Below are 72016 nucleotides of genomic sequence, written 5' to 3'. Positions count from 1 at the left end.
GGGCCACAAAGCGAATGGAGGAGAGGAGCCAACAAAAGCGAAAAAAATGCACTCACAAAATTATCTTCAAAATTAAAAATAAAAATATCTCACCCTCTTCTTTTTCTTCCTTATAAAATGAATGGATAATCAACAATACATTTTTATTTTATTTTATTTTTTTCGTGGATTGTAGTTGCTTTAGGTGGTTCAAAGAGCTTAACTTTAGACAAAATTTTGCCTAAATTAGATAAGAAATATGCCCCCAAATTGGAAATTAGAAAATTGGGTATCTATGGATGGGGCAACGTTGTAATTTTAATTTAAGTTTTTTCTATTTTTTTGTGGTTTTTGCTAGAAATTAGCTTCATTTTACCACAAAAATAAATAAAATAAAGCCAATAACAAAATTTCCATTTTTCAAGTTACCAAAAATATCTGTTTTTACCAAAGTGAGCTGGGGCAAAAGTGCCGATTTCCTCCTTAAAAATCTTGATCTGAAAAACAAAGAAGATATTTTTGATAAAAGACCAAACGGATAAAAAAGGAAATGGGGCCCATGCAGCAATTTTTTTCTTTTTTAAAAATCCCGGCCAGAAAAAATATATATATTTCTACAAAAGAGCAAAAAGGAGGAAAAAAATGAATGGGCAATAATGACAAAAGTAAAGGGCAATCTATCAATATCTTCCCTTTAAAAATCACCACCATAAAAAAAAGACATTTATTTTTAATAAAATAGAAGAATAAAAAAAAAGCAAAAAAGTTCAATCTATCAGTTTCCTCCCTTAAAAAATCACCACCATAAAAAAAAAAAGTAAATATATTTATTTTTTATAAAATAGAAGAAATAAAAAAAAAAAGAGCAAAAATTCTCAAAATATCTAGGGCCTCTAATATGGTGGAACCAATGAGAGCCAGGAGATGTGGATCAAAAGGGTACGAGTGACCCGGGTGGCCTTTGCGCTTTTCGTCACGTCAGCACCACCACCGCCACACCCAAAATAAACTGCCACGTAAGCCCTATTTCTTTTTTTAGTGTTTTTTTGGGGCGCTTCAGCTTGTGGATATGGATGCTTCATGTCCACCCAATTTAGGAAACAAATATGATTATTCTAAATTTAAATTGGGGAAGATGGCGACGCGGTGGGTCCCACTGTGTTTAATATTTTACGGTCGGTGCCTTGTGGCTGCGTATGTGTACACGTGTTCCGTCTTTTCAGATGAGGGAGGACAGCTATGATAAAAACGATGGTTTCACGAAATTGAACGAAAACTACGAGAAATTCTGTTTGACTGCCGAAGTTTCGATTTAAAAGCTACGAGGAGTACATATGCCGGGCTCGGTTTTAAAAAGTTGTTTGCTCCCGCGGGAGCATATTTGACTGGTTAGTGTATTTTTAGGTCTTTAATGCAAAACAAGAAAGAAGAGAGCCAAAAAAGAAGAGAAAGCCAAACAATTAAAATCCTAAATATACAAAATACGTTGGACAAAACTTACGAGCAGCTGAGAAAAAACGAGGGAAAATAGACTTAGGTGGTCTAGTCATAGACAACATTGACTTAAAACAATACAAGTAAATAGTGGCGATTTGATTCAAGTGAAAGTTCTATAAAGATAAAAGATGACTTAAAAGTACATTAAGGGAAGTAGTAAGAAGAGATATAGTGATTGATGGTCAAGAAGAGATATGGTGATTGATGGTCGATTAAAACATGATTCTTCACATAGCATAATACCAAAATAAGATTTATGCAGCCGACCCTTAATATTTGGGGTAAAACTCATATTTATATATACTTTTACTAATATTTATGAGTGCAACGTATTTTAATTGTTCGAGATTGGTACATTACACAAACTACACCTCTATCTAGTTGGGCAGATATAAGTGTTGGTGTTATGATGACATGGTTCATAGCCTTGTGTGATATGTTGACACATGTTGCGCATATTAACGAGTGCTCGATCTCAGCCAGTATTGATGATGTAATGCGCATGCGCATGCGCAAGCTTATGCCTCTGCACTCCGCTAGTAGATGGATTAGAAAGGGTAAACTCTATATTATATTTAGTATACTATTCAAACCATATCTTATTTATGAGAAGAGACTTATAGCTGTATTAATTTTTCAGACCAATAGAGTGAACTCAATACTTCTCAACGTTGAACACCAGTGTTTACACGCCCTAAAACTCAATTTCTTTTAAGAATACTTAATTGGTGATTCTTACATTGGATCCCAAAATTCCATAGCAAAAATAAATACAAGAAACCCCCTTGAGTAGCTCTTTGGCACAGACGAGTAATTGTGCAGCATGTTCCTGCGGGAGCACGTAGCATGAGCCCCCCTCCAAAATACCGCACCAAAATGGATCTTCAAACTCCCAACTGAAATTTTGGCGAAATTTCGTGAAATCGAATAGCTTAAGGACCCTCACCGTTTTGGAAAAGCGAGTACGGTCAGTGATGACAGGATGAAAGAAACGGGTAGAAAACTGCCAAAAGAGAACACGTGTTAAAGTGCCACGCCCTGGTTTTGATGTCTTTGACAAAAAGCCAACATAGTTTAAGTCTTAACTCACTTGTTTATTTGCTTAATTCCTGTTTATTCTTTTAAGGATATGAGGATCTAAACAATCAAATTAAGATCCACCTCAAAAATTCACAAAAACCGGTTATTTTGTTGTTCAAGAATACTCACATCGGTCATTTTGACCTCAAAATAAACGGAAATGAGAAAAAATAGATTTCAAGTCTTGAAAATAATCCATCTTATATTTATAAATATGTTGGATCTATATTATTTTTTGAAACTTTTAAATTTTATAATTAGATATAAAAATAAAGTTTCAAATCATCAAAAATATTTTTAGTATCGAAACAACATATTTCAATACTATTGATTGTGAGGTGCGCCTTACTTTGCTGCGCCTTTATTTGTTAAATATTTTTAAGTTAGGAAGCACTAATAATAACACATTTAGCCGCCATTCGGTAAACATTCTAACACAAAAATTAAAAGACCAGTTTCTATGTGGCCAAGGCTGCATATGTAGGAGTCCGAGCCTCTTACTAAATCTATTTTTTGAGATGGATTTTAAGAGTTAAGTTTTAAATACATGTAATCTTTAACATGAAGATCATGAATATGAATAAATAAAAAAATTTTAAAAACTAAAAATAATAATTCTAGTGAGAAAATATTTAGACCCCATTGTTTTTAGATGAGACACCAACTTGTATCCACCTTTAAGATGCATGCTTTACACTGTCTGGACCCCATATATAGAAATGCAGGCCAGCCCGCATGAAACAATTTTTTAAAAAAATAAGTGATTATCACTTAAGAGGATTATATCTCTGTTTTTTAATCCAAAGTGGTAATTGTATACTAGTCGACTTGATTAGAACTATGACACCCTTTGATACACCAAATCTTAGCATATATTAGCGATAACCATCGTGAAGGGAGGGGCATCTTTTCTTGACTGCCTGATTTCTCGTGTTCACCTTCACTCTCTCAGGATTATATATCTTTGTTTTTTAAATTAAAAGTGGTAATTGCGTATTAATCTATTTAATTAGAACTGCGACCCTTGATACACCAAATCTTATCCTGCATTAGCGAGAACCTTCGAGAAGGGAGGGCCACCTTTTCAGCTTCACTTCACTGCATTACTTTTTATGTTCATCTATTTTTTTTTAAGTTTACCCTTGACGCCCCTCTCTCTCCCTACGGTGTTTTTGTATTTCTCATATAGGGGCATACTATTTATTTACTTCCTCGAGTAATATTCAACATAAGAATAATTTTCGGGCTCTAATTTTTTTATGGATGTAATATCTTCAACCCATAGCTTAGCCTCAGTAAAATTTTGAATTAAACCTTCTGTGTACTAAAAATAATAATGTCTCAATATCGAACCGATCCAATTTTTAAAGGGCATGATCGAAATGTCAAAAAACTTAAAATTCAAAATTTGTCTTTTGAAGATAATGATCAAGTGATTTTTTTAGTGGTTATCAAAATTTCAAACTGAAAAAAAAAAAAAAAAAGAGTAATGATTCTATGAAACCTCTCACACCCATGTGTGTAGGACCCCAAAATGATCATCATTCAATTTAGCACAGATCTCTAGAAAAGTTATCACATAGGTGTGAGACTTGAGTTTTCTAGAGATTTGTGCCAAATATAAAAGTGATCTTTTGAGATCTTACACAAATGGGTATGAGATGGTCTCTTAGGATCATTACTCAAAAAAAAAATATTGCCCCCAGTACGTATTTTGATTGAGCGAGTACATACAAAGCAATGCTCTTGCAAGTTGGCTCTCTAACCCGACCCCAGGCTGGACCAAGTTTGTGTGACTCCGTAACCCGGCTCTAAGAAAGCACGACTCGGCCCCGTAACCCGGCCCTAGCCTGGACCAAGTTCGTGTAGCTCAGCCCCATTAGGTAGGTGCTGAGCATACCAAAAAGTGTTAAAAAAATTAAAATATATAAAAAGCTCAAACAATATGTTTAAAATAAAATTAAACAACACTGAGGTTGAAAAACTAGTGAAAAAATGGATTTTGAAAAAATCAATTTGTGGTCGGGGGTATTTTAGAAATAATTCAAAGTATTTTAGAAATAATTAAAAAAGAAGGAAAATTGTAAAACTAAGTATTCATTGCCAAACACTTTTTAATCTTTACAAACTAATAGAAAACACAAAAATAAATAAATAAATATCTTATTTTTTAGAGTTTTTTTTTCTTTTCATTCTAATTTTTTTTAAGATCCCAAACTTGATACAGCGAGCTCGAGTTAGTACGAGTTGGCACGCCCTAGTAGTTGAACACTATACATGCCCGTGTTACTTGGGTGAGTATTAGGGGTGGCAATGGACCCGACCTAACCCAGGATCCAACGGGTATACTCGACCATAGGCCCAGGTATGGGACCAAATTTTGGACCCAAATAATACTATTCGAGTCTGGGTCCAACTGTACCCAAACCATACCCCTAGTAATAGGTTATATGATGGCAATCATGTGTCTTTAAGCGCGAGCTAGGTGTTCATATTGTCACAATATTGATAATATATACAACATTTTTGGAAAAAAAAAAAAAAAAAGGAGCTCATAATCATAGTGTATATGATGGTTAAAAAAAAGCACAAGAAAAAAGATAAAAAAAGCTCATAATCATAGGGTGGTAAAAAATCCGACCAGACTTGGGACTAGATAAGTAGACTTGTAACCCGACTAATGTGAGTATGGATCCAAATTTTAGACTAAATACTATTAGGGTCTGGGTCCAGATCCGGGTCTAGCCGGAGCCCCGAGTAGTCGAAGACTATACGTGCCGCTTATTTTTTACCGTAACGTGCTCCCCTCGCTCCTTCTCTATTCCTTATTATCTCATGCAAACAATTTTTCTTTCCCCTGCCTTCCCTCTCTCTCTTTCTCCGGAATACTAATGGTCTCCTTTTCTCTCTCTAAATAGAAGGCCACTAAAGTTACAAGTACAAAAAGCTAAAGAGCGTAGCTTTATTTTGTTGTCGGATGGAGATATTTGGGATGACGACCCTTTTTTTGTCTGTGATTTTATTCTATAAAACCATTTATCATAGTTATAAGCAGGTAACAATTATTTCTAATCATTAAATGTCAATTTGAAGTTCGAAATTTTTTTTGTAGAACTTGAAATTAGCCAATGATTCTCTCCCAACACTTATTTAAAATATGTGAGTAAGAGTATTTGTGATGTGAGTCGGCAAACAACCCATACACGAGCTACTTTTTAACCAACGAGCTTCATTTGAGTAGAACAAAAGACCCTTAAATAATTGTAACCTCTTTTTTTTTGGGGTGCGGTTTGTATCGATGCTCTAAATAATCAAAGTAAAACCTTTTTTCTAATAGTATCGATAAATGTAGTTTTAATATTGAAAATCTTTGTGATAGCCTTAAAATATATTTTTATCTGAAATTATAAAATTTAAAGTTTAAAAAATAGTGCAGATTGAGCATATCTATGAAAACTTCAAAATCTTGACGGTAAAAAAATGTATTACAAGATGCATTACTTCCAAAACTCGAAATCCATTTTTTTTCTCATATCTATGCATCTTGATATTAAGATGATTAATTTAAGGATATTTGGGCATAAAAAAGAACTTCTTCTAGTAAAATTTTTGAGGTGGGCTCTAATTTGATCGTTTAGAGGCTCAGCTCTATATAAACTATTTCCTTTTTTATTTTCATTAATACTTTGTTGAAGTTAGGGATATGCATTTCAGTGTACGTAAAAAGCCATGGTATTTTAACCAAGTGAGGCACAAATTTGGTGCCACTATGTGAGGTTCAGAGCTCAATGGCAATCATTGTTGATGGAGGGTTTTATGGAGATATGATCACGCTAAGTGGGCCAGTGTTCCCCACCTGTCTACGAAAAAAAAAATTGAAGACAACTTGTTCGATTTTTGAAAAGATGGTCAGATTTGGGTGTTAAGAAATTTAGAATCCATTAATTCTTCATACTGGAGGGAAGAGCATGATATAGGTGCACAAACTTTTTTATGCCCTCGAATCATGAGTACTTTAGTGTTCCTAACACCCAAATCTGACCATCTTTTCAAAAATCGAACAAGTTGTTTTCAATTTTTTTATTTTATTTTTTGTAGATAACTGGGGAATACAGTACCCGTTTTCAAATGTTATTTTTTCAGGCACACTATCAACTCCCTATGTTTTAGGTTGATCGCTAATTCCAGTTTACATCCCTCAAGTTGGTTCCTAAATATGTTACAAGTAGGGTTTTTCTTTTACTCGGGGTGGAAACGGGATGAACGTGGACCAAAACTTGAATAGTATTCGGGTCCAGGTTTTCTACTTAGACCCGATCCGTCGGGTCTAAAAGTTGGACTCATACTCATATATGTCGGGTCCCGGGCCTATTGCCACCCTCACTATGAGCTCTTTTTTTTTTTGGTCTTTTTTTTACTAACATATACTTATATTATTAGTAGCAAGGACACAATCATCTGCTACTAGATTTTAAGCCGTCTGATTTGTTGTGTTATAGCATAAAATGATATCGAGTTTTTAATGTATATGATATTTAATACACCCAAACAAATAGAGCTTAAACTATTTTATCTCCAATAGTTTACTTGTGTTGGTCGGTCCAACCAAACCCAAACCTAAATCCAAATAGTATTCATATCCAAGTTTTAGACCTAGACTCAACCATCGGGTCCAAATATTGGACCCATACCCAAATCCATGCTGAGTATACCCAGCAGGTCGCAGGTCCGGTCCCGGTCCCGGTCCCGGTCCTTTGCCACCTCTATTTTTACTCAAGGGACCCGTTAGAGCTTATGACTTTTGACATACAACTTTTAGCAAATTTTTATACCTCTCTCTCTCTCTCGTAGGCTTGCCCAATTACAAATCCTAAGCATGCACAGACCATCCTCCAATGAATGGCGGACCAAGGGCGCTGTCCGCCACCTTCAATCGCATGCACCACATTGCCCTCCACCTCCTGTACTCTTCCAATCAAACCGTCACCACACTCTTTACTCTCAAACAACTCCATGTCTACCTCCTCAAAGCCCAACTCCACCACCTCCACTCCAAGTTTCTCTTACACTGCTCCAAGCTACTAATAAACCCAAGTTACGCCTCCTCATTCTTCACCCAAATCCCCACCCCAAATTCATTCGAATTCAACACGATTATCCGAATTCTTCAAACTAGTGGCGAACCCCAACAAGCCCTATCCATCTTTCGCAGAATGCATGACGAGAATGTGCAGTTCGACCACTTTACGCTTCCCTTTATGGCTCGAGCGTGCGTGGAGTTGTCGAACCTGGGTCTCGGCCAAGTGGTGCATGGTCAGGCTGCGAGGCTTGGATTGGACGCCGATGTCTTTGTTCAAACGAGCCTCATTGAGCTGTATATGGGTTGCGAGTGTGTACCAGAAGCGAGACAAGTGTTTGATGAGATGCCCAAGAGAGATGTGGTGGCTTGGACAGCGATCATATCTGGTTATGTGAACAAGTGCAGGGATATGGGGGTTGCATGTCAATTGTTTGAGGAGATGCCGGATAAAGATGTTGTTTGTTGGAATATTGTGATTAGTGGGTTCATCAAAATTGGTGATATGGGTAAGGCTAGTGAACTTTTTTGTAATGCTCCCATCAAAGATTTGCTCATGTGCAATACAATTATGGCTGGATTTGTCAGGGTTGGGGATTTTGAGGCGGCTTACAAAGTGTTTGATGAAATGCCTCGAAGAGATGTCGTTTCTTGGAACACTTTGATTAGTGGATTAGTTCAAGGTGGGCTTTTCAATGAAGCGATAAGCTTGTTTCGTCGGATGATGAAGGAGGGTATTGAACTTAATGAGGTGACCATAGTCAGCGTTCTATCTGCATGTGCCCAAATGGGTGCCCTAGACTTGGGTAGATGGGTTCACAGTTATATTGATAGGATGGGGTTTAGAGTGAGTGTTCTGATAGGAACTGCCTTAGTGGATATGTATTCCAAGTGTGGAGCCCTCAAAGTAGCTCGACAGGTGTTCGAGGTGCTCTCGGACAAAGATGTGGCCTTGTGGAATGCGATGATTTTGGGTCTTGCTATGCACGGAAAAAGTAAGGAGGCTTTAGAATTTTTTGATCAAATGGAGGGAGAATCAGTGAGACCAAATGAGGTTACAGTGCTTGGAGCTCTATGCGCATGTAGCCATGCAGGGTTGGTAACTGAAGGGCAAAGGATCTTTCGCTCAATGGGCTCTACATTGGGGCTTAAGCCTCGGCTTGAGCACTATGGGTGCATGGTCGACCTCTTGGGTCGTGCTGGCTTGTTGCACGAGGCCTATGAATTGATAAAAGGGATGCCAATTGAGCCTCATGTTGGAGTTTGGGGTGCTTTGCTTGGTGCCTGCAAAATTCATGGCAATGTAGAATTAGCTGAGTTATCATTTGAGCGATTGCTTGAATTGGACCAGAGAGATGGAGGATACTCTGCCATCCTATCTAATATATATGCCAATGCGGGTCGGTGGGGTGATTTTGCGAGGGTGAGGGAGATGATGAGAGAAAGAATGATCTATAAGGAGCCTGGTTGTAGCTCCATCGAGATAAATGGCGAGGTTCATGAATTCGGAGTGAGAGATAAAGCTCACCTTCGATCCAAGGAGTTGTGTAAGATGCTTGAAGAGATTTCGAGGAGATTGAAAATGGTTGGTTATGTTGCCAAGACATCTGAGGTGTTCTTTGATGTACAAGAGGAGGAGAAAGAGCTGGCATTGTGTTATCATAGTGAGAAACTAGCTATTGCGTATGGCTTGATTCACACTGATAGTGGGGCTACCATTCGGATAGTGAAAAATCTAAGGGTTTGTGGTGATTGCCATACTGCAACGAAGCTCATTTCCAAAATATTTGATCGAGAAATTGTCGTTAGGGATCGCAGTCGATTCCACCACTTTAGAGAGGGTTCGTGTTCTTGTGGAGATTATTGGTAAATGCATTCAGGCCTTCCATGCCTGAAGGGTAGCAAGCACATTGTTGTATTTGCATTTTTTGTGTACAGTATTTAGCTATGTACAGTTGCTCCAAGAACTTTTGCACTAAATCTCTAACAAAACTTTTTTAGGTTGAAATAATTTCCATCATTTACAAAATACCGAGAATACATGGTGGTTTACTATGTACTAACAAAGCATGTTAGCCATCGCCCCACATTTGATACTCTCCTGGTTTTGTCGACATAATAAATGGCCTGCCATAGCTTGTAAATATTTTTATTTTTAAACATTTAGGATTTCAGTGTGAATGAAACTCTAGGCATCAACACCTTGCCACTATGGCCACCATATGACCTTATAGCTAGCGAATGCTTTTCTTGCCTTTACTAATCATAGGTTCAAGTTTTGCCCTTTTTTTTTTTAAATCTGACGATTTTTAATCTAGATCGCCGATTCAGATAGGAATCGGATGGGACCGGACTAGTTCCAAGGTATGGGTCCGGTTCCCCCCTAAAACCCTCTTATATATTTTTTTTATTTTTCATTTTTAAAGCTTCTCTCGTATTGTTTTTTTTAGGTCCTTTTTAAATCCCCACCCCATAAACCTCTATTGTAAATTATATTTTATTTCATTTATTTTTTAATATTTTCTACATAACCAATTCAGACCGATCCAGATCATTGATCAAGCGATCCAACACTTAATACGTGTTAACACTACAAAACACATGCTCCAAAGCTCATAGGTTAAACTTCTTTTATGTTTTCCCTTGAGGGTACGTGGATTTGGCTGAATGTTGGAACTATTCGTAGTGCTTTATAGCATGGAAAATTCATTTAGTATATATATATATATATATATATAGTGGGGTTCAACTTGGTAATCTAGGAGGCTTGGAATTCTGGTTATAAATTCCCAAGGGAACCCCCTTCATACGTTACAAAATAGGAGGAGTTTTTATTGACTTCTGCCAACTCTTGGATCTGCACGGTTTTCAGGGGTTTTGAACCTAAAACACATCGTAAATTACTACAAATTTATTTTTACCTGATGTTCATAAATTCTGAGCTAAAATTCATGATGATTTTTAGTTAATGAATCTCGTGGTTAACATTCAAAAAAAGACGAAGAAGCAAATTTCGCAATCTTTGAAGAATTGAAATAAATGGTAAAGCGAAGAAAAAAGGAAGAAGAAGAATGTTCAAAATTTTTTTTTTTTTTAGTTCAAGATAATGGCGATCCTATTTTGGATCCAAATTCATTTTCCAATTTGTCAGGTTGCTTTGACAAATAATAATCATCAACAACATCTAAGTCTTATCTGAACTATTTGAAGTTACTTTGATATATATCAAAAGCCAAAAAGGCTTAACATTCACATGAACACATCTAAGTCCCTTTCAAAATTATTATTTTGAACAACATCAATCAAATTCTACTTTGTAGCTAGGGACAAATTTTCCTTGAGTGATTGAAATGAGCATGTCATCTGATTTGTCCATCTCAATAAATTGGATACAAAGTTATGCAATTCAAACTACTATAACATAATCTGTGTCTCAGCGCTATAACACCTAACGCTTTACTCTTGCAAGCTACAACTGTAGGTCATGCTTTCAATTTATCCCTTTGAATTTGCTTAACCCCAATCCAAAGATTGAAAAACCCTAAAAATGACTCTTTAGAGCTCGTTTACCTTAACCATTCAAAACTCACCCAAACTAGGTTAATTTCTTTCTCAAATCATATGAATCCAATAATCTTTCAAATGGTTCAAGAACCACCAAATTTTGATTTATGATTTGAATAATATGGGTCAATACATGGTTGTTGGCGGTAGGAGCGGATTCGGGAGTGGGATCAGTTCGGGAATGCCGAAACCACCATAAGGGGAAGTCCCTTGGATAGGATTAACATCCACATATTCAATAAATTAAGGAGGTAGACCCTAAGTTAACATACATAAAACAAGGGACTTAGATGCATACTAGGGCAATTCCGAGCCGACTAGGGTGGTTCCAAACTAGCTCGGTAGTTTTTTTTTCACAAATTGGACCTATTATTGATAGGACTACATGATCACTACAAGCTCGTTACATTCTATTTTATGATTTCGTTATAGGGAGTGGTGCAATGTTTTTAGACTCGTGGCCATGGCACGAGCCTAGTAATATACTGGGCCCGGAAGACCCTTATTTTTAAAATAAAAATAAAAAAATGTTAAAAACGAAATAAAAACTTGAAAAGTAAATCAAAACTAAATACTAGCATAAGGAATCTAAATAAGCTGAAAGATATATAAATAGATATAGAAAAGTTTAATTTCCAGTTGGACATATTTCAGGAAAAATACAAAAGTAATTGGTCAAAAGAAAATACAAAAATATGGTACTTGATCATTAAAACCGACCATTGTAAAGTATATCCAAAATGCATGTATAACTTGTATATTTTTATCCTACAAGTTTACATTTTTTGTATTTCCATATTCTTATTTTTTTTTATAAACCCAGCTACTCAACTTGGCTCGGGGCCAAGTTTATATTTTTTATATTTTTATATTTTTATTTTTTTATAAACCCAGATACTCAACTTGGCTCGGGGCCGAGTCTGAGTGGACTTAACCAATGAAGTAGAGTGTTATTGTTTGTTTCGAAGGTGACTTAGATGATCCCTTCGAAAATCCATAAACTTCATAATATCGATGAAAAGTTCTAGTTAAATGAATCATTCAAGGATTTTAGTTATCTATAGTTATACATATTTCTATAGAAAAGTATCACATAGCCTTTTCAAAAGCTTTATAGAAAACACAATTCCCCGACTCAATTCAATCCCTTTGTTGCCTTCGTGAATGTGACAAAATTATTATGTTTCTATACATCTTTTTCACTTCTCTAATGCACAATTTTTACAACTTATTATGCACTGGAAAATTACCTATTGTGCTTAACTTCTTATATATATATTTTTTTTAATTTTCTTGAGTTCGATCGTAGTGGAGATCCTCCTCAATTTGAAGACAATGTTTTTCCGATCAATGAGATATTCTTAGGGCCCGATTGCCTCATTGGATTCCGATTTCCAGAACTCACCTTTCCTGGAAAAGCTGGGCCAATTGTGTTTGGTTCGCTTAGAATTGACATTTACGTTCGAATTGAGATTTTTTTGGGATTCTTGAATGCTCATTTTAAGCCTAAATTTTAGAAATTTGAATTGTACTAATATAGGTGGAATTCACATTTCATGGAAGTGATCCATTTTGCTGCTGAAGAACAAAAAGAAAACTAAAATTTAGAGAGAGAAACTGTATAAAATTTTAAAGAGAGAAAACATCTTAAAATTTTAGAGAGGGAAACTATATCAATCTCTCCTTTCCAAGTGGTGGTGGAGGAGCCTAGTCCTTAAAGATTTGTTGTGGTATCAGGTGGTGGTGGCAAAGTATGGTGTGGACAGATTTCAGATGTGGGTGGAAGCAAGAAATGGGTCACAAGGGCCGGCACTATAAGTGGTCGGGTTTGATGCCTTTGAAATACCTCTTTCCAGCCATCTTCCAATATATGGCAAACCCTAATGCCACGGTTGCTGAGATGTTTGCTCGTAGGGGTTCTCGAGTTACCTGAGATATCCATCTCCCTTATTGTGGGGTTCTTGATGTCGTTTTTTAGGAATTTGTGGGGCTGCAATCTCTTCTTCATGATGTCTATATGACTTTGAATGCTTCATATACTGTTTTTGGGAGATTTGAGCTGATGGTCAGATCGTTGTCAAATCCATGTATGACTTTCTATTCCATGCCCGGTGGAGGTGGTTGATGCTAGAGATAGCCTTCTTATGGTTGGTTGTCCAAAATAAGGTTCTTACCACCGACAACCTGATCAAGAGAGATAAAGTATTGCCGAATGTTTGCTTGCTTTGCAAGTCGGACGTTGAAACTGGTCCGCATTTATTTCTTCACTGCCCTTTTACCCTTTAATTATGGCATTGGTTTTTTTGATAAAATGGGGTTTCCCATTATCATACCTGTTGAGGTTATTGGTATCATCTAAAACTTGTCTGCGCTGCTTCTCAAGTTTGGGATGTCCCTGTGGCAGATTGCGCGTGGCCTGATCCTGTGGGAAGTGTGGAAAGAAAGGAATAGAAGAGTGTTTAATGGCTGTAGTCTCCCTTTTGAGAGGTTATTGCACAAAATTCTTTACGATCTCTGACACTGTTGTTCTATCACTAAGGAGGGGGTTGATATTTTAGAAGATGATGTGAAGAGAAATTTTCCTATTCTTTTCTTTTTGAGATCCCAAAAGTGTAGACTGCATGGTAGATAAGTGCCTCCTTTGGAAGGCACCTTCAAACTTAACTTTGATGGGAGCTCTCTTGGCAATCCAAGCAGGGCTGCCTAGGGGGGTGTGGTGAGAGACTCAAGTGGACGGGTTAGTTTTTCCTGTGCAAGGCCGTTAGGGATCTCTACAACCAACCACGCGGAGATGCTGGCTCTCCTCAATGGCCTGAAATTGTTCATTGAACGGGATATTGGTCAGTCTTGTATTGTGGAGGAGGACTCTCTCAATTTTATCAGCTGGTATAATGGGGTTCTTAAGCCACTTTGGGAGCTTAGGTCTTCCCTGTTGCAGATTTGGGACCTTTCTAAGTTTCTTGTTATTTCTTTTGTGCATGTCTTTCGTGAGGCAAATGTTTCAGCCGACTCTCTCGTTAAAAGGGGGACTTCCCTGTCTTTGGCTATTTGCTCTGACTCTGGAACCTCATTTTGATTCTCAATAAAATCACAGAACTTCTTTCAAAAAAAAAAAAACTACATCAAATTTTAGAGAGAGAAAGTATATGAAATTTTTTAGATAGAGAAAATAAACAAGTTTTTAGTGAGAGAAGCTATCTCAAATTTAAAGTTTTAGAGATACCATATTAAAATTTTAGAGTGAGAAACTATCTCAAATCGTAAATTTTAGAGAGAGAAAGCATCTTAAAATTTTAGAGAGAGAAACTACATTAAATTTTAGAGAGATGAACTACTTAAATTTTTTTTGCAAAGAAATATCTCAAAACATTTAGAAAAAATTTATATCAAATTTTAAGTTAGAGAGAGAGAGAGAGAGAGAGAGAGAGAGAGAGCATATTAAAATTTTAGAGATTAGAAACTATATCAAATTTTAGATAGAGAAACTACTAGAAACTTTTTAGATGGTGAAACTATCTCAAATTTTAAGTTTTAGAGAGAGAAAATATCTTAAAACTTTAGAGAGAGAAACTATATTAAATTTTAGATAGAGAGTACTTAAAATTTTTAAAGAGAAAAACTATTAAAAAAAAATTAGATAGAAAAAACTATTTCAAATTTTAAGTTTTAGAGAGAGAAAATATATTAAAATTTTAAAGTAAAAAACTATTTGAAACTTTTAGAGAGAGAAACTATCTCACATTTTAAGTTTTAGAGAGAGAAAATATCTTAAAATTTAGATAGAGAAACTATATCAAATTTTAGATAGAGAAGGTACCTAAAAGTTTTAGAGAGTGAAACCATTTGAAAAATTTTAGATAGAAAAACTATCTCAAATTTTAAGTTTTAGAGAGAAAAAAATATCTTAAAATTTAGAGAGAGAAATTACTTAAAATTTTTAGAGAGATAAACTATCTTAAAAATTAAGTTTTAGAGAGAGAAAGCATATTAAAATTTTAGAGAGAGTAACTATATCAGATTTTAGAATGAAAAAGTATCAAAATTTTCTTTAGAGAGATAAACGATCTTAAAAGTTTTAGAAATAAACTGTCGCAAATTTTAAGTTTTAGATAGAGAAAGTATCTTAAAATTTGAGAGAGAGTAACTATATCATATTTCAGGGAGATAAACTATCTAAAATGGTTTTAAAAGAGAAACTATCTAAAATTGTTTAGATAGAGAAACTATCTCAAAAATTTTATAAACGTAAAGTATCTCAAATTTTAAGTTTAGAGGGAGAAAGTATTGCAAAATTTTAGAGAGAAAATTATATCAAATTTTAGAGAGAGAAAGTAGATAAAATTTTAGAGAGATAAACTATCTACAAAGTTTTAGAGGGATAAACTATCTCAAAAATTTTTCCAATTTTAAGTTTTTGAAAGAGTGTATTAAAATTTTAAAAAAAATTTTAGAGAGATAAACTATCTCAAAATTTAGAGAGAGAGAGAGAATTTGCATTTCCAAGAAAAAGATATTCTAGATAATCCAAACAAGGAATTTGCATTTTCTTGATTTGTATCAGAAGCGATCCAAACAAGGAATTGATATTTCGAAGAAATCTCAATTCAAAGATTGACTATTACCATAATTGAAAAATTCAGATATCCAAACGGGCCCTTAAATAGTTTACAACATATAGGAAGAAAAAATGTTCTTAAATATTTTGAATATCAGTTTAGTAAAAAGTATTTTATATCGTAAAGATCCATTTTTTGTGCCAAGAAGTGTCACATATTCGTCACAGGTTGTCAACACCTTGAAGGATAAAAGTGTTAAAGACTCATTTATTACGGATGACCCCTCAAAAAAAAAAAATTTTAATTTATATATATATATATATATATATATAATTTTTTTTTTTGGAGTTTTATACAATCTTCGACTAATACTACTCGAGTAAGTTCCATCTCATGAAAGTACGACAACTTTCGTTTTTGAGTTGGGGAATTTATTAAAATACATTTAAGATATTACCTATTTAACTTTTCTATCATTTTTAACTATTCAAACTCATTATAATTGTATACTTTGATGGCCATTTTGAAATTAAATCTAATAAATAGATAAAATGTTAAATAACTCAAATAACTCATCTCTTAGGTGTACTTCGATATATTTCTTTGTTTTTTTCTTGTTCTTTTTTAGTCTTGAAAGTACGATAACTTTCGTTTTTGAGTTGGGGAATTTATTAAAATACATTTAAGATATAGACTATTTAGCTTTTCTTTTACCATTTTTAGCTATTCCAACTCGTGATAATTGTATACTTTGATGGCCATTTTGAAATTAAATCAAAATAAATAGATAAAATGTTAAATAATTCATCTCTTAGGTGTACTTTGATAAATTTCTCGTGTTTTTTCTTCTTCTTTTTGGTCTTTTTAACTTGTAACTTTTCTTTACTTATGAATGCACGATACAAAGCAGTCCTCAACCGTATCAGTATTTACAAAATTCATTGAGAAGCAAGATTAGATCTTGTGTATTTGCTTTCAGGTTTGCTTCCGTGTATATGTGAATAAACTGAATCTCTCTTTCAAATGTACACATAGAGATCATCATACACACTAACGAAAATAGGGAAATTTATCAAAATGCACCTTAATTTTCAACAATTTAACAATTTACCTTTGTTTCAACCGTTTTAACTCATGGATATGTGTATTTTTATGGGTATTTTGAAATTAAGTCAAAATATATGAATAACATATTGAATAGTTGATATCTTACGTGTATGAAAAAAGATATAGAGACTTATGACCTCAATGTGAAGGGTATGACCCTTAATACATCAGAATGATATTCCAAAATTTGTGCAGCTAACTCCAATTAGTTAAAAAAAAAGCTCCGACGATGATAAAAAAAGCTGATCTATTATGTGTATTTTGATAAATTTGTATGAAAACAACAAAGTTCCCATTTGATAAGTAATGTATCCTCATGGGATAGAAGACATCCACACTTCTATAATCTTCCAAATTGCCACACTCCATTTCAAGTTGGGTATCCACACGTGTAGGGTATTATACTGCTTTGGGAATTGATCGTAGGCATGATTTGTGGCCATTTTGTGGAATTTCATGGGTTTATTGTGAGTTTTGTTTCCTAAGAAAGCGGGAGTTGCTGTAGTTGGGTAAATGCTTTCTGAATCTTCAAATAATGTGTTATAAGATGTATTATTTTTAGGATCTGAAATTCTTTTTTATCATTTTTAGGCTCCTCAAAGTCGAGATGGTCAATAGAGGGTCTGCTAGCGTCCCAACGACCTTTTCCAATGAGTTTGAGCAATATTTTCCAATAAGTTTTTAAGGCGAATTTTACTTCTATATAATAAGGCCGTTACCATGTATGAGCCGTCATTTTATAGATACGAAAGACCTGGTAAAACCGTTAAGACTTAATCATCTCTCTCCTTCTCGCAATGGACATTGGTGCTTGAAGAGACATTGCTTTTTACATGAAGAAATAGCTTTCTTTGTTTTTGTATCAGGAACTTAAACATTGCGCTACGCCCTGCGGTATTCGTCACTCAAAAGCCCAAACTCTCATTGACGTACACAGTGTTTCAAGACCCCTAATGGTGAAGCCATATTGTTGGCCTACAGATTTGTGTCGCATTATTGACTTGGTGACTCGAGCAGGCGTCTAAATAGGGTGCTCACACTGTAGAGGTTCCCATTAAGCCGGGATCCATACCATCTAGAAACTATTTCAGTCTGGATAAGTTCTTATATAAATCAATGATCCGAATCTGAGATCACCGTTCTAAGACGTATAGTCTTACTGCACCTTGGCTAGTATATACCCCAAAACGCATAATTTTGGCAATAAATCTAACTAATTCATAATTGAGAATACATACATGTGAAACCTCCTCTCTCTATCTACATATAGAGACAATGGCCCAAAACTTGAGTCTTTCTGCAGGCACTTGATGTAGCTAGAGCCAGAATCAAATGTTTTGTACTTGTCAGGATTCGAAAATTTTTTTTTTCTTGACAAATGTTATGAATTTTTATTAAAGCAATGCTTCAAGAGCATAAGATTATAAAGATTGGATCAAATCATTAGAAACTTACAAAAAAAAAAGAAAAACACCATGTTTAACAAATGCATCAGCTGCCTCATTGGTTTCGTGCATGGTGTGGCCGAAGCGTATCTCAAATTAAACAAACAATGGGCCAAAACTTGAGTGTTTTTGCAGGCACCAGGTGTAGCTAGAGCCAAAATCAAATGTTTTGTACTTCTACTACTTGTCTGGACTCGGACCATTTACTTCTATCATTCTCGATCCTACATTATTAAACGATAAAAAATCTTCCATTTGAAAAAACCGAGTCCCATGTATTCAAGCCAAGTTCCAAACCATGCCTCCACAAATTTCATCTTTAATTTTACTCAAAGTTTCGCATTAAACTGACATTAGACTTCGATATTCCGGATCAAAGTTCGCCTTAAAACGAAATTTAGCCTCCGAAATATCGTTCCCCGGCAGACTCGATAATATTTCGGCGAAATTCGGAGCCAATTTGGGCAGTCCTTGGTGCAACCCAAATTTCGCCGAAGTTTTCGTATCGGGGAGCTAAAACCTGCGGCTAAAGCGTCCATGGGTGGACGGACCCACCGCATCCTTGAACTTGATTTTGAGGACACGTCGGGCCCACTGACCTTTAACACGTGGCGAATGCTTGAGGTTTGCGTGGCCTTTGCGCTACCGTGCTCCACGATGACGTGTCACGTATACCCGGGATGTTCCTTATTCCGTTGTAAAAGAAGCTTGGGATTTAGATGCCTCTCCATTAAAATGCAGTCCCCATCCAAAAACCATATCAGAGAGATGGATCCTAGAACTAAAATTTCACAATTCAATAATCTCTACCATTACATTCATAAATATAAAAACAAAATTAATTTTTTAAATAAATTATTTAAATCTCATTTTTTTCACTGTTCAATTTAGCTCTTTACATATCACCATATCTATACTATTTTTTTTGAGTTGCAAGATTACAAATTTTTTTAAAAAATATGTCCAAAGTGACTTAATTATGTGTTGTATCCTAAGTAACCACAAACATTAAAATTTGGAAGACGTGGGGTGAATTGTTTACTCCACAAAACCTTGTCAGCTCGTCAATGCGGATTGGTCCAAATAAGTGATCTAGGAAAAATAAAATAAGGGTTTAAGGTGGATTTAAGGAAGGTTTAAAAAATATATTAGATAAACTTAAAAAAAAAATAATAGGCAAATGAGCTATCACTACCGTCTAAAAGCTAATTCGGTCTGAGCAGACTCGCGATCTGGAAGGTGATTGTTGATACAAATTGGTTTAAAAAACAAAAAATTCCTTATCCGAATCAAATAGTTTTAAAACACTTTGGTCGTAAGTGACGCATTTGAATAGGGACGCATCGTAAGTCTTGCAAATGTCATAAATGCCTATTTCCGGTTAGGAAAGGTCCAAAGCCGTGGCATTTTCTCCCCAATTGCCGCGCATTGAGGAGTATGCCCTAATTTTGACTAAGCAGGGCTAAAATAGTCATTTATGACATTGGGATTGCGCGCCAAATTACAGTATCCTATGGAAATATCAAAACCACGCTTAAATTAGCGGGGAACTTTGAGTTGCAATGCAGAGTTTGGGGCATATTGGAATTGAGACAAAAGGCTGAGGTAGTTTAGGTTATTTTTCGCCTATAAAGCCAGGCCCTCACTCCTTCTGTTGCTTCCGGTTCGCCTTTCAATACACTCTCTGCCATTAAATTTTGAAGCATTTCATCTTCTTCGGCTTTAAGGTCTCTCTAATGGCGGCAGTTGCTACAAAACCTGCGAGTTCTGAGTCTGAGAAGATCTTGAAACTCCAATCGGCTGTTGCAGGCCTCAATCAGATCAGGCAAGAATTGAAGCAGTTTTAGATCCCTATGAATTTCCCGTTTTCTATTCATTTTGGTGCCAGTTTGTTCTTTGGGATTCTCATTTATCTATTATTTGTGTGTTTTATCTATTGCAGTGAAAGTGAGAAATTTGGCTGCATTAATCTTGTTTCTCGCTATCTCAGGTATGTGCTGGCTCATTTATAATCCTTTTCATCTGATGATTTGTCCATTTTCGCATGTAAAGGACACAAGAATTTTGGAAAAATTCGGAATGCATTCTGATAGATTTCACGAAATTGTTATTTCAAATATTCTGATCATCTAGCTTTGGGATTCAAATATTCTTATCATCCAGCTTTGGGATTAGTTTACCCCCGATGTTATTTGATCGAGTTTTTGGTTATCGAGAACAAATTTTAGCATGCATTTAAGCTGTTGGTATTCTGATTAGAAAATTCTGCCTTTTTAAAATCTGCTCATTTTCACAAATTTTGCATTTTCAAAATTTTCTGATAGTTCCCCTGTTTTTTGGTCCATTTGTAGGGGTTATTTATCTTCCCATGCGTCAATTCTGGTCCTCCTGATCAGATAATGACGTCTGTTTTAATAGTTCCAGCTGATTTATGATCTGTTTTGTGTGATTTTTATTCCAATTTTCACAATGGTCATCATGAACATTCTGATTTGGAAACTGCAGCTGATCTTTGATCTTTTGTTTTGAGATAATTGTTAACGTTTTTCCTTAATTCTTTTTATTCCAAAACTTCAGTTGTTTTATTGACATTTTCTTTGTTCATTTTCGCATTTTTCTATTATTGCTAGTCTTCTACTTGGAAATACTGACTGTTTTATGATCTACTCTATGATGTAATTTCACATTGTTTCCTCGACACTAGTAAGGAAATTCGGCCCTCATGCAAACCAATATGACCTTCCCACATAAACAAGTAAATACAAATTTTGGCTATGTTGCTTTGATCTCAGTCTTGTCAAGTGCCATTTCTCTGTTATATTTTGTTCATTTTCAAAACCTTTGATTTCAATATCCATGCCAAAAATCCCTTTTTGTTTCCGGTCGATTCTCAGATGCGTACGTTTCCTTTTATATGTTTTCACATTTCGGCCTTCTTGTTGACTAATTTCCTGTATTTATCTATTGTTATAGTTTTTATATGTATTTGAAATTTTTTGGTTAATATTGAGATGTAAATCATTTTGTTGTGGCAGTGGCGATGCACAGCAGATTGAATGGGCAAAGATTAAGACTCCAACTGATAAAGTTGTGGTTCCCTATGAGACTTTAGCACCTCCTTCTGATGGTATGATTTAATTTTATTTGATTAGAATAGCAATATGGGTGGAGAATTCATGTTTAACTATTGACAGCTGATTCTCACTAGTGACTTCTGAAAATTTCAGACTTATCAGAGATTAAAAAGCTTCTGGACAAGCTTGTGGTTTTGAAGCTTAATGGGGGACTGGGAACAACTATGGGGTGTACTGGTCCCAAGTAAGTGTTATTCCAAATGGCATTGTATTTTTTAATTTATCAATTTCATAAACGTTGTAGTCTTATCGTAATGTGAGATGATAAAATAAACTGTATTTTGTATGTCTTCTTCATTGAATATTTTATTTTTTTCTTATTTGTATCATCCTTCTTTTCTTAATGAGTAGTTTATATGTCGTTCTTAAATAGTCTATGGTTCAGCATCTATTGGATATTTGAATTATTTGATCATTAATTTTTTAAACCTAATCAAAAGATACAACATACTGTTTTCCATGCTCTCATGAATGATGTTTCGCAGTATGTATTGAAATTTATTCATTTTGTGTCCTTATGTTAATGTTCTTTCAGTTCTTTGCCATTTCACAAAAGTTTCATTGCACTTCAATTCATTAAGGTTATTTACCATTTAGTGTTCCTTTCTCAAGCAATTTCCTATATATTTTGAGTTATTTTTATGGGCAAAAAAATATTTTATTCATAGAAAGTTCGCCATGTCTCCTGTTTTATAATTCCATACAACAGCAAATGGGATAAGAAACTGCAATCAAAACTGTAGATGGGAGAAGATAAGGGGAACATCTTTCTAAGAGAGTTACTTCTTGTTAATCATTTGTTAAAATTGTTTAGACTTTTGTGGCAACATTTGTTAGAATTGCAATTATGGTTAGTTTGCAGTAGAGTTTCTGTATATCACTCAACATTGACTAACCTGTATCTAATTTCCTTAATTGCATCCTTAAAAAGCTAGGTAATTGTGCATATTATTCCTTGACTTGAATATTTTGGCTAAAATCTGATCTTTTTGGCATTGTATGTTGTGATGTAAACGATTCTTAGCAAATGATCTCCTGTATTTTATACTTACATTCTTCGCCCAGTTTTTTAAGAAGCTCACTAGTGCATTTCTTTTCTGTCATTTCCAAAGTTTCTTGGGATCCTTTGATTTTCCATTAATGTTTGACATTCTTATGTATGCAAGTTTCTAAAGGTGAACCTTTTTCATACCCATTGGGGATGGAAATTGCTTCTAATGCCTGATTATGTCTTCCTTGCGATTTTACCATATAAATTGTCATTGGATTTTTTTAATATTTCTTTAATTATTTGCAGATCTGTCATTGAAGTGCGGAATGGCTTGACCTTTCTTGATCTAATTGTGATCCAGATTGAGGTCAGTGATTACCATATTGTCTGTTTGTGATGCTGAATATTCTTTATTTTATTCCTTTTCTTTTCTATCTTTACCTTTTTCTTTATTCCTTTGTCTTTTCTTTCTTTTTGTGACCTTTTATTTTTGAGAAATTTATGCTCTTGTTCCCCATAACTTTTGCTATTATAAAAATTCCCCAAATGTTGTATTTTACGTTCATACCTTTTCTTCTATTTTTTTTCCCAAAATGCCCCACTTCGGATCTTCAAGATCTGAAGTCATTTGTTGGCTTTGGAGCTTCTTCTTGGAACCTTGAAGTTCTCATCTCGTACAAAACCCGTGGTGAAGTATTATTGGCTTTAAGGGAATCGCTTCAGCTCACAAACATGTGGGGAGGCCATGGAGCCCTTGAGGCCATGACTGTATACCATCGACGAGAGAGGCATTTCAAATTGTTATATAACGTCACGGCCTCACAATGTATTTTGTGAGGTGAGGTCTATAGCAAAGGCCATGGCTATAACGTCCTCGCCTTGTGGGCTTTTGGACATCATACCCATTTTCTCCAAGGCAATAGCCATGGCTATAATTTGGTCTAAATGTATTTTTTGAGATATTGGCTTCGGACTTTCAAGGTCCAAAGCTATGAAATGACTTCGGATCTTGAAGATCCGAAAGTGATAACTTAAAAGGGCAAAAAAAAAGGAAAATTGCTTTGGATCTTCATGACCCGAAATCATCCCTTAACTTATTACTTGGGATCTTGAAGGTCAAAAAGAGTATGAACATAAAATACAACATTTTGGGGGGTTTATGTATTCATGCAAATTTAGAGGGACATGAGCATAAATTTCTCTTTATTTTTTTCATTACTATCTCATTCAATAAGTTGTGGCCATATTAGTTGTATACTAATCAAGTCGGTCCTGTTTGGTCCTGTTTGCAAACCTATTTTGGTAATAACCTCTACTCCTCTATTTATTTTTTGCAGAATTTAAACACAAAATACGGGTGCAATGTACCTTTGCTCCTGATGAATTCATTCAATACGCACGATGACACCTTGAAGGTGGGTGCTGCTACTTATCTTATTTGATATCTCATGTGAATTATCTTGAGGGCTGTTCTTACTTCACCATTGGTTGACCATGTTTTGCAGATCGTGGAGAAATACTCCAACTCAAACATCATTATTCACACCTTTAATCAGGTCAGGAAACATGTGCTGCTTAAGTTTTTTTTAGTATGATGGCAATATGGATGTTTATCCTGGAACTGACATTTCCTTTGGTTTGGACTGCCTTATTAGAGTCAATACCCTCGTCTTGTTGTTGAGGATTTTATGCCATTACCTTGCAAGGGAAATGCGGGAAAGGATGGTTGGTAAGTCATTTTCAAATTAGGGACTTGCTAGTTATGATTTTCAGTTTGCTGGATTGTAGAAGGCTATTATAATTTACTTGATATTATTGAAAAATCTGCAAAATTCTCTAGAGAGTGCAATAAGATGTTGTCATTCTGGAACATTACTGGAAAAATGTCAGAAGAGTATGATCTCCATTTCTCTTTAATTGTTGGTAAAATAAGAAGGCATCTTATATATATGGGAATTTTCGATTGTGTTGTTTCTTTAGTGAGTAATGGATTAGGATTATTAGGATTTCACAATAAATAGTAGTAGTGATAATTAGTTAGCTTATAGTAACAAGCTGATGCATAGGCTGCTTCTGTTAATTACTTCTTTTCTTTCCCTACGTATATAATATCATGGTCCTGGGGGGGCTTTATCAATTTCAAAGTAGTAGCTTTATTAATGAGCTTAGCATTAGGCAATGTAAATTTCATACATGCTTTAGAATGTTTCTATAGAATCTGTTTCCTTTCTTCCTGAGAGTGCAACTAGGGGTTTCATCTATGTAGTCAGTCAGGTAAGCCTGTCAAAGGTTGCGCTCATGCATGCACTTCTCGTGTGAAGGTATCCTCCCGGCCATGGTGATGTCTTCCCCTCCTTATTGAACAGTGGCAAGCTTGATGCACTATTGTCACAGGTTTGTGTCCATACTGTTAGGCGGCACACTTGCATGTCGAGAAACTTAACTACATTTTTTCTTACTTTCAGATTTGCTTACTTACAAATTTCCTTTTATGCTTACAGGGAAAGGAGTATGTTTTTATTGCCAACTCTGACAACCTTGGGGCTATTGTCGACCTAAGTATCCTCATATGGGATCCCTTTCTGATATATTTCTACTGTTGTGTGATTAGCTCTAGTTAGTCAACCATTCAATCTATGACTAAATATATTCTTATGAGTTTTCCTTAGTTGACTTGAACAGAAATTCTAAACCACTTGATCCAGAATCAGAATGAATACTGTATGGAGGTACATGAAGTGAAACTTTATTTGGCAACTTGTTCAAGCTTGTTCCCTTCTAACATTTTGGGGTTTCTATAGGTGACACCAAAGACTCTTGCAGATGTGAAGGGTGGCACTCTTATCTCATATGAAGGACGGGTCCAGGTTCGTGACCAAAAAGCTTCCTGTTCATCTAAGACAATTGCATTTATTTGTCTTAATATTACATTTTAAGCCTTCTTTTAACTCTTCAGAATAATAATAATATTCACTTTCTAAAAATGTTTTCTCGAATGCATGGTTCTATTACTCATCCAACCTTAGATTTTGTGGATCAAGTGAGATAGATTCGTTACATAGGGCTATAACCCTGAAAAAAAAAGGGATTTAAATAGAATATGAAAAATTAAGACTGCTAAAGAAGTTACAAAGTATATCAGAACTCTGTAAAAAGGAGTATGCATTGGGCAGCTAAGGTTCAGAAACTGCACCGTCAACCAAGCCTTGGGCTTGATAATGAGACACCTGGGGTGTAGGAAGAGAGGTATTGGGTTTGAACCTTTCTCTTGCAAACCAAGCTGATCCACCTGAACAAAAAAAAGCTTGAATCTTCCTTGTCTAACTGTGCCTAGCTTGTGGCGAAAAACACCAATTTATAAAATTAAAGGTTCCTCATATTTGAAAAATAAAAAATAATTTGGTAGTTTAAAGTTTCAGCATCTTGACGAGAAGCTTGCTGTCCAGTTGCTTGCTTGTGTTGGATGCAATCCATATTTTGGTCTTGCCAACTTTGATCAGTGTTGGAGAGGTGATATATAGAGGATAATTTATGTGGTTAAAAGCTAGTTTTAGCAACAACCAAGGAGCTGTTGAAAGGAATTGTTTGTGTTGACTCGATATTGTGAATAGTCTTCATTCATACATAGCTAAGAATAGGTCCATGAGCTGTCCGCAAATCTTTACATTGCTGGTTGTAGCAGCTCCTATCGTCAGAACCTAGATCCCGCACAAAACTTCCTTCTGTATTCTCCTTTGCTGTCTTCTTGGTTTCTATTTTTATGTTTTTTTCAGGAAATTTACTTTATCTGCATGTTAGTATTGTAGTTTATCTTTGGAACCAGCTTTATGTTAGGGGAAAGGTTTCTATACTTCCCCTACAGCATAGAAGATATATGCTTCCCCTACCATCCAGCCATCCAATTTTGATCAAGAGAGCAACTCACTGTTTGATCTTAGATCCAACGTCTCAAAGTATTTTATTTTTAATTTTTTTAATACAAATTTTATGAATATGAAATTTGGTACGTGCCATATTCTCATTGGGGCGTACCTATAAAAAAATTAAAAATATTTTTTTGATAAAATATAATGACCAAAATACCCTTTTGAAATTTTCAGGGGTATTTTGGTCATTTTATTTTATTGGAAATATTTTTTTATATTTTTCGCAAGTTTAATAGAGGATTGGACGTCCAAAATTTGGTGTCAAAATAGTTTATAGAAAAAAAAATTAAAAATAAAATAGTGTAGAGACGTGACATTGTGATTGGGGCAATCTTAGCCTTCCATTTAGAATGGACGGTTGGATAAAGGGAATTATATAAGTTTTATGCTGTAGGGGAAGCATAGAAAGCTTGCCCTTATGTTATTGAATGTATTTGCCATGACATATTGCTTCCTCTATTGGATGCAGCTCCTGGAAATAGCACAAGTTCCCGATGAACATGTAAGTTTTGTGGTCTTCCTTGAATACCCATTTGGTTATGGTTATGGTTATGGGCATTTGATGCAAACTGTCGTTTATGTCCCATTCAGGTTAACGAGTTCAAGTCAATAGAGAAGTTCAAGATTTTCAATACCAACAACTTGTACGTGAACTAATTAACCTGATTTCTCTCCCACAGTAATTTATGGAACATTTGGGAAATGAATTTCTATTTGTGCAGATGGGTAAATTTGAAGGCCATTAAACGGCTTGTGGAATCTGATGCACTGAAGATGGAGATAATTCCAAATCCTAAGGTCCAAGCATTTTCTTGTTATCTGCATTACAGTTACAATTAATCTTCTAAGTAATTGTTTATGTCCTTTGTTAAAAAATAAATGTTTATATTGATAGAATATATGTGCATATAGTTTAAAAAAGGTTCAATACATATGCAGGAAGTCGATGGTTTCAAAGTTCTTCAGCTGGAAACAGCAGCTGGTGCAGCTATAAGGGTACATGCAATATGAAATCTCTCTCTTTTCTGAGCTTTATCAGTTGAGAATTCTTATATCAACACTGTCCAACTGTTTGGTATCCAGTTCTTTGATCAAGCCATTGGTATTAATGTTCCACGTTCAAGATTCCTTCCAGTGAAGGCAACATCCGACTTACTTCTTGTCCAGGTTTGGTGATAGTTTGTAGCTTAACACGATCCTTCCTTTGCTCTATAGTTGAAACTTGAAAAAATCAAAAAGTAAGACATCGATCCTTGTTGGTGGCTTTGGCTTAGTCGTTTTATTCTGATTTTGGTTTTTTTCAGTCGGATCTTTATACGTTGGTCGATGGCTTTGTAATTCGAAGTAAAACCAGAGCAAACCCTGCAAATCCCTCCATCGAGTTGGGGCCTGAATTCAAAAAGGTGCATCTGCCTGCTTAGGGATGGATAGTCATGAGAATAGAGACAGTTTGATGAAATAGATACAGTGTGATTTTGTCTCAACCTTTTACTTCTATGCAGGTTGGCAACTTTCTTAGTCGCTTCAAGTCGATACCTAGCATCATTGAACTTGATAGTTTAAAGGTCTCGGGTGATGTTTGGTTTGGTGCTGGTGTTGCCCTCAAGGTATGATTTGTGATGCTGTTATATTTGAATATCTTTGTAAGGCAGTTGCTTTTTATCCCTTATGAATAATAGGAGAAAATTACAGTTGGACGGAATGTAGGAAAGTAAAGCAAAATCAGAGTCCTTTTTGGTTTCACCATCTGTTGATATGCTGGATAATGATGGAGGGTGGGATCACCATTTGGTAACATGAACTGATTCTAGTGGGTTCCACTGTCTCTCCATCATCACCCATCATCTCATTTAACGGTAATAACCCCAATGTACCATGATAGGTTTTTCATGTTGCACTGGCTTATAGTTCACATCCCTGTTAAATGATTATTATTATTTGCATTCCTTATCTAATTTTGAGTAGTTCTTTATTCCCTAGAGTCTGACCATTAGTCTGCATTTTTCGCATTTTTCCATTTTTGCCCACGTATTATAGGTTAAGCTGCTGCCTTATTAATCCATTTCCTTCCATTCTCAGACATGTCTGTTTTATGCTTCTTGTTGCTAGATATTCAGTAATTGTCTTGGTTTTTGCAACCAGTTTTCTATTGACCTGGCTATAATTTCTTCTGCGAACTTTATCAAAATATACTTCACTTATAAACTACTTAACATCTTACTCTTTTCCTACTATTCCAACTCAAAATCATATGTATTTTGTTGGGCAATTTGAAATTAAATCAAAACACATGGGTAAAATGTAAAATAGTTAATATGAGGTGTATTTTGATGAATTTATCTTTCCTTTTTTCTGATAAACTCAAGAAAGGAATAGCAATCCAGAAAGTGAGTCTAAACTCTACAAGGATTGCTTTTCTTAGAGGAGGAAATGATTTCTCAGTAAGAATCTGGCTTATGGTTAGCAATTGACCCTAACAAGACTACATTTCAAGTTCGATTCCTGCTACAAACTACCCAAAAGAAAGAAAGAACTTGCTCAGTATTACTTGCTTGAGTAAGAAGTCCACCCCACGTTAGTACCCAGAGTAGTCTTTCGCTGGGTAACGGAACTCCTTTTTTTTTTGAGGGAGCTATAGGTGTAGAATGATAAATAACCACTCTCTAGAAATGTAACCAGTCTTGAGTAACACACAAACAAGATTCAATAGGATGCCTTATTGTTTAAAATACATTGCAAATGTACCTCTCACATTTAGCTTTAGATACAATAAGCTCATCCTGCGATCCGAGTCGCACGGAACATGAAGTGTGAATACATCCTAACTGTTGTCACCAGCTTTCTCTTGATCCACCATGTAAATGGTATCTAGAAAACCTTGTTTATTGCTGGTGTGGTTATAAGCTTTCTCTTGATCTTCCATGTAAATGGAATCCAGAAAACATTGTTTATTGCTGGTGTGGTTATAACTGGCCTTTCTTGCTCTTTTTCGAATCGCTTAGCTAGATCCACTGGAAGGAGTGCTGATCGACTAGGAATTCAGTATTTTCACTGAATGGAGCTCATCGATACATAGTAATCTGCTCATACTGTCCCTTGCCCTATCATTTTTCATACTCAGATGCATTATGTGCCTATCTTTTGTAGTTTATAGGTGATTTTGTTTTACAGTTACATATTTACTGTTCCCCTTGTAAGATTCTCAAAAGGATTGCAAATCTCTCTCTCTCTCTCTCTCAAAAAGACACTTGCCATTCTCGATTGTTTGACGGCTATTGAGGACTATAACATGATCGTGTTCTCATTCACTTGTTCTACTAGAGATTTCTATCACAATCTGACTGTGATCTGATACTGTTGAAGGGACAAGTGACCATTGCTGCTAAACCGGGAGAGAAACTGGAAATTCCTGATGGAGCCGTCATTGAGAACAAGGTAGCTACATCTTCCATTTAGTTTCAAAGTTCTATTGTTTTTCACTGCCATATATCTTTCGGTCTCAAGATTAGTAAGTCTCCGTTTAAAACACGATTTTTTCAAAAACTCTTCAATTTTTTGAGATCCGTGAAGAACTTTTGAGTTTTCAAAAGATCGTCAAAAAATCGTATTTTTTTAATGGAACCAATATAAGTCTCTATTTGAAATTTTTTCAAAAAAACTAAAAAACCTTTTCCCTATCACTTTATTTCTTCATTAATTTAATATTATTGAATTTTGGTTTAAAGATAAATACATTAAAAGGGGGAGTAAATTAAGAATCTTGATTTAACAAAAATTTCCATTAAAAATTTCATCAATGAGTTCCTTTGGAAAAAGTGTACGAAAAATACAAGCAATATATTCCCCCAAAAAAAAGTAATCAAACAATTGTATATCTCAAAATAATAGCTAGAAGAAGAGTAACCTAATGAAAAATCGTTTTCTTTGAACCCATAGCGTCCTTATAGAGAGCAAGAGAGAGATTCAATGATATTAAAGATTTAGGTAGCTAGGAAATCAGTACGAGATTCGAATTTGCTTAAGTAATTTGCTGTTTTTTTTTATGCATAGAGCTTTTTTTATGCATAGAGAAGTTTGATTAGTTTCATTTTTTATTTTTTTATTAACATAGCATTTTAGATGGACCACTATTTCACATATTTGGGCTTTTTTGTTTTCTTTTAATTAATGCAATCCTATATTGAGGGTGGTTTTTGTTTATTTCCTTTGAGAAATAATCCTATACCTTGGGTCAGTGTTCTTGTTATTTGCTAATTAGTTCTTATGTTTAGTATTGTTGTTGTTTCATGTTATGCTTCCAATAAATCTATGATTTGTTTTGTGCTGTGATAACAGAGTAAGCATTGTTGCTGGATTTTTTGAAAGTTTCAACAAAAAATTGTCAAGTATCAACTCTCATGACACTAGTAAGGCTATAAAAATATTATTTAAATGGCTTTAATGTATATATATGCAACAACTACTAATCATAATCCTATATTTTGTCATCCTTACATATCTGATTTTTTCACTACTTTTTTTTGAACCAAATCCGAAATATTCACGATTTTATAACTTCTCTTACTTTTTGGCGATCCGTATTTTTTACCTGATTTTTTCCTCCGATGTTTTGAAGTAAACCGATTTATTACTCATGTTTTGGTATGTCGATAATTTATTATTTCCTAACTTGGTAACTATGGTCTCATGTGCTCTTGGTTATCAGATGCAAATTTTCTAACTTAATGTGCTTTTTAATATGGTAAGAGATTGTAATGCTTTGGGATTAGACTAGAACAGAAATGGTTCTAGTTGAATTCCTCTATAATGGGGTCTGTTTGGGTATTATTCTTCTTTTTTTCCAAAAAATATATGGGTGACTTCAGAGGAGTTAGATCCCTGTCTTTTCCTTCTTTTTTATTTTTTTTTTTAATTTTATTTTATCTTAATTTAAATTTTGACAATGTTATGCATTTATGAGGGTTTCTTGTGACTTGCAGGTGATTAAGAGTTTCGAGGATATATAAGGGTTTCTCTTTCTCGCTCCGATTGTGGATGAATGAATATAATTAATTGCTATGTGATGAAGAATTTCGAGGATATCCTCTCTCTTTTCCCTCAGATGTAGCTGAATTTTGGTTTGTATGGTGCTCACCCCTAATCAACGTAATAAATAGTATGGTATTTTTGCTTGTCTTAAAAGGAAAGTCTCCCCTCCATTAATAAGCATTCACGAAGGAAATTTACGGACCCAAAAATAATTTATGGAATAAAAAAATGGAATTGAATACGACTATTCACGTTTGGTAGGTCACAATTACTTATAGGAAAAAGTTTGTATAAAGTTGCAACCTTAAAATGTAAAATGTAGAACTACGGATGCACCTCAAAAATATATTGGAAAATATTATTTGAATGTTGAAAAACCTTCTAATTGAGCATCTCGACATCAGGATGAATGATTATGAAAGAAAAAAAGATTTTGAGTCTTAGAAATAGTGCGTCTTACAACACATTATCTAGACCATCCATTTTTAAAATTTTCATATGTTTATAGATCTATTTGATCAATGTTTGATCTATTTATAGATCTATTTGATCTATGTGATCATATGTTTAATATGTTATGATCAAATTTGAAGGTGTGTCTTGATTGGATTGTTTAAGGTTGCAACTTTATGGAAACCACACCCTTACTTATAATTGTCATGTATCAAATATGATTAGTTTGGGTGTGTTACAAATTTGGAAAAAAAATTATTTTGAACTTTGTGTTTGGTCAATGCAATAAATACAATTACTTAATTTTACATTCAATGGTCAAAATTAACTGTGCCAACCTTGCCCACCTTGTTTTTAAAGTAAATAGTTTCATTGTATTTATATATTTATTTATTTATTTTGGTAAAAAATAGCCAATCCATCCGCTCTAACTACTGCTTATTGCTATAAAAAAAAAACATTAAAGTAGGCAGTTCAAAGATTGGACTTTTTAACTACTCTAAACTGCATGTGGAACATATATTTATGCATGTTGAAAATCGAACCTTTGAACTGCTTAGCACACTTTATTGTAGAGTATGCAAGGCGGTTTCGAACCTCGAAACTCCTATGCATTTAGGGCCGTTGGAAATTTGGATCTTTGATCGGCCATTTTAAGAAAAGTTCCATTTGAAGGTTGAGTCTTTGAACTGATTTTTAATCAAAAAAGAATTGGATAGGGTAAATTGGGAAGTAGAAAATCTTGAAAATTGTTAACCTCAAAGTAAATATATCAAAAGACCATTTTTAATTCCGTAAAATATATCCAGTGCATATGTAATTTCATCCAGGAGATTGCTGTGATGGATACGGAATAGAGAGAGACGATATTAAGAACGGAAGTACGTTTTAAGATTCACAGAATGGAAAATGGTCTTGACCTCGTGGAATGTTAAAAGTCACGAGGCTCGGCACCGCACTAATTGGATGGCGATTGAGAGAGATGTGGACCACCATCCTAATCAATCATTCACATGACTACAGATATCGAACATTGTGAACGGAATAGGGATGGTAATGGACCCCCAGGACCCCAAAAAACGAGGACTCGGGCCGCATAATGTAGCATGAGAACCGAGCAACCACAGCTCAGGGTAGGCCCGCTTTTCTTTTCTTTATATTTTTTAATTTTATTTGGCCCAGCCGAGTCCTATATGTCCAGGGCGGGCTGGGGCCTCTTTGGCCCAATCTGGACAGGACCGGGCCTAGGCCGATCTAATGGGGACTAGAGCCAGGGCTGGCCCGGCCATGCCAATCCTAGAATGGGAATTCTTTCGAGGTTAGTAACTCAGAAATGAAGTGAATGACCGATGGTGGAGATTAATGTACCTGATTTTAATTATCAATAAATAGAATAGATGTTCTTCATCATAAGGCATAGGGTAAAGGGTGCCGTTTGCATACAGATGCATCCGTAGGTGTAGAGGTAAGGTGTACCTGCAAATTTATATAATTTTTGAGGTAAAATGTTCTTAGGATTATCTCAAAATCTAATTTTATATCTAATTATAAAATTATAAATTTCAAAAATGGTTAAAATCAAGTAGATTCATAAACATATGAAAATCTTGAAAATGGACGGTGTAGATAATATGTTGTAAAATGCATTATTTTATAGACTTAAAATCTTGTTATTTTTCATAGTCATACATCTTGATGTCGAGATGATCAATCAAAGGGTTTTTCAACATTAAAACTACATTTTCCGATGGACTTTTTAGGGGCATCCGTAGTTCTACATTATAAGGTAGCATCCTTATATAAACTTTTTCCTAGGGTAAATATCCTGGAGGTAGATTTTGGCCCAAAAAGTTTGCAGTTTAAAATATAGGGCACCACCATCTTGAACCTGAAAAAATGGCAAAACGAAATGAAATTTGAGTATAGAAAATTAGTTCCATAGTATATCTTTGGATAATTTATTTTAGCTTTTCAAAGATCATTAGTTCTTGACTGTCTACGGATATCCACTAACCGAATTCCTGGATCTTTAGTGGAAAGAGGTTTGCACTAATTCAAGATTTGTTTCGAGTCCTAAATCCCTAAAAAAACAGGGCAGATGTACAACTCACCCCACTCATCAAATACTGTTTTCAAGAATTTGTTTCTTCAAAATGACAAGGCTGTAGAGGTGTTATTTTAGTGAGACTAATTCTTTTTACTTAATAGAAAAACAGTAGACAGGTATAGGATTTGCTAGATGATGGCTTTTGAGCATGTGAACACATTACAAACCATAATTATCAAGACCGGTGGTCCTGCTGGTTGGACAACCGATCAGTGCTTTGGTCATTCTAGTTCAAGATAAAAGTTGAATTTGGTTGAACACCGATCAAAATTAATATTTGACTGATTTTGACAGATCGGACAAATCAGTATTGAACAATACATCAAAACTTTTACCAATTTGGTTGCCAGTTCGATTATGATAATACTGTTACGAACATAGTAACATACTTGTGTAAAATCTCATTGTGCACTTCATTGCTATGGTAAAACCGTTGAAATTTGTATATCCTCTTCGTAATTTGTTTTCACCTTTTATTTTCAAGGTGAAATATGTTTACATGGTAATCCTTGCTTGACCAATTCAAAAGAAAGCTAAAGGTAAGTCAAATATCATAATTTTAGAGGTCCATAATTTCAAACAAGATCACGATAAATTTTGAAATATAAAAAATAATGTATAACTGGAGTTTTCTTTGGGACCATTCATTTTTAACTTTCCTAGATCATGAAATCTACGATAATTATGAATCTAAAGCAGAAATGCATCTAGTGTTTCTAGTGTGACTTAGGATGCATTCAATAATTATCAAAAGCCACTCTCAGAAAAACCGCAAAAAAGAGTCATTTTATGAGACAGGCTCTTGCAAATCAAGAAAAAAAATGCCCTGCATCTTTTTATTTTTTGGGATAATTCAATAGAGAAGGCAGACCGTACCCATTTTTTCAAATAATTTAAGAGTTAGCTTTTTTTTTGAAGGCGCTGGTGGGGTGGTATAAAGAAACATGAATACCATAATGTAGTGATTAGGGTGTAGGGGTGCTATCACCGCAACCCTAACCCCTTTTTTAAAACTCTCATTTTTCGAACATCAAGGGAAATAACTTTCGATATTTGACACAACACGTCAAATAAACCATTTTTTTATTTTTTGAATACGTTAATGGTGGGAACGAGGGTGGGACGTTATGTTGAGGCATCGGCTCCCTTGACCAAACCACAAGAGAAAGGTCAGGTCAATGTTGGACACTCACAAAGAGTTGAAGTTGCAGTTCTGGGGCCATGGCAAATTGATGTTTGAGAGTCCTCGTCATTCAAATCAAACATGAAATAGAGCAACGGGTCTCATAAATAATTTTCATAAAAATAAAAGCGACATCATAAATAAAAAAGAAAAAAAGGCGTGAAATAAAACAAGCAAATCTTGCTATTATTTGCCACGATATAAGACGCATTGCGTCCATCCAAACAGTGGCCTGTTTAAGTTACAAAGAAGCTAAAAGTTCAGACAGAAAGCCAAAGGCAGGGAGGAGAGAGTGAGAGCAGTCCTTACATTTTGCTGTGAAGACGATCAGAGAATGTCCAAATAGACAGAGAGAGAGAGAGAGAGAGAGAACATGACACAAGTAAAGATGCAGAAGCACAACTGCAACTTGCACCCCATAGAGAGAGAGAGAGGACACGCACACAGCATTATGTGTGTGTGTGAGTGAGAGAGAGAGAGAGAGGACACGCACACAGCATTATGTGTGTGTGTGAGTGAGAGAGAGAGAGAGAGGGAAAAGAAGTTGATCAGTACTCAGTGGACCCCAAATCCACAACCCCACCTCCATCTCCGCCAGAAACATCCACTCCTCCGCCACCATCCCCACCATCGCCACCGCCGCCACCATTTCCACCACCATTCCTACCACCACCCAACACCCCCCCCAAAAGACTCTGCCCCATTTGGTCCGCCATCCCCCCCACAAACGCCTGAACAAGAGTCTCCATCAGCCCATTATTCCCCTGCCCAGCCACCGCACCAGGCGGCCGGGCTACATAGCCCTGTGGTGCGCCCATGGCACCAGGCCCAGAGCCCTGAGGCGCCCTCACCACTCCGGGCGCCATCGCCCCATAGCCCTGTACCCCAACAACCCCTGGTACCCCTGCATCGTAGCCTTGCCAGGCCACTGGCCTTGCCACATTGACCTGACCCACCACTTGGCTTGACCCACCTGGTTGGCTATACACGCTAGGAAAACCCACCACCGGCTGAGCTTGGGGACGGGTCTGTAGCCTAGGAAGTTGTGCATTTGGCGGGGTTTGGCTTGCAGGCCTATTGGCAGTGGCACAATGGAGGTGTGCGTCGAAACAGCATGCGGCACACCGGTAGAGCCAGTGGTCACCCCCGACGCCACTGCATACATCGCAGCTGAATCCTCTGCTCACATATGGCGGTGCAAAGGCCAGGGTCAGCGGGTGAACATGGGTCACATTTGTCAAAGAGAGGGGCATAGAAGCGCAGAAAGTGTGGAGATCGACCTCGCATATGGAGCAATGGTACGAGAAATTGCTGCCTTGGCGAGAGCAGGCGTTGCAGTGGAAGAAGCCTTCTTTGTAGGCGGGGAAGGGGAGGAGAGAGAGGGGATGAGGCGGGTGCGAGGGGTGGGTGACGCTCTGGGGGAGCTGGGCGCATGTTATGTGCATAGAAAATGCGCAGGGGTTGCATCTATAGGCCCAGGCGGTGCAGGCAAGGCCGCAACCTGAGCACAGGCTTGGTGGGTAGCAATCAGCGGCGGCGAGGTTGGTGAGCTGGAGCTGGTGGAGGTGGCTGAAGTGCATGATGATGGACTCCACATTTAGCTTCCCCATTGACTCAGCGATCTAATCTTGAAATGAGATGGTTTTTGGGGTTGGGTTAGAAGAACAGAGAAGACGTGTTTGGGGTTGAATTGCAGCTTTTCTCTCAAGTTTGATTGCAGAAATTCAAGGTGGCACCAAAGAGAGGAGATGGGTTTTGAGGTTAGATTAAAAGAAGGAATGTAATATATTGGGTTTTTTTGGACTGGAGAAGCTACTTAGGATTTCCGTCAATGGAGCTGCAAATCTGGAGATGACAGCTTTTTTCAGGTCGGCTGAGAAGATAGAAGGTGGTTTTCTTTCTTTTGCTCGATTGAATTGCGCAGGAGAGTTTGATTTTCTCAGTGGAATTGTAGACTAAGAAATAAAAGGTTGGGTTGGTTCTCGGATGGAACTACAATAAGAAAGTATGAGCATTTTCATAATGAAGTTGGAGGGGCAAGGAGATGGGCTATTTTGTGATGAAATTGCACAAGGTACTGATTTTCTTTTCTTTTCTTTTCTTTTCTGAGATGAAGGTGCAGAGAAGGAATTAGAGGAAGAAGATGTGTTTGTAGCAGCCATTGGAACAAGTGGCCATTTCTCAATTTTGTGGAATTCAGAATCAGTGGACTTTGAGTTTTGGGGGGGGAGGAGTGAGTGGGAATTCTTGTTATGGATGTGAAGTCAACGAAAGTACAAAGAGAGAAATGAGCGTAGAGTAGAGTAGAGTTTGAGTTGAGGTAATTATGATGGTCGTCTTTTGAACTTGCTCAATTACGCGTATGCTTCCGTGTTCCAATTTCTTGACATTACCACAACAAGCGGCCGAAATTGCCCACTTGAAGCCCCACCTATTTCCTCAGACAAGTAAAAGGTTAAGATAAGGCCGGGAGAAAAAAAAAAAAAAAAAAATGCGGATTAGATAGATTTTAAGACTTAATTTTTAAAGGCATGTAATCTCTAATATAGAGATCATGAATATGAAAAAATAAATTAATTTTAACAATTAAAAATAATAATTCTAGTCAAAAAAAACATTTGGACGGTTAGTTTCCATTGTTTTTAGATAGAACAACTATTTGCATCCATCTTTAAAATGCATGTTTTCTAGACTGTACGTGTAGAAATGCAGTCCAGCCCACACAAAACAATTTTCCAAAAAGAAAAGCCTCACCTCAAATTTTACCTACAGTTAAATGTTCTGGTGTTGGAAAATCTTCAACTCTACCGTCCCGGGACGTTGATAATTATGGTTGTGAAAAATAAAAGTAAGACTTTAAGCTTTAAAAATAGTGAATAAGACTTTATGCTTTAAAAATGGTGAATATTATAACGCATTATTTAAACCTCTATATTGTTTTTTGAACTACAATTGGTGGTGGAAATGGATTTTTAAAGATATCTTTAAGTTTCTCACGCCAGTTAAGATTTCAAAGTTAGACTTCACTTTTCTTTCATGAGGCCTAAGTCTTGTAGAAACTGCATCCATCCGAAAATGACCAAACAAAAAAAACAGAAAAATGCTTTGATACGATTGCAGTCCAATCAAAACAAGCCTCGCTACAAAGCTTACCAAAAATTGTAGTTTTCATATAGGAAAACCTTTGAATCGATTATCTTGGCCTTGACCGTTACGGTTGAAAAAAAAATTAGGATTTCAAACCCTAAAAATATTGCACATCAGAAAATATAATCTAGATTGTCCATTTTATCTTAAAAATAAGTGTTCACATATTCGAAAGATCTGTACCATTTTTTGAGCTTCAACATTCATAGTTGGTGTTGGATATTGATTTTACAACCAACATAGAGATTTTCAAAGCCCGAAGTGCTTTCTAGATGATGCTTCGAGATGAGGCTTTACTTTGTTTGATGAAAGCCTAGGCTTTATACAAACCACGAAAAAGAAGTAAAAATATAGTACACGTACATAAAGTATAATACTATCCATTTAATCCCTTAGGTAAAACCCATATAGGATACGAACCCAAATTTTGGGGTTGTAACCTCTTCGACGCATAGACTAATTTCTAAAAGAAATTCTAATTTTAACTCTCTATGTGACAAAAAAAAAAAGCCTCAAGGTTGAACAGAGATCGTCCTATTTTTGAAGAGCTAGATCTTAAGTGTCAAAAAACTCAAAATTAAAAGTTTTCTTTTGGAAATAATTATCTACTAATTCTTGGATGGTTCCCGAAATTAGGATTGTATACTATAAGACAATTGTCACTAGCGATTAGATGTCAAATTGGATGGCTTGAGTGTGAAACAAAGTTCAAGATATTTTTTTAAAACTTTAGATCTAGTCAATGATATACTCTTAAGTCACAACTACCCGATTTGAAATCTGACAAAAACAAGTGATTGTAACCTCCTTGAATTAAAAATGAATGGTCTCTTTGTATACATTTCCTTCAAAAATCCATATTGAAAAAATCCTTCTGTGTAGGTCTTAGGAGTGGAGTAGATGCAGGGTAAACTCCCGCGGGAGTATTGTATATGCACTAAAAAATAAGACAGACAAAGTGCTCGCTTTTCCAACCGATATATTAGCAAAAAAAAAAAAACTCTTATTCATCAATTGCTTTGAAGTTTTTTTTTTTTGTTTTTGCCAAGCAAAAGTAACAATTACTTCTATAGTTTCGTAAAAATTTGCTCAATTTAAACCATCGAAAACAGCAATTTCCTCAATTTAGAAAATTATTATATGCATTTTAAGCATTTTGCAATCTAAATTTCCACTTGAACCTATTAAAATTAAAACCTAAGAGATTAATGTGTCCATGGTACATGTGTAACCCAACTAAAGAATTAGTATAAAACACTACACCTATCAAAATACTATTGAATTAAAAACCCATTGATGTTTTCTTAAAGGGTGTGATTTATATAAGGTGTCCATCTTATATTATACAAGTAAGAGATTAATGTGTCCATGGTACATGTGTAACCCAACTAAAGAATTAGTATAAAACACCGCACCTATCAAAATACTATTGAATTAAAAACCCATTTATGTTTTCTTAAAGGGTGGGATTTATATAAGGTGTCCATCTTATATTATACAAGGCACACTTATAAAGTTTGTCAGAAGATGTAGTTTCGGTGTCAAAAATCTTATGGCAGCTTGAAATGTGTTTAATTCTAATTATGAAATTAGGAATCGGGCTTGGGTTTGAGTGATTAGCGGTTGACATCAACCAACATTACATCTCAAGTTTGATTCCTACAACTAAACTTACCCAAAAAAACTCTAATTATGATATTTAAAATTTCAAAAAATAGTGTAGATCAAATAGATCTATAAACACTTGAAAATTTTGAAACTAGATAGACTAGATCACATTACAATATGCGTAATTTTTAAGAGTTAAACTTATAATTTTTTTTTATATCCATACAATTCAAGGTCAAGATGATTAATTAGAAAGGGGTTTTCTAACTTCCAAAAGCTTTTTTTATAAAAAATTTTGAGATGCTCCTTACTTCTCTAATATAAATTTTTAATATAACGTTGTAACCTTAGGTAAGCTTTTTCCGTACACAGACTGTAGGTTTTGGATTAGCTCTACGCATTTGTTGACAATAACGCCAAGGAATCTTGACTCGAAATTTATTGATTTTGATTTGGTAAGTAACTGATATTTATGGAGAGTTTTTTTTTTTTTTTTCTTTTTTTATGTAGAGTATTGTTTACACTAATGGACCTATTCATATCCATACGGAATGTAAACAATTCCCTTCACCATTGACGTCAACAACAAGGGGTAGAGGGACATTTTTATTTATTTATTTATTTTATGAACTTAGGGAGGAGGAATGATGCTTCCCAATCATTCTTTGTTGACATGAGGGGTCTTGTTTATACCAATGCGAGATAATATTAACAAGATTGTCCTCATTTTGGAAAATCATTCAATTGACGATCTTGATCCCAAGATGTATAGAGATGAAAAATAAATAAAAAATTAAAAATTAAAAAATAGTGTATTTTGTAACATATTATATAGACCATCCATTTTCAAGATGACAACTGCTTATTTATATGCTTGATCAACATCATTTTGAAGTTTTAAATTTATAATTAAAAGTTAAAAAAACATTTTTGGGTTTATGAGACACAAATTGCATTTTTGGGCCGAAATTGCATCTTCTTACGGTATACAAAAGAAAAGCGTAACAAGGCTTGGGTGTAATGACAAAACTAGTGAGGGGCCCACTTGTAGAACTGAAATGCAGGAGGTTTATATAATTTTGCCTTAAAAACTATAAATTATGCAGGGGATATTGTGTGGATTTCTTTTTACTTTTATTTTCAATATACAAGGGGACTTTGGAATGAAAAAAAAAAAAAACTTGAAAAGGCATGCTGGGGGGTTTGTTTAGAAGAAAATAAAATAAAATAATATATAGGGCTTTCTTTATTGGAATTTGGTTTGATAGGGCCGCTACCCTCATAACTCATCAAAAATTATAAATCAAGTGTTGAAAAACCTTTAAATCAATCATCTCAGCTTGAACATTATGATTGTACAAAAATATTAAGATTCAATATTTTAAAAATAGTATATATTGCAACAAATCATCTAAACCATCCATTTCTTCCTAAAAATAAGTGTTCATAGATCTGCAAGATCTATACCATTTTTTTAGTTTCTAATTTTCTTGTCGGTGTTAGAAATTAATTTTAGAGCCATCATGAAGATTTCTGATGCCGAAAGTGCTTTTTAGATGTGTATTTGAGGCGAGACTTTATTTTGTTTTCATAAGGCCTAGGCCCTACAGAAACTTCATCCTTATTTATTAGCACGGAAAGGGTTGCCTGGGAGTGGGATGTAAATTTCCATTTATTTATTTATTTTATTTGTTCTCGTGAAACAATCCCATATGAATTGCACACAAGACGTTTATCACGCATATCGATGTTTCAAAACACAAAAAATGAGGTAAAATTGGGCTTTTTTGGTAGCCAATATTCGGAAGAGAGTAAATATGGTCCATTTCCCACTAAAAGAATAACCTTGGGCACACAACTAATGTCAACATAAATATAAACGAAAACTTTTATATAAGGGTGAGGCCCTGAACAATTAAATTAAGACACACCTAAAAAATTTACTAAAAGCGGTGGTTTTGATGTTAAAAAATCCTCAAATCGATCATCTCAACTTCTAGATGTAGGGACATAAGAAAAAAATAGATTTTAGGTCTTGAAATAGGCCATCTTGTGATGCATTTTTTAGACCGTTAATTTTCAAGATTTTCTAGTGTTTATAAATATGCTCGATCTACACTTTCGCTCTTTTTTTTTTTTTTTGTTTGGTAATTCAATGGGGAAGACATGCTTCCATCTGTTTTTCGAAGTAGATTAGGAGTTAGCTTTTTGAAGGTATCAATGTGGTGGTATTAGTGGTGGGGATGAAAACCATGGCCATGACCGCAACTGAAGTTTTAAATTTCGTATTAGAGATGAAAATAAATTATCTGGCTATCATAAAGACTTTTAGTACTAAAGCAATATCTTTTTTTTTATTTTGATAATGTTACTTGGATTTCATTAATTTGTAATAGAGAACATTGCAAAATTACAACAGAAATTAAAACTCTACAGACACTGAAATAATCAAACCACCCAATTGAACACCCCACTTTGTTAAACCATATGCGGTCTCATTAGCCTCCTGATAAACATGTTGAAACGATACTTGCAATTGATTACTAATATCCATGACCTCCATCTATTTGGTAATCGAGAAATCCTATTACACCATTTGATAGCATTAAGCGAATTACCCTCCATGGAACAAGGAATAAGGCAAAACTCTGATGAAGAATGTGAAGGCCTTGTAGAACTGCTTCCATTTCCGCATGGTTTGCAGTAGTCTCTCCACACGGTCTTGCATAACAAAGAAACAAATCGCCATTGGAGGGTAGTATCAAGTTTGAATTTTGACGGCAATTCGCTATTGTATTGAAACAATATATTACAATACTATTTGAAGGTGCACCTTATTTTGACTGTTTTGAGCCTTAGCCTTATACAACCCACACCTAAATCTAAAATCCTAGATATCTTGTATTAAAACAACTAGGCATACTTCTTCTTCTTTTTTTATTTTTATTTTTATTTTTTTTATTTTTTTAAGTTTTTATTATCATCATTATCCACTGAAAAGTACTAGTATTACTATAATTATTAGGAAAAAAAAGTTTGGTTGTCTTCAAGACCAAATTGTACATTTGGGACATTTTACTATGACATTCTATATGTTCGAGTCTTTTGTTTTAGTCACACTTTATCCCATTCCGAGAGTTAAAATCTCAAACTGGTTGTTTTTTCTTCCAAAGTAAAAACCGGTTCAAAGATGCAACCCTTTGAACCAAACTTTTTATTGTGCGAAAGGGGCGATTTCGAAGTTCCCAAATTGGCAAATTTTGAACCGCCTAATCGGTTCGAAATGTTGAACTTTCCAACTGTCTTCCATACTCAGAAACCGCTTCGAAGGTCACCTATTCGAACCACCCTCCTTTGAGGTTTAGAGAAGGTCTAAATTTCAAACTTGTTGCGCTTGTTTGGTTCGCATGAAAATATTTTACGTCAAGTAATTCATTTATATGGTTAGGTGTGGATGTGAGGATATATTCACATTAATTAATTTTCAATTCATTTGAAAGAATGCACGAGCGTGAAAATATTCACACACCTAATAAAAAAAATTCTTTCGCTTAAAAATACTATTTAAAAAATACTCACGCTCCTAAACCTTTTTATTAACAATAAGCTCTTCATCAGGTAGTTTCACCTTGGAACAGTTTGGACTTTGCCCATTACAAGGTGTGGTGGCCGTCGGAGAATTGAACCTTTGAATAGGGGCTAAAATGAGGTTGAAACTAAAAATCTCAAAAATTTAGACCTCAGCATAAAATATCCGATGGACCATTTTTTATGAGGCAAGCGATCAGAATACCAATAACAGATTAATTATTCTAAATATTATTCAGTTACAGCTGCTTCAACCCATAATCGAGATTGTTTAGATGCTCAAATATCCTTAAATTGACCATCTTGACATTAATATGCATGAACATGAGGAAAAAAAATGGATTTCAAGTTTTGAAAATAGGGCATCTAGTAACGTATTTTCGACCATCAATTTTCAAGATTTCAAGTTTTCAATGATCTACTCGATCTACACTATTTTTTAAGCCTTAAATTTTATAATTAAAGATGAAAATATATTTTAAGGCTATCATAAAGATTTCCAGTATTCAAACCACATTTCTCAACACTATTTGAAGGGGCGCTTTATTTTGATTGTTTATAGCCTTGGCTCTATACAAGGGCAAACTTTCTATGCTTCCCCTACATCATAGGGGTTCTATCGTCTCCTTTATCCAACCGTCCATTATGAATGGAGGGCTAAGATTGCCCCAATCACAATGTCACGTCTCTACACTATTTTAATTTTAATTTTTTTTTTATAAACTATTTTGACACAAAAAAAAACTATTTTTTTCTATAAAATATTAAACTCGCACGGGCAAAAAAAAAATATATAAAAAAATTATTTTCAATAAAATAAAATGATCAAAATACCCTTGAAAGTTTTAAGGGGTATTTTGGTCATTATATTTTATCAAAAATTTATTTTTAATATTTTTTATAGATGCGCCCCAATGAGAAGAAAGCACGTACTAAATTTCATATTCATATAATTTATATAAAATAAAATCAAAATAAAATACTTTGAGACATCGGATCTAAAATCAAATGAGAAGAAGACACGTACTAAATTTCATATTCATATAATTTATATAAAATAAAATCAAAATAAAATACTTTAAGACATCGGATCTAAAATCAAATGGTAAGCGGCTCTCTTGATCAAATTCGGACCGCTGGGTGACTGGGGAGGATAGAGCTTCTACGTTTTAAGGGAAGCATAAAAACCCTTCCCTCTATACAAACCTCACCGTAGTCAAAAGGCCGTTTGCTAAATATTTCTTTTTTTAATTTTACTTTAGATCCATATGTAATTTTAAAATAAAAAAAAAATAGAAAGAGAATACCTGCATCACAAATTCAGGATTCCATAGATTGCACAGGGAAAAGGCATCATAACACTAAAACGAAATAAAGAGAGAGAGAGAGAGAAGCTCACAAACCCATGTCATCTGCACACCCTAAAGCCAGTCACTAACCCCACCATCCCCACCCAAAGCAGTAAGAGTTGCAGAAGCACCAGTGTCCGCTATCAACCCCTGCGCAATATTCTGCCCAAACTGCTGAAACACTCCTTCCACAAGCCCATTCACCGCGCTCCCTATCAACCCACCACCACCACCACCACCACCACCACCACCACCACCACCCACCCTCCCGCCCCCACCATGCCCCACGGCTCCTCGCCCGTAGTTGATGGGGGGGGTGCACACGACTTTTTGCTCTTGGGTCACGAGGGGCTGCGTCCTTGGCTGGATTTGGGCGCCAGGCTCGAGAGATGCACAGTCGAGGTGCACGTCAAAGCCGCACCCGTCGCAACGGTACAGCCAGTGGTGGCCCCCGAGGCCCCCGCACAAGTCACATTCAAAGGCCCCCCTATAGTGAGGTGGGGGAGCAAAGGCAAGGTAGAGGGGGTGCATGTGGGAATCGTGTCCTCGAGTAAGCGGCTTCACCGCGCAGAGAGTGTGGAGGTCGAAGTGGCAATTGCTGCAGTGGTAGGAGAAACAGGTGCCCGGGCGCGAGCAACCGTCGCAGTTGAAGAGGCCCTCTCCGTAGGGCGGGGCAGACACGAGGCTGAGAGGGTGAGGGGGGTGGGAGGGGTGGGTGATGCGTTGGGGGAGCTGGGCGCAGGTCATGTGAAGGGCGAAGGCGCAGGGGGTGCACCTGTACGCCCAGGCGGTGCACGAGAGGCCGCAGCACGAGCACGGCGTCGGTTGGTGGCTGAGATCGCAGATCAGGAGCTGGTGGTGGTGGCTGAAGTGTGTAATGGTGGTTTCAAAGTTCACCCTCCCCATTGTTGGAGCCATTGTAGCGCACGTGACTTTTTTTTTTTTAAAAAAAACAAGGTTTAGTATGCTCAAGTTTCAAAGAAACGGCTTGTGTTTGATGAACTGAAAGCAAAAGAGAGGGATTTTGTGGTTTTCAGAGGAATGGCTTATGGTTGATGAACTCGAAGCAAAAGAGAGGGATTCTGTGGTTTTAGTGTATTCGAGGAAGAAGAATGATTTGTTATGGGAGTCAAATTGCAAGGATGGAGATTGGTTTGGGGTTTTAGTGGGAGGAAGGAGGTTCTACTAGGAGTGGGTTGCTTTTAAAACTATGTAATTTCTGGGTGGAATTATGAAATTTTCTGGTTTGGTTTTGGGTTTCACATTTTTTATCGATGTCAATGCCAAAGCGGCCTTACTTCGTAAAAAATTATCAGGTTTTTTTTTTTTTTTTTTTAAAATTAATTATCAGGTTTTTTTTTTTTTGTTTGTTCAAAATGGCTCAATAAATTCACCTATGATCAATGCAAAGAAAAACAATAACAAGGTATTTGTGTAATGATCCCATGTATAAAAAAATTATAATTTTTTTCAAATATCTTTAATAGATGCATGTATTTTTCAAGAGTACACACTTTAAATCTTAAGTAATTTGAATTTATATAAAAATAAAAATTTAAAGATAAAACACAATTATACAAAATTCAAACTAAATATTGGTCATTGGTTGTACCTTTGTACAATATTGCATCAACTCTTGGGGTGGCAATCTTTATACATAAAATGATTTCATGTTATTGTGTCATTGTAATATAATGAAGGTAAAATATCTTCATACCCCCCATTTTTAAATTTTATATGTAAATAGATCCAACTTTTCAAAACATATCTTGAGTCATAAAATTTATAAGTTTTAAATCTTTTCCCATAAGCCAACTTTATTTCCTTAAAACTTATTTTTTTGCCCCAAACAAATATAAGAAAAACATATTCTTTCTAAACACCATATTTTCTCTCTCTTCAAGTAATTTTCCCCTAAATCTCTCTCTAATTATTTTCTCACTCTCTCTCCCCATGTCTCTCTATAGAATATATCATGTAAAGAGACAAAAGGTTTAGAATGAGCAAATCTTTTTTATATTTGTTAGGGTTAAAAAAAATAGTTAAAAAATGGGTAAAGTTAGACGGGGAGTTAAGAGATATATTTTAAATTTTTGGGTCAATTGATATATGAAAACAAAAAATAAAGGGTACGATGATATTTTCCTTATAATGAAACCACACTTCTACAAAATCATGTTTAAAGCATTCGCATGACTCCAAATTTTACGCATACACTCTCTTCATCTGAATAATCTATTCTTAAAAAAATAAAATTCAATTTGTGATCTAGATAGAGTAAAAATGAGTACCTCCAATTATAAATCTAGACGATCAATTTTGTAAATTTTAAGATCTAGGCCTTTATGAAATAAATTTTTTTTTTTTCAATTTTTTTCTTTTTGAACATTGTTGATCTAATGATAATAAAGCTATCCAAAAATTTTAGAGAAAAAAAAATCCTTTTAAGTCGTAGATCTAAACATCTCACTAAAATGAGCAGCCTATATTAGTTGGGCTAAACAAATATGTTATTGGGTGTGTTTTCAAAATTTATATTTTTGTAATTATTCATTAGAATAAAAAGAGTGTATATTTAAAAACCAAAATTGAACAAATATCCCTAACATGACTTTTGAACATCATTTTATTATATTATAATAGAACCGTTGCATAATCATACTTAAAAAAAAAATGTTGCATGAAATTATTTCCCCTTTATTTATATATATATATATATATCGAGAGAGTGATTGAAATTGTCTTCTATTGTTTTGGAATAAGGTAAGGGTCCTATCTGGCACATAAGAATAGGAAGAAATATAGCCATACCCCATGTTTGTCATTTACTATGGAAACAAACATACACGACCTGGTTACTGAGGGGCAACATATCTCATCGCATTCCATCCCCACCAACCAAAAGGTTAAATAACTCAAATAGAACTCCCTTTACCACACACGGGTGGTGTATTGTCTACGATAGAATAGGTCAGTGTGAATGGAGGCGTGAACACGCAGAAAAGTCCCAATAATTTCCATAAAAGATTTTGGAAGAATCTACAAAACCTGACAAATGTATATCTCCAACTTTGTTAAAATCGCTATACTTTATATATCCCATGCTCCATGCCTTGTCACTCTAACAATGACCCTCTTCATGTTTAATATCCTCCCACCCGTGATGCCTATCTAGAAAGTATTTGGGACTACAAAAAAATATGGTGAAAAATAATCTCCAAGGGGATGATCCAATTTTTGGACAATCAGATCCAAGTGTTTCAGGACTGGAAGTCTAACCCTTTCAACAAAAAGACCATTTATCTTTTGTATATAAAAGTCACATTCTTGTCCCTTAAATTTCAAATTAGGCGGTTATACGAGTGTTATTGAATAGACATAAAGTTTCAAAAAAAAAATCCTCCAGACTTTGTGACTCACTTTAAGCCATCCAATTTGACATCTAATAAGTATGAATGATTGTAATCTACATGTACAAAAGATAATGAAAAAAATTTATATAAGGTTGCAACCTTAAAATGTAGAATTAAAGATACACCTCAAAAATCCATCGAAAAGGTTGTTTTAAGATTGAAAAACCCTCTAATTGATCATCGAGATGTATGAATATAAAAGAACCAAAATTTTGAGTCCTAAAAATAGTGCATCTTGCAACACATTATCTTAAACCGTCCAAGGTTTCATATGTTTACAGATCTACTTCATTTTAATCATTTTTGGAGTTTTAAATTTTATAATTAGATATGAAAATAAACAGGTACGCCTTAATTGGATTGTTTAAGGTTGCAACCTTATAGAAACCACACCCAAAGATAAATGGTCTCTTGATAGACAATCCATTTTTAATCCCTTTTTTGGGGGCATGGTGATTCTAAAATGAAAAATATCTATATAAGTTGTCAACCTTATACCATACAAGTAAGGTACCCATTGCAGAATATTGTTAATATACTGGAAAACCCTCAAATAGATCATCTCGACCTCGAGATTCATAGACAAGAAAATAAGGGGATTTGCGGTCTTAAAAATAGTTCATCTTCTAACACATTATCTGGACCGTTCATTTTCAAGATTTTCAAGTGTTTATAGATATACTTGATCATCATCATTTCTAGAACTTTAAATTTCATAATTGGGGGCAACAATAGATTTTCACATCATCACAAGACTTTGTGGCACCAAAGCTGCATTTTCGGCATAGTTTTGATGTACACCTTACTTCGAATAGTATAAGGTTGACAACTTATACAAACCTCACCCTGCTAAACTAGATCCCGATCAAAAGGTCTTCCTTAAGTAGCTCTTTGAAGGAGTAAGTATATAGTGTGCGTACACTATATTCAATATATAGCAGTCGTAAGCAGGATTCCACTGAAAGCTCCATATATGAAAAGCCAAAGAGTCATACCTTCATTCACATTGTGGCACAAACAAAGCCTATTTTGTTTGGGTTTGTAAAAGACAAGTGAATAATACAACACAACCCATAATTGAATACTAAACGTATATTCCTATAAATAGATAATACACTGCCGTACATTCCAATAAAAAGAAAATGTAGGTATGAACTCAAACACCCATTGATGATTATATTAAATATTTTAATCTACATTGGGAGGTTTTGGCAATTAATCACAAAATATTACCATTTTTTAAAGTTTTGGTGGGTTCTTGATTAAGTGTTGTCTTCTAAAATCATCTTAGAAATGGATTTTGGATCTAATGTTTTGCAAGTAGATAATCTCGACTACCCAGAGCAAGAATCTGAAAAAATAAATAAACATATAAATTACAATTTGAGATTTATAAATACCAGAACTCGAACAGTCCAAGTTGGGCAACCAGCCATAAAAGAAACCTCAAAAAAGAAAGGAAAATTATAAAAATTTATGAAACTTAAGAAAAAGAATGCAAAGTTGATTTTACTGGCGCATACACTCAAATGAAATATACATAATAATCTATTATAGAATTCAAAGCAGATGCTCCAATCTTCGATTCCGGTGCAAATGGATGCATTCAATCATTGTCAAATGGATGGTCCTCAACTGTACCGGATCGAAACTCACAAACTAGATTTGACATTTGAGTTACGAATTAATTGATCCAAGCTCTTGCAGTTTTTCAGCCAAGTTTTGATTTTTCTTTTTCTTTTCTTTTCTTTTCTTTTCTTTTTTTGTTTGCGGGTGTGTGTGGAAACTCAGCCTTGGATTCAATAGGTATTCTAAAAATAGGCGAAGGGATGAAATTTCAGGGTAGATCATGCTAGTGTTGCAAAATTTTCACCAAAAACTCAACTTCAGCCAAACCTTTGGTTGAAAATCAAAATCTCACGAATCCAAGAATTTTTTCTTTTTATAAATCTGTTGTCTTCAATCAAAAAGGTGAAAAAAGAGGTTTACAGGCGGATATTTTAGATCAAATCAGGTTCAAAAGAATGAAAGAAAATTTCTAGATCCTTAAAGATCCTTTTTTTTTCTTTTTTGTGAATTCTTAGCTTCAGGCCTTTTAAGGTCCCAAACCTTTTCTTGTTTTTGCAATGTGCGGTTCAAAACCAATATTAACCTTGAAGCTGGGGAACTGGGCGAGGACCTATATTATCCCTGAAGCAGTTTGGTCTCATAGATTTCACATCCAGATTGGCGATCTGGTTCGGAAATCATGCTAACACGGTTTTAAACACTGCTGATACGTGTATCACCTTGTCATACACCCCTACCGAGTGTAGTCCTTTGAGAATCTCCTTTAAACCCTTTCGATATCATCAAAACAAAGAGACGAGCCACTTAAAGAAGGGTGCATTTGCCATACGGACGCATTCGTAACTGTAGAGGTAGGGTGTATCTTCAAATAATTTTATCATGTTATATAATTTTGATGTAAAATGTTATTAGGATTATTTTAAAATCTATTTTTATATCTAAATATAAAATTTTAAATTTAAAAAATAGTTAAAATCAAGTAGATCTATTACCATATGAAAATCTTGAAAATGGGCATTGTCGATAATATGTTGTAAAATGCACTATTTCTAAGACTTAAAATCTTTTTATTTTTAAGTCTCAATCAAACAATTTTTTAACATTAAAATTACTTTTTCCGATGGATTTTTGAGGTGCATCCGTAGTTCTACATTCTACATTATAAGGTTGCATCCTTATATAAACATTTTCCCTTAAAAGAATGATATTTTTTTTTGATGGAAACTTAGAGAATGATACTATAAGGTAACAAAACTCTCAGCCACGCAAATTCTGTTGAAGTGACCAGAGTAAGGCCCTTCGTTTCATTTAATGGAAATTATATTATAATTATTCTTAGGGTGCGGTTTGTATAGAGCCTAGGCTCTAAACAATCAAAACTACCTTCAAATAGTAAAATCTTTGTGATAGCCTTAAAATATATTTTCATATTTATTTATACAGTTTGAAGCTTCAAAAAATAGTATAGATCGACAGACATAGGAAAACTCGAAAATCTTGAAAATTGATAGTCCAAAAATGCGTTACAAAATACTCCATCCATTTTTTTTTCTCATGTTCATGGATGTCGAGATGATCAATTTGGGGTTATTTGGGTATCAAAACAACCTCATCTAGTGAACTTTTTGAGGTAGGCTCTAATTTGATTGTTTCGAGCATCGGCTCTATATAAATTTTTCTCATATAATATCCAATTTCAGATAATAATAAAAAATCCTTGTTATCATGAAATTTTCTCCCTTGAGTTTTTTCCTGCAACTTTTTAATAATTTTTCTTTGATTCTTTTGGGATATAAAAATTATGCTGGAATGCAAAAATAAGTCCAAAGAAAAACTGTAACGAAACTTCCATAAAAGAAATTACAGGTACCCTTAATCTCCATTTTACTAATTTATTGAATATTTGTATATTACAACTGTTAATTATTATTATTTTTACTAAGATATTTCCATGGAAACAAAAATCTCCCAATAAACTAGCTCTTTCACAAGCTTTTGAGAATGATACTTATAACAAAGGCCTGCAAATGTCTATAAAGCTAGAGATAATGCCATATCAAGCTATTACAAACAGAAAGCAACTACCGAAAATTGATAACTTACATTTTATTAGAAATTTCATTAAAAAATTATAATTCATCATAAGAAGGCGTTTGAATGCCTAAAAAGAAATATTTATACATACTCAGTTTGAACAGTCACATCTTGGATTCCTATATCATGGTACAAGCTATGCACATGTCGAAGTATCTGGTGATCATCCGCTCCATTCTTCACCTGCTTCCGTGATGAGAGGAGGCAGATGGAATGAGAACACACTTAACCATTTCACATGTTGAAAGAGAAACAGATAAGATACATTTTCCTACCATTCGCAAATAATTTCCAACACATAGAGAAAACTTACCTGTATCGATAGCGTCCCAACCACATAACCAGGAACCAACTCCCAAAACCGAGTTTGGGAGACCTCCGATACATCCTCAAGAGCACTAATCTGCACAAATCTTATGACGTAAGTCATCATTATGGCACACGCAAGTGCGTGCGAAACCCAAAGATGGCATGCTGGTAGTTCCAAGTGGTTTTCATCTCTTTATTTAGTGCAGAGAGAGAGAGAGAGAGAGAGAGAGATTACCTGCCGCCAGCATTTAGCAAGAGCTGAAGATGGTATACTGGATGGTGCTGTCTGTAGCAAAACACTGCCCGTTGCTTTAAATAGTGGCATAACAACAATGAAAACTGCAATTGAAACCAGCCCCAGGCATATGACTTCTGCATTCTCTACCCTGCACAAAAATATGCTAAAAGTGAGCATAATTTCACTAGTGTACATGAATAAGATATCGAGGAAATTTCTGAGTGCAAATGAGAATACCCAAGGGTCAAAAACCATGACGCAAGGATCAGGCCCGCACTGAAGAACAAAAATTAAAGATCAAATGAGGCTCGTCTATCTAATTACAAAGCAATAAACATCAAAGAGAGAATATGAAGTAAACATCTCACTAGGTGGACACTGACCTTCTGATAGAATCAGCAAGGACGTGTAAGCAGACAGAGTGATAGTTCATATCTTCAGGTTTCCTGTAAACTGTAGAAAATGGAATCAGCAATCAAGGTCATAGCAACTATACCAAGAACAGCCAATTATCCAGCCCACTGTTATCAGAACAGGAGCAGTGAGGACACCAGTACAAACCAGTCAGTTCACAGGTCGACCATCTGAAAATACAAACAAAAAATTCTTCAAAAAAAAAAATGGTCACAACAGTCTGAACCAGCCAGTTCACACTGATTCAGCCCTGTTCAATCAGCTTTTGAACAGGTGTAGGCTGGTACAGGCAGTGACCAGATATCCCACGTTCGATTCTAGTTCAGCACTCCACCCGGTTTGGGAATCCCGAACAGACTGGTTGGGGCACTGTTTCATCGGCTCCCAGTCTGAATTGGCCAGTCTGGTCCAGTCTTAATTTCACTGATCTAGTCTATGCGACAAAGTGACAAACTTTGTAACTAAATTAAGAACAGAATAAGCATTAGTACACTTCCTGTGTGCAGAAAAATTTTCATTGATTAGTTCATGACAACATAAATTAACTAGATGAAATATACCAGTGCTTCACAAGTAAACACAAAACAGACACCAAAAGTGCCAAAATTATCTCAAAACTATCTTGGATGTTTTTGGGATAAACTTCAAGGGTTGGAGACCTTCATCCAAACTGATATGACTAATAAGCTGAAGCCCAAGGGACAATTTCAACATTTATATCCATCTCATTAAACAAGCATAAACTGCAAACTTTTCTGTCTCTTACAACTGATAGAGAAGGAAATAATTTTGCTTTTCATAGATTTTCATAGTCATGGAATAATTAGTCCAATTTCCAAATAAACTGAGCACTCTCTTATCTGAAGCAAATAAAATAAAGCATCTCCACTATCCTGTAGTCTTTGATCCAACCACCAGTTCAATAAGAAGGTCAAGCATAGAAACCTTGAACTGTATCCTCCATCAAAACTCAGGTGCCCTCCACAGAGAAAGAAACAAAGAAAAAAATAACTTCAAAAGTGCCAAACCAATGTTTGCCAACAGGCCCAAAACAAGGTCGAATCTTATTCACCAAAATCATTTTAGAGGAAGAGTAAAAGAAAACACATCATGATATATCCTTGAAGACATATTTGGGCCAATTCAGTGATCAGGTGAAGTCCGGAAACTATTAACTCCTTAAGCAATACTCCTAATTGACAAAAGAGAAGTAAAGCAAACAACCTCAAATGACATAGATAAGAACTCTACCTATATTTATCCGTGCATAGCTCCGAAAGAACCAGACGCCAAGCAGGTTCACCAATAAATTTGTCACAGCCGAAACAATCAAGTAATGCCTGAGAAGAAAGAATTATTTGCATATCAAAAAATTTTATTATTAAAGAACATGAACAGAGCATGATACTGCAAGAATTGCAACACATTAATCATATCCACAGCGTCAAACAATATGAAAAAGAAGCGGGAAGAGGGAGGGGGGAGGGAGGAAGAAGAAGCTAGAACATCCGCACACAATTGCATTATGTTCCAACGGATTAGAAAATTAATGAAGGAACCTATGAAGAAGTACAAGCTGCAAAACAACAAAATACAATGAAAAATAAGAGAGAACGTAGTACACTGTAAGATTTGCTAAGGTCATTAGCCCAAACAAGTTCAGAAATTTTTTCTACTAAATTTTCCAGGTACTACTTTAAAATATAGAATGAAAAAAGAAATCCAGCAGCCAAACTAGTTTTAAAAAACAGAACCAGCAGAAAGCAGTATCTTGGACCATGCTAAAATACACTACAAATTGATTTAGAGCACACCTAGCGGACCCTCAGTGCTGACTCATAGCAGGAGTAGGCTCATGGACGGGCTCAAAGAAATAAAAGGGAGCATAACACCTGCAATAATAAATTTATGATGTCCAAATTGCAATATAACTCAATGAATGACACATCATCATAGTTTCACAATATGAGCCAACTTAGAAATGATGCAACAAGCCACTCGTTTTCAGCTGGCAAGGCAATATGATAGTTTAATTTGCTACTCTGATGTTATGATGCTGCAGACTCTGAAAATTGAAGGCACTGTTTGATTGCCAGACCAAATTGCAATTTTGGCTAATTCAAAATTGTCACAAGAAATTTTAACCTAAAGAGCTGTTTGAATCAGAATTAATTCCCAACTGCAATTTGGCTTTCAATTTGAGTTTTTTGCATAACTACTCCAGGTAGTTTTACAAAAAATCAATTTGGTTCTCTCTCTCTCTCTCTCCCCACATCACCACTGGCACTACCACCACCTCCTACCAGCGGCCACTACTACTATATCGCTATACCACCACCACCGCTACCACCATTCTATCACTTCCACCTATCCATCACCACCACCACCACCAGTCTACCACCACAAAACCACTCCACCACCACCACTTACCCACCACCACCACCGCCAGTCTACCACCACCACCACCGCCAGTCTACCACCACCACCACCAGTCTACCACCAGTCTACCACTCCACCACCACCACCAACACCAGTCTACTACGGTACTGCCACAAAACCACTCTACCACCACCGCGATGCTACATCACCACCACCACTCCGCCGCCACCACGACCAAACCACTCCATCTGTCCACCACCACCACCACCACCACTACGTCATCACCACATTGGCACCACCCCCACCACTACGTCACCACCACCACTCTGCCAACACCACTACATCTCTCCCGCCACCACCACCATACCTCATTACCATTCTACAACCAGCCCCACCACTGGCTATCAGCCGCCACCACCACTACCGCACGACAACGATGACAACCACAACCACCATTGCAAAACTTACCACCACCCAATACGACATAATAATCATTTATAGTTCAAATAAAGATAATCCAACAACCATAAAGAGCAAATGACAATTGACCAACTTACCATTTGGTCAACTACAAATTGAAAAAAAAAAATTATACCATTTGACAAAAATTTGCAATCAAACAATCCGAAAGGCCTTCCTCAAACTTGAAGACGAATATCTTTCTCATGAATCTCAAAATATTATTAATGATCTAATTATCATTAATTAACAACCATGTCCTTATAATCATCCCAGAAAAAAACAAAAAAAAATATATTGAGTTCAAATATAGACATTTATGCATAATTGCCCAAAAAATTATAGACATTGATATGAAGTGTCTATACTCTTCTTCTATGACCGTAATATGAGTTTAATTGAATTGAGGATATCTCTTTCTTCCTCTATTGGTATTTGTCCTTTTTATTGTTAACTAAAGCTTTTAAGCAAGAAGCATAAATAGCAAATGTAGAGGACATGGCAAGTTGACATCTCATTGACTACAAAACCCCTCTCAAACCAGCAATGCAACCCAAATCACCCTGCTTTTAATGGGTTTGTCTACCTTATACACAGTTAGCAATACGTGTTACGGCAATATCAGTAAGCCAAAAAGTGAGCATCAATTCAGTTTTGCTCCGAATAGACAGCCAAAAAATGCAGCCCAAACAAAACAGAGCGATGAACAATCACCGAGTGAAAAAACATGATTGGCTTGGATTTGATTCAAAAAATGGACTTAAAAAATGAGGGTATATATACGTATCTGTGTAATACATATGCCAGGTAATTGTATTAACTCTTGAGAAAAATCAAAGAATTTTAGTTCACTATATATGTAATCAACTAATAAACGAATATTAATACCAAGTATTATCATAAGCCACAACTCATTTGACATCAATAATACAGAAGAATAAACCTAAGGCAATTTTTGAAATTTTTTTCAAGAAGATAGGGTAATCATTTGTTTTCTTTTACAAATTGATTTTTTTAACTCTTTTTGAAAAACACTTTAACAAATGGAGTATTTTGGAAAAACTTCGTTCTAAGCAGGGTTTTGCTATCTATGATCCTTTCATCGGTTTCCTCATAACAAGATGGAAAGCATGTTATTGGCATTTGTCGTGTTGAAATTCTATTGGAAAAACACTCGAGATAAGTCAACATCTTTTGCCTTTAGTTGTCTTTTAATTATTTCAAATAATCTAGTTTGATAGGTCTCTAAAGGTGTTCATCCATTTTTAGGGAATACGTTCACAACATATGCAATACAACTGGTACATATTAATAGCATATACATGTTAATCTCAGTCATAACATGAATGGTAACCCGCCCTCAACCATATGGTCATGCAGAGGAAGATACAAATAGTGCCACAATATGATGAGAAGAAAATTGCAAGAACCCATGGTAAGGTCATTCATGATGGTTGTGTCCCTCACTAACCACCTCTCAGAAGGGGCATTCCACCCACCCACCACCAAGACCAACCCGTCTCCAAGAACACAGCATGCCATCCAACGCACATCACTTTTACTACAAGATTCAGAACCAATCCCATACCCAGGGTAAGAGGGGAAGGCATCCAAGGTCACACAGTTGGATGGATAAAAAGTTTCAATAAGTCAACTTATAAGACTTTGATCAACCCCCCAGACATAACCTTGTACCCCACTACTCACGGCGACACGTTTCATGCTACACCCTCCATGTAACTAGTTACCTCAAGTGAGACACTACCTGATCATATGCATGAGATAAAATTAAAAAGAAACGAATTAATATTAACACATGACAGCTGCTACACCAAAAAGAAGAAATATATCAATCATAGCATTGGTCAAAATCAAGAGAAACAGAACTTACTTGTGCTCAGACTCATCTTGTATGAATGCATGAAGCGCTTCTATAGCAAGGGAAAATGACATAAACAAAAGAAACAGCTGTCTACATATGCAACAAAGATCATTCATATGTTAGACCGTAGTATGAAATTGCACCAAAAATGATGCTAGCGTAAGGCATACAAGATAAATGGCAGGTAAATATAAAAATGAAGGCAATGGTGATGTGCACAAATACTTACAGCATTGGTGAAAGCAGAAAGGACTTCAAGCCTTCTGTACCTGAAATAAGAAAATAGAATATCACTATTGTTTGTTGAGGCAGCATCAAAATGCAATACAAGAAAGAACTGCAATTTACTGAAACATTTTTTGCAATATGGAGAAATATCAACTCGGCACAAGAAAAAAAGAGTAACTCGAAGGGCCTGACATCTTTCTCGGGTAGCAGTCCAGCTCTACAACATTTCCCAGGCACTGTGAACCCCTCAACTAGTTCGAAACTGCATTTTTCAGGCAGTTTGAATTCCTAGAAACACCTAGTGTTAAAATTCCAATTTGAATAATTTAGAAACAACACAAACTCTGCAAAAGCCCTAAGCGAGGTCTCCTGCTTTCTTTACAAAGGTCGCTCCACGTCACAATTGGAAACACCACAGCGTTTCTACAATATTATGGGCTACCAGCCCACTTTCCTCACACCCTCACTCATTTTAAGTCATTAACAATGCATTCAATTCTCTTAGACTATTTTGAATGGGTAATGAAACCAATGAACAGGTATATCCTGCTCTACTTCAAGTATGACAGACAAGCCTGACGCTAACCAGTTGGTGGCACTACAGTTTTGAAGAATTATGGGGTCCAACATAACAAGCATGACTAAGCGATACATGGCATAATGTCGCCAACACTGTCTATCTATCGATGAGATGGTGATTCAGGTAGAAGTAAAACAGGTACCACTTTGTCATTCCTCATTTTGAATTCCATGTTTCTCATTTATCAATGTCAATGCTTAAACCTCTACCAAAAGTTCTCAGACTCCTAGCATACCAAGACTAATATAGGGTTCATCATAAAATAATAATAACAATAATCTAGGGCTCCATCCACTTATTTGTCCTGAGCAAGTGTTTTTAATGACTACTTCAGATTTCTAGTGCTTATGCAAGAATTTCTAAGAAATAAAAACTTCTATTCAGCTGTATAGTCTATGCTCCCCAACTTTTGGGCCCACTGTGTTTTTGGGGCCTCCACCTATTATCCCTTCAGTCCACCAATTTGTCCTTCTTAAACCCCACAGGCAGGTGATGATCACCATGGTTAATTTTGGTCTGTTTCAAAAAGTAATATCTTTACAAACATTAGACTTCTATTCAGCTGTATAGTCTATGTTCCCCAACTTTTAAGCCCACTGTGTTTTTGGGCCCTCCACCTATTATCCCTTCAGTCCACCAATTTGTCCCTTCTTAAACGCCACTGGAAGGTGATGATCACCAATGGTTAATTTTACTCTGTTTCAAAAAGTAATATCTTTGCAAACATTTTGTACTTTGATCAAGACATAACTGTTTTTCTTTTTTATAAATTATAACTGTGCTCATGTAAACATAAGAGGGTTTTTTTTATATCATTATGAAAACATAAGATGGTTTCCCACACATTTAGGAATTAGCCATGCGGGGATATGAAAGCAATAAGTTGGGCATAAATGTCGATACAGATAGTTGAAGTTACAACTTCACCTTAGACATCACTCTATGCAAAAATCATAAATTAGTAACAGTATTCTAGCTTCTATGAGTGGGCGTAAACCTAGTTGTCATCAGCTTAGTAACATGCATGAATCTCAATTTTCCCCTTTATGTAACCACATGATTAGAAAATGTTTCCAGCATCATCGACATGTATTCATGTCAGTTTGTCTTTTCAAGAACAAGTTTTTAGCGCCAGAAAAAGCAGTTGCAGTTAATAATTTAAAAAACCAAAATTCCTACATATAGCAATCAAAGGACTAGGAGAGATTTAAGAAGAGAACTAAACTGACCCATAGGTGTAAATTTCATCAGGTTTCTTCCTGGAAGCAGCCATGGCAAATAATGAAAAAGTTAAAAGGCCACAACCAAATGTCAAATGAAAAGCATCTGACACCAAACCTGCAACAGCAACAATGACAAATAAGTGATGAACTATAGTAGAAGAGAATGCATTCTATGTAGGTATAGATAAGACTCCAGATTATAAATAAGAGCTCAATAAAGTGATTTACGTTTTCTGTCTTTTTAGGAAAGTTATATATCACATTTTTTCTTGTAACATTATGCAGATATATCTGACATAATAGAACATAGACAATCTACATAACAGTACACGTCTTTAAAGTCATCTAGGCATTTGAGGAAGTATAGGAGAAAGAGGATTCCATGTAATACATCATAATACATCTAAAAGAACTCCTAATAAAGTGTTACAATGTTTATAAACTAGGACTGGGCATGGAAGGCAACGTACAAGCCTGTGTGAACAAGTCTGGCTCAGCTGAGTCTCAACCACACTCACACGACCCATTAAAAATTGACATGGAAACCTCAGGACCTGTGGGACCATGCCGATTCCTGAGGTTTCTGTACGGGCAGGTCCAAGTAACTCGGGTGAGTCCAATGAGGATCCATGAGGAATACAAAAGGGAGAGAAAAAAAAAAAAAAAAAAGCAAATGAAATACACTACTTAAATAGTAAGTATAAATCCAACGCCCTGCACAAAGTTCATGAAAAGTTGTATGCAGGTCATTTTTATGCTATGCTATCGTAAATGTAGGGGGGGACAAGAAGGTAAACCCAGATGTACAAGGCAGTGAATTGAATTTGAATCCAATATAGAGGCTGAACCAGCACCCTTGGGAACCACTCCTCACACAAAAATACTTTCTTTGAGGGAAGGTTACAAATATTAATATACAAGAAAGTATTATGTTTATGTCATACAGGTCTTTCACTACTCACTAGGAATCTATGTTGAAACATTTTAAAAAAAAAAATATGCACACGAACAAATCACTTACTGGAGTTACAATTGCTATTATACAAATATCCGCAACAAAATAAAATGAACAGATGTAGCAGTATTTTTATCTTAACCTAAGGTATGCATCAATTTAGCAGATGTTATTTCCAAACCACATGCTACATTCTCCATGATTAATGCATCTATGGACACTTTTTCTCTTAGTTATACAAAATTATTGCACTAAATATCACTGAGAATCACAAGCAAGAAAAACAAAAAACTCTAGTTTTTGGTTAACATTCAATTCCATCACATCTATAACATAAAAAACCAACAAAAAGGAACGTTACTATTCTTACCCACACGCCCAGTGAAAAGGCCAATAAGCAATTCTGTAGTGGAATAAGCCACGTTCAGCAAAATCATCACAGAGAGCCGCTTCATAGGCCGGCTTCCCGATCTCATAACAGGAATAACAGTCAGTATATCCCTCAAAAGGGAATTCTTCACGTCAAAGCTGCTCTCCTCTTTGAACGAGGATTTATCATATGGAAACATATCAACTAAGTCCCCTCTCCAGGCGTTTCCCTGTTCTGAAGAACTATTTTGAACATTGGAAACGCTCCGAAGGACTAAAGGTCGAGGTGTAAATACTGTAATATCGGGCTTTCGAAAAGACGAATTGCGAGAGAAAGCCAACCTCCTGTCGCTTCCACCATCAATAGAGTGCTGAAATTGTGGTTGGATAGTCGTATCATTAAAGGATCTACTGTTCATTGAAGAAACCCTAGAAAAGTCTGGGATTTCTTTAGCAGACCATTGAGAATCAGCATAAACCCTAGAAAGATCATTGGTTCCGCCTCCAGACGTTTCAGGATCATGCATTAATAGTGATGAATGCTCCATTTCAAACTCAAGCACAAGCCTTTCAGGAAAATGCATATAAACCCCTAATTATTTCCTCTCGGGCATCCACGAACTAACAAGAGAAGCAATACACAACATAAAACCCCGTCCAATATACTCCTTCAAGGATTTCAACGACTGTAGCTTGAGGTAATGAGCATTTCCTTTATAGAGCACATTTTAATCTCTACAATCCACCGATTTCCAGGGTTTACACGCCTCCGTTGCTCTGGTAAGAGCCCACATTCAGATACCTGACTCTAGCGCGAACCAGATGAACTCCATGATTAACATACCTAATTTCGTATCAGTAGCGTGACTTATAGGGTTTTAGACACGATCTCTAAACTTTTCAAATAAACGCCAGGGCTTTTACAGCTGATCTCCTCAGTGTTCTAACGAACTTTACGGAATAGAAACCTGGTTTTCTCTGAAGTGTGATGAATTCTAGGGTTTTGCAATCTGTATATTTTCTGACATTTACAACGAGAAGCTCTGCCTTCTGGTTTCGATCAGAATAATCATTGTCCTGCATTACGGGAGCCCGTATGTCATTTGCTTTTGTGCTCCTGCAGGATCATTCGGTTGGTTACTCCCTTGGCCAGCGTTCATTCTGGAAATATTATTAACACACCAAATTTCGGAGATATAATCTCTCTAACTTGTGGACAAACCTCCAAAAAAACACAAGAAAAAATGTTATATCTCGCACTTTTGGAGTGTAGAAGCATTAAATAACTCAAAATTTAAGTTTCTTTTTAAAAATAAGGAAAGATAATTTATCTAAGGATAATTATCAAGTTATATAATTAAATAACTCAAAATTTAAGTTTCTTTATATCTCTATCATTACTCTAAAAATAATTATGGAGTGATTCTTAGGTGATTGCCAAAGGAATATACAGGGGAATATCGTATTTGCCCATAGCAGAACTATAAATGTTGTGCTATTTATAGTACAAGAGCCTGAGTAATTGGTCATACGATTTGCAATACTGCCTCTTAGACTCAATTCCTATCAAAAGTAAAGGCCCTCTCCCTAGTTACTCACCGGAAAAAAAAAAAAAAAAAATATAAATAACTCAACTACCCTTGGGTAAGGGGTTGAGTCCCATGCCCGAGTCTTTAAACATAGGCTGTTTATCTCTCACAGTCACCTCCCTCAGCAGAGTCTACAGTATTTTTTATTAAATTTATCAAAATAAACACAATATGTCAGCTATTTAATCCTTTACCCATTTTCAACTATAAGATCATGTGTTTTTTTATGAGCTTTTCCAAATTATAAAAAAAATATCAAATGGTTCTAGGAAGTACTCTGACAATTTTTTCTTAATTTTTTAAAAATGGATATTTAGTGTACTATTTCCATTGCCCATCTCCTGTAAAAAATCAGAATTCCATGATTGATTTTAAAAGAAAGATCAGGATCTTATGCATCAAGTGATTTGAATAGCCTATAAATTAGATTTTGTGGAAAATTGTGAACATGTGAAGCGTTTGTAGTCCAACGGTTAGGATAATTGCCTTCCAAGCAATAGACCCGGGTTCGACTCCCGGCAGACGCATTGAATCGGTACTTTCCCAATGTATTTTTTATTTATTTATGTCCTTTGACTTTGTCATCGTAAATCCTAGTTTAGACCGGTCTTATTTTTTACCGGAAGAGCGAGAGATCCACTTGGAAAGAGTGTTCCGAGTGGGGGATATGCACAATGCTCAATCTCAAAAATCCACTTGGAAAGAGTGTTCCGAGTGGGGGATCTACTCGATTTGCACTACGGTGCTTCTAAAAAATCCACCTGGAAAGAGTGTTTCGAGTGGGGGATCTCTACTCAATTTGTACGAATTTGAAAGATCATGAATTATAGTTGAACATTGATTTTTAAGCATCATAAGATTTTTTCATACTAGAAGTACTATTTTGGGCAAAATTTAGAGACATATCTTGTATAGCATCAGCCGAATACTTTATACTAGCCGTTCGACTGCTTAGGGCGAGCCAACATGGACTCGCCTAAGTAACTCGGGGTCAGCACCTTAGTGAACACGAGTATCCAAGCTAAAGGATATTAAAAAAGAAAATTCAAACAAATTATAAAAATCTAAAAAACAGATATTTATTTGTTTTATATTTTCGATCATTTTGAGTGAGATTTGAAAGTGTTTCAACCATGAATATTTTTTTTTTTTATGTTTTCCCTTTTTTTTTGGATATTTATAAAATACTGGTGGTCAAAAATTAATTTTTCAAAAATTATTTTTGAACTACTTTTTTAATCTCATTTAGATATATTTTGTTTCGTTTGCTTTAAATATAGGGAAATTATCGCAAATATACCTTAATGTAAGCTTAATTGGAAAAAAAAACCCCAAACTTTCGTTTATCTCGTCTACATTCTTTTTTTTTATTTTTTATTTTTTTATTTTACCAAAATGACTTTCACGATAGTCGTATTACCGTAATAGTTAGTGTGCGGTACTTCAACTACCGTAATATGAATTTTTATTATGGTACAATACCGTAATACTGAAGGCATTTTATGTGGTACTTTAAGTCTGTAAACTTACACTAACCCTTATACAACATTTTAAGTACCCAAAACACTAACCCATGTTATACATCATGTATACGGCATTTTAAGTACCCAAAACACTAACCCATGTTATACATCATATAAAATGCTGTAAACCCTTTTCTGATTAGGTTTATCTCTTTCATCTCTAATTCCTTTTCTTATTATGTTTATTTTTTTCATCTCTAATTCTTTTCATGTTTATCTATTCTTAGTTTATCTATTCTTTCTCTCTCTAATTCGTTTTAATATTTATCTCATCTTGCTCTCTTAAACTGTCGTAAACCCTTTTCTCATTATGCTTATCTCTTTCATCTTTCTATTCTTTCTCTCTCTAATTTTGATAGTTATCTTTTATTTTTCTCTACAATCTCATCATCGTTATCCATGTTATATGACACTTAAAATGCCGTAAACCCTTTTCTCACTGTTTATCTCTTTCATCTCTAATTCTGTTCATATTTATCTATTCTTTCTCTCTCTATTTCTGTTTAATATTTATCTCTTATTTCTCTCTCTACAATCTCATCATCATTTCTTTAGAGGGAGTAATCGAATACGGACTTCTCTAATTATGTTTAATATTCATCTCTTATTTCACTCTCTATAATCTCATCATCGTTTCTTTAGAGAGAGTAATCGAACATTGACTTCGACTATATATAGCAGAGAACATGATCTATCTAAAGAAACAATAATGAGATTGTAGAGAAAAATAAGATATAAAAATAAAAAATAAAGAGAGAAAGAATAGATAAATATTAAAAAGAATTAGAGAGAGAAAGAGCAAAAATCCACCTGGAAAGATTGTTTCGAGTGGGGAATCTACTCAATTTGCACGAATTTAAAAGATCATGAATTATAGTTGAACATCGATTTTTTAGCATCATAAGATATTTTCATACTAAAAGCACTATTTTGGGTAAAATTTAGAGATGTATCTTGTATAGCATCAGCCGAACACTTTATACCCTTGTTCAACTGCTTAGGCGAGCCAACATGGACTCGCCTAAGTAGCTCGGGCTTACCACCTCAGCGAAACAAGTATCCAAGCTAAAGGATATTAAAAAAGAAATTTCAAAAAAAATATAAAATCTAAAAAACAGATATTTATTTGTCATATATTTTCCATCATTTTGAGTAAGATTTGAAACTGTTTCAACCATGAATATTTATTTTTTGTGTTTTCCCTTCTTTTTGGATATTTATAAAACACTGGTGGTCAAAAATTAAGTTTTCAAAAATCATTTTTGGACTACTTTTTAAATCTCATTTAGATATATTTTGTTCGTTTTGCTTTAAATATAGGGAAATTATCGCAAATATACCTTAATTTAAGCTTAATTGAAAAAAAAAACCCCAAACTTTCGTTTATCTCGTCTACACTCTTTTTTTTCATTTTCATTTTTTTTTTACCAAATTGACTTTCGCTATAGTCGTATTACACTAATAGTTAGTGCGCTGTACTTTAACTACCGTAATATGAATTTTTATTAAGGTACAATATCGTAATACTGAGGGCATTTTATACGGTACTTGAAGTCTGTAAACTTACACTAACCCTTATACGGCATTTTAAGTACCCAAAACACTAACCCTTATTATACATCACGTAAAATGCTGTAAACCCTTTTCTGATTAGGTTCATCTCTTTCATCTCTAATTCCTTTTATTATTACCTTTACCAGAAAAGGTCTATCTCTTTCATCTCTAATTTCTTTTCTTATTATATTTATCTCTTTCATCTCTAATTTGTTTATCTATTATGTGTTTATCTATTCTTTCTCTCTCTAATTCTTTTTAATATTTATCTCACTTTTCTCTTTTGAAATACCGTAAACCCTTTTATGCTTATCTCTTTCATCTTTCTATTCTCTCTCTTTAATTCTTTTTAATAGTTATCTCTTCTTTTTCTCTACAATCTCTTCATTCTTTTCTTAAAATGTCGTAAACCCTTTTCTCATTATGCGTATCTCTATCTCTTTCATCTTTTTATTCTTTCTCAGTCTAATTCTTTTTAATAGTTATCTCATCTTTTTCTCTACAATATCATCATTCTTTTCTCATTATGCATATCTTTTTCATCTTTCTACTTCTTTTTTAATAGTTATCCATCTTTTCTCATTATGCTTATCTCTTTCATCTTTCTAATTCTTTTTAATAGTTATTCATCTTTCTATTCTTTCTCTCTCTAATTTTTTTTAATCGTTATCTCTTGTTTTTCTCTACCATCTCATCTTTTTAATAATTATCTCTTCTATTTCTCTACAATCTCATCATCATTACCCGTGTTATATGGCACTTAAAATGCCAATAGTTGTCTTTTCTTTTTCTCTACAACACTTAAAATGCAGTAAACTCTTTTTTCATTGTTTATCTCTTTCATCTCTAATTCTTTTTATATTTATCTATTATTTCTCTCTAATTTTGTTTAATATTTATCTCTTATTTCTCTCTCTAACTTCTCTAATGAGAGTAATCAAACATTGACTTTGACTATACAAAACAGAGAACATGATCTATCTAAAGAAACGATGATGAGATTGTAGAGAGAAATAAGATATAAAAAAAAATAGAGAAAGAAAGAAGAGATAAATATTAAAAAGAATTAGAGAGAGAAAGAAGAGATAGACATCTCTTTCATCTCTAATTCTTTTTATGTTTATCTATACTTTATCTCTCTAATTCTTTTTATCTCTTTTTTCTCTCTACAATCTTGTTTCCTCTACGATCTTGTTTTCTCTCTACAATCTTTTTTCTCTCTACAATCTTGTTTCCTTAGAGAGGTTTATGTTTATCTATTCTTTCTCTCTCTAATTCATTTTTATCTCTTTTTTCTCTCTCTACAATCTCATCATTGTTTCCTTACAGAGGGTTATGTTTATCTATTCTTTCTCTCTCTAATTCTTTTTTAGCTCTTCTTTCTCTCTCTACAATCTCATCATTGCTTCATTAGAGAAGATAATCAAACACTGACTTCGGCTATCTAAAAATAGAGGACAAGATCTATCTAAGGAAATGATGATGAGATTGTAGAGAGAAATAAGAGATAAAAAAGAATTAAATAGAGAAAGAAGAGATAAATATTACAAAAGAATTTGAGAGAGAAAGAAGAAATAAACATTAAAAGAATTAAAGATTAAAAAGATAAACGAGAATATGGGTTTACGGTATTTTAAGTATTGTATAACATGTGTTCGTGTTTACGATGCGGTATAATGGGTTTTAGTTTTTACGGTAATTGGCTTCAAGGTCATGGCTAGAGTTTAACGATAGTTAACGTACCGTAATATTGATATGTATTATAGTAAAAAATGTAATATACTGTAATATTGATATGTATTAAAGTAGAAAAAGTAATATTACAGTAGAAAAAGTGAATGTCATTTTGGTCCAAAAAAAACTGAGGAAAAATGATATGTATTACGGTAGAAATAGTAATATTACAGTAGAAAAAGTGAAGGTCATTTTGGTTAAAAAAAAACTGAGAAAAAAGGGTGTAAACGATGTAAACAAAAGAAAAAGTGAAGTTTATTTTGGTTAAAAACAAATTGAGGAAGTAAAGGTCATTTTGGTTCAAACAAAACTGAGGAAACAAGGTGTAGATGATGTAAAAGAAAGTTTGGGATTTTTTTGTTTTTTTCAATTAAGCATAAATTAATATATATTTACGATAATTTCCCTTAAATATATATTTGTATTTTTCAAAATTTTGTATTTTTTTTTTAATGCTGTAAACCCTTTTTTCATTATGTTTATCTCTTTCATCTCTAATTTTTTTTTATATTTATTTATTTTTTCTTTATCTAATTCTTTTTAATACTTATCTCTTCTTTATCTCTTTACAATCTCATCATCGTTTCCTTAGAGTCATCGTTTCCTTAGAGAGAGTAATCAAACATTGAATTAGAGAGAGAAAGAAGAGATAAATATTAAAAAGAATTAGAGAGAGAAAGAACAGCAAAACATCTCTTAGAACAGCAAAATATCTCTTTCATCTTTAATTCTTTTTATGTTTATCTATTATTTCTCTCTCTAATTCTTTTTAATATATATCTCTTCTTTCTCTCTCTAATTCTTTTTTATCTCTTCTTTCTCTCTCTACAATTTCATCATCATTTCGGTAGAGAGGGTAATCAAACATTGACTTTGGCTATGCAAAACAGAAGACGTGATCTATTTAAGGAAACGATGATGAGATTGTAGGGAGAAATAAGAGATAAAAAAGAATTAGAGAGAGAAATAAGAGATAAATATTGAAAAGAATTAGAGGGAGAAAAAGAGATAAACATAAAAAGAATTAGAGATGAAAAAGATAACGAGAAAGGGTTTAAGGCATTTTAAGTACCGTATAACATGGGTTCATGTTTACGGTACTTAAAATGTTGTATAATGAATGTGTTTAGTTTTTAGGGTAATATTACTTGAAGTTACTACGGTATTTAAAATACTGTATAAAATGATATGTATTATAGTACAAAGAGTGAAGGTCATTTTGGTAAAAAAAGAAAAAAACAAAAATGAGGAATAAAATGTTGTATAATGGGCTTTAGTTTTTACGATAATCGGCTTCACGGTCATGGCTAGAGCTTTAATAATACTTAAAGTACTGTAATATTACTTGAAGTTACTACGGTATTTAAAATACCGTATAAAATGATATGTATGACAGTAGAAAGAGTGAAGGTCATTTTGGTTAAAAAAAATCGAAAATGAGGAAAAAAAGGTATAGACGAGGTAAATGAAAGTTTGGGTTTTTTCTTTCAATTAAGCATAAATTAAGATATATTTAAGATAATTTCTCTTAAATTTATAATTGTATTTTTAAATTTTTTGTATTTTTTACTTTTTAACAAATTTTGACCTGGCAAAAGGGCCAAATAACTCCGAACTCAACCCAAGTTACAACTCCGAACTCAATCCAAGTTACTGAGGACCCGTAGCCAAGTTTCGTTCACGAGTCGTGGTTTCTTGCAATGCCATATACAAACCCAACTCTTTCCCGGAAGGGATAAGGGGCGAAATGCGGCCCGGCCCAAGGGAGAGAGATGTATGAAAGAGGAGTGGAGAAGAGGGAGTGGGGCGGGCACATGCAATTTTAATGAGACGAGTGAAGGGATATGGGAAAAGACAGAGAGTGGGACTCACACCAAGTCGAGCGATTAACGCATGGCGAGAAGGGCCGGGTGCCGCCCTAGAGAGACATGTAGAGCAAAAACATGTGGGTTTTGTAGGAATGGAAATTGGGTTGCATAGATATATATATATACGGTTGAGTATATTTGACAGATACATTTTACTCAAGTGCTGTCGACTTGTATTCATTTGTAACCCATTGTAAATCTATCATATTCATCTTTAGGCATTAAAATAAATCCAACCAAAGCTTTGAAATAACCATGTTTTAAGAGTGAGTATGTATCAATCTCTCCATTCTCTGAGATTATTGACCCAAGGCATAAAAAAATATGTCACTTTTTAAGTATTTTTTGGTCATCAATCTTAATTACTTCTTTATTTCTTCTCCTATATTATTAAATTTGCCTTCTTATTATTATTATTATTAAACTTGCATTCTAAATGATTATGCAAATATTACGTAATCCCTTTGATTTAGTGCATATTTAGATAGGCGCCAAAGGGATTGTAGAGAGAGATTTCTACAATCCCTTTGGTCTACAATCCTTTACGCAATCACTTTGTTTAGAATTCAAATAGAGAGGCACCAAATGCTGCGTTTGTTTGCATAGCAAAGTGATTGCATCAAATAGAATTCATTTACGCACCCTCTTTCTTTGAATTCTATGCATCAAATAGAATTCATATTTGAATTCAAATAGAATTCATATTTGAATTCATTACGTAAATCACTTTGAATTCAAATAGAATTCTATTTGATTACGTATATCACTATTTGATTTACGTAAATCAGTATTATGTAAATCACTATTTACCTAATATTTATTTAGTAATCAAATAAAAATTGATTTGAATTCTATTTACGTAAATAGAATTCAAATTATTATTGCGTAAATAGGATTCATAAATTCTACTTACGAATTCAAATGATTTACGTAATTTTATGTAAATCATTTTACGTAATATAAAATGATTACGTAATTTCATATTTATGATTACATAATATAATTTTATTTATGTAATGATTACATAATATAAAATATAATTCTATATAATTACGTAATATAAAATTATTTCATAAAATTATCTTATAAAAATTACGTAATATAAAATTATTTTATAAAAATTACGGAATATATTATTACGGAATATATTAGAAATACATATTATTACAAAATATATTAGAAATACAAATTTCATAATACGTAATAATATATTTCGTAATACATATTATTAGGAAAGATATTATTATGTAATATAAAATATATTATTATGTAATACGTAATAGATATTATCACGTAATATATGCGATCATTACGTACAAGAAATATATTATTACGTGATATTGCGTAATATATATTATTGCATCATATATTCCGTAATATATTATGTAATTATTTATATTACGTAATTCTATTAAATTACGTAATTCTATTACGTAACTGATTTACATAATTATATTACATAATTTTATGTAAATCATTATGAATTCTATTTACGTAAATTCTATTACGAAAAATGGTTTACGTAAATTATTACGTAAAGCAAAGTGATTAGAATTCTATTTGAATTCTTATTTGGTCTACAATCTATTTGAAACATTTACGCAATATTTGAATTCTAAATCCCTTTGGTTTAGAAATGATTAGAATGCAAATATGCATTTAGAGAGGCAATCATTCATGGCATGGCACCAAAGGGATTTATGCAACCAAAGGGATTTAGAATGAAAAACTTAAAGGAAAGTGAAGGAATGCACGGGAACAAAGGTATGCATAATCAAACTACTCGCATTCTAAATGATTACATCTTGAGCAACATGGCGAGAGTTTGTGGGAAGCAGGGGTTTCCAGGAGTTTGCTGGGATTTCGGTAGTGGTTCCAAGTTGCAGCAGGGAGCTGCCGGTGAACTTCTGCTGGTTTTCGAGAGTTTTCTAGTGGTTTTCCCCTGTCAGGAAGAAGAGGGAAAGGTCTACTAGTGAGTTTTCCGATGAGTGGAAGGGGTTTCCCGGTGAGTAGCCGTGAGGTCGTAGGACGGTGAACAACTGCTGGAAGGTGGATGGTTGCTAGGGAGACGAAGGGGCACAAGCAGCTGAAGGGTCTTGGGAACTGAAGGGCCTCAAGAACTGAAGAGTCGTGGGAACCGAACGGTTGCGAGAATTGAACAGTCGCAGGAACCAAACAGTCGCGGGGAGATAGAGGGTCTTAAGGAAGCTGAATAGTCACTATTGCTGGGAATAGAAGCGTCACGAGCGAGCACACGAGCCGATAGAGAATGCAGCTGGCGTTAGCCCTTTGTTAGACACAACCGGCGTTTACTCATTGAAGCTATAGCCGTTGTTAGTATTTTGAAAACACAACCGAGGTTAGCCTTTGGAAACGCAACCGGTATTGGTCCTTTTCAAGACACCCAACATTAGTCTCGCAAAGCACTAGTCAGTGCCTTAGTCACACACGATCATCAACATGACGCACATGGCATTAGTCGTGCATGGCAATAGCTGCTCCCTCAACGATCCTTCCATGGACGTCGGTGAATCGTGTTCAGCTGTGTTCGTGCACGGTGACGACTTGGGTTAGCAACGGGTGGTAACCAATGATGAAGCCTGTTGGAAGCCAAGTCCTCCAGCATAATTGTGAACTCCATGTTGTTCTGTGGAAGGCCCCTCACCGTGAACAGGGTATACTCTCCATCATAGGTCAGTTCCTTGCCAAAGAAGTTTGCTTTGTATGTTTGATATTCTCGATCAAAGCGCTTCCACCTTTTCCTAATGTGAGAGCAACTTTTGGCTTACAACCATCCTCTTTTCCTCAGATGCAAGA

General features: G+C 34.9%; 4 protein-coding genes, 1 long non-coding RNA gene and 1 other non-coding gene across 10 annotated transcripts; 3 read left to right on the top strand and 3 right to left on the bottom strand.

The window, feature by feature from the left end:
* Positions 1–6525: 6525 nt before the first annotated feature.
* Positions 6526–9641, top strand: LOC105421527 (pentatricopeptide repeat-containing protein At2g29760, chloroplastic). Its single transcript, XM_011629195.3, has one exon. The coding sequence runs from the start codon at positions 7452–7454 to the stop codon at positions 9501–9503; it is 2052 nt and encodes a 683-aa protein (XP_011627497.3). The 5' UTR covers positions 6526–7451; the 3' UTR covers positions 9504–9641.
* A 10296-nt stretch (positions 9642–19937) lies between these two features.
* LOC18445623 (UTP--glucose-1-phosphate uridylyltransferase) lies at positions 19938–31537 on the top strand. Of its 2 annotated transcripts, XM_088847268.1 has the most exons (22): positions 19938–20130; positions 20248–20295; positions 21341–21432; positions 21533–21623; positions 22737–22797; positions 23768–23845; positions 23936–23986; positions 24086–24159; positions 24752–24824; positions 24932–24989; positions 25113–25159; positions 25232–25297; positions 26826–26858; positions 26948–27000; positions 27079–27154; positions 27296–27352; positions 27440–27523; positions 27661–27759; positions 27859–27963; positions 29720–29791; positions 30692–30762; positions 31336–31537. In XM_088847268.1, exons 1-21 carry the CDS (start codon positions 20042–20044, stop codon positions 30716–30718), a joined length of 1434 nt encoding a protein of 477 aa, XP_088703394.1. In that variant the 5' UTR covers positions 19938–20041; the 3' UTR covers positions 30719–30762; positions 31336–31537. The 2 variants fall into 2 exon arrangements, with proteins under 2 accessions (XP_088703394.1, XP_006855606.1); XM_006855544.4 differs by lacking the exon at positions 30692–30762.
* Positions 31538–35269: 3732 nt separating this feature from the next.
* LOC18445406 (uncharacterized) lies at positions 35270–37472 on the bottom strand. The gene has a single exon (XM_088847269.1). It carries the CDS (start codon positions 36735–36737, stop codon positions 35676–35678), a length of 1062 nt encoding a protein of 353 aa, XP_088703395.1. The 5' UTR covers positions 36738–37472; the 3' UTR covers positions 35270–35675.
* A 4742-nt stretch (positions 37473–42214) lies between these two features.
* On the bottom strand, positions 42215–45062 carry LOC148780318 (uncharacterized). 2 transcript variants are annotated; one of them, XR_016041079.1, is made up of 2 exons: positions 44874–45062; positions 42215–42603 (listed from the first exon to the last, which is right to left on the bottom strand). It is a non-coding gene; the product is annotated as an uncharacterized LOC148780318 (long non-coding RNA). The 2 variants fall into 2 exon arrangements; XR_016041078.1 differs by having other exon boundaries at positions 44870–45053.
* A 6821-nt stretch (positions 45063–51883) lies between these two features.
* On the bottom strand, positions 51884–62162 carry LOC18445403 (Cation efflux family protein). Of its 3 annotated transcripts, none has more exons than XR_016041077.1 (11): positions 60933–62162; positions 59614–59722; positions 57806–57845; positions 57586–57666; positions 54671–54748; positions 54108–54196; positions 52826–52895; positions 52680–52718; positions 52440–52590; positions 52209–52298; positions 51884–52078 (listed from the first exon to the last, which is right to left on the bottom strand). XR_016041077.1 is itself a non-coding variant. In XM_006855541.4 (10 exons), the coding sequence occupies exons 1-10, from the start codon at positions 61513–61515 to the stop codon at positions 51977–51979; spliced, it is 1350 nt and encodes a 449-aa protein (XP_006855603.2). In that variant the 5' UTR covers positions 61516–62162; the 3' UTR covers positions 51884–51976. The 3 variants fall into 3 exon arrangements, 1 of the variants encoding a protein (XP_006855603.2); XR_016041076.1 differs by having other exon boundaries at positions 57586–57662; XM_006855541.4 differs by lacking the exon at positions 54671–54748 and having other exon boundaries at positions 57586–57662.
* An 813-nt stretch (positions 62163–62975) lies between these two features.
* TRNAG-UCC (transfer RNA glycine (anticodon UCC)) lies at positions 62976–63047 on the top strand. Its single transcript has one exon. It is a non-coding gene; the product is annotated as a tRNA-Gly (tRNA).
* Positions 63048–72016: the final 8969 nt, after the last annotated feature.

The sequence above is a fragment of the Amborella trichopoda genome, chromosome 9 (assembly GCF_054954075.1).
Source record: "Amborella trichopoda isolate Santa Cruz 75 chromosome 9, AtrichopodaSantaCruz75HAP2 v2.0, whole genome shotgun sequence".
In the NCBI taxonomy this organism is placed as follows: domain Eukaryota; kingdom Viridiplantae; phylum Streptophyta; class Magnoliopsida; order Amborellales; family Amborellaceae; genus Amborella; species Amborella trichopoda.
Note: the sequence above shows the minus strand (reverse complement) of the source record. Positions and strands in the feature narration are given on the sequence as shown.

Excerpts from the sequence above, each read along its gene's own strand:
- LOC105421527 (XM_011629195.3), top strand. The coding sequence starts at position 7,452 with ATGAATGGCGGACCAAGGGCGCTGTCCGCCACCTTCAATCGCATGCAC.
- LOC18445623 (XM_006855544.4), top strand. The coding sequence starts at position 20,042 with ATGGCGGCAGTTGCTACAAAACCTGCGAGTTCTGAGTCTGAGAAGATC. Across the intron at positions 24,160-24,751 it reads AATGCGGGAAAGGATGGTTG|GTATCCTCCCGGCCATGGTG; the intron begins GTAAGTCATTTT and ends TCTCGTGTGAAG. Across the intron at positions 27,353-27,439 it reads CAGCTGGTGCAGCTATAAGG|TTCTTTGATCAAGCCATTGG; the intron begins GTACATGCAATA and ends TTTGGTATCCAG.
- LOC18445406 (XM_088847269.1), bottom strand. The coding sequence starts at position 36,737 with ATGGGGAAGCTAAATGTGGAGTCCATCATCATGCACTTCAGCCACCTC.
- LOC18445403 (XM_006855541.4), bottom strand. The coding sequence starts at position 61,515 with ATGCATTTTCCTGAAAGGCTTGTGCTTGAGTTTGAAATGGAGCATTCA. Across the intron at positions 57,846-59,613 it reads GATGAAATTTACACCTATGG|GTACAGAAGGCTTGAAGTCC; the intron begins GTCAGTTTAGTT and ends TTCTTATTTCAG. Across the intron at positions 52,591-52,679 it reads TCATGGTTTTTGACCCTTGG|GGTAGAGAATGCAGAAGTCA; the intron begins GTATTCTCATTT and ends ATTTTTGTGCAG.